We start from the raw sequence: 72,089 nt of genomic DNA, 5'->3' as shown, positions 1-72,089 counted from the left end.
TGAATCCATAATTATTGCAAAACTGTTGGACCTTAAGAAAGCATTTGATACTGTAGCCCACAATATTATTATAAGAAAGCAACAGTATTAGGGAATAGGGGAGAGTGCTCTTCAACTATTACAATCAATAGAAAACAAACAGTGGCTATAAATGAAAAAAGGTCCAATTTCTTGCCAGTCACCAAAGGCGTACCACAGTGCTCTGTACTTGGACCTTTCTTTTTGTAGTCTACATAAATGATTTGCCTTCTTCATTACCTTGTGACATAGCACTGTATGCAGATGATACGATGCTAATTACTCAGGGAAACAACTAGGATGAATACAGAATAATGTAACAATAGCAATGGACAGATGCACCATCTGGTTTCCGGCAAATTCATTACAGACAAATAATAATTAGACAGAAGATATTGTATTTAATTTGAATGCCCCCAAGCATGAAAACAAATCTGTAAAACTACTACATTCCCATATTGACCCAAAAATTTAACTGGGAAACACAAGGTCATGCTATTCAAAAACCTCTCGCATCTAATCTTTTTGTTATATAAACTGAGAGGCTCTGTTAGTAGCACACTCCTACTATGTGCATACTTTGGCTTCTTCCACTTTCATCTCGCTTATGATACTATGGGGAACCTGCCCAGTTTCAAAGACTGTGGTTAAACCGCAAAAAAAAAAAAAAATCTGATTCCTTGTAGGACTACTGCGCATAGCCTCATGCAGGCATGCAGGCAGCATTTTAAAGAACTAAATATAATGACAGTCCCTGGCTTGTATATTTATAGTTGCCGGATACATGCCAAAGAAAATTTAAATAACTTTGACTTTATGATGGCAATGCATTCACATAATACAAGAAATGGACATCCCATTTGCCAGACTATCAAAGATTCACTACAGTTATAAGTATTTGGCACCCACATTTTTTAACAAATTACCCAAAAGTGCACATTCTATGCCCATATTTAAAGTAAAAGTAACAAAATGGACAAAAAGTAAAGTATTTTATACAGCTCAAGAATTACAAGAGAGCAATAAATGATATGGAATTTTGATGGTACATTTTGTGAAAGGAGTGTATACTACAAAATTAGACATATAATATTATGCAGGCAATTTGTCTTGCCAACTATATGTATATATAGATGTATACAATGTATCTCTAACTTTTATTATATGACACTGATTACATGTAAAATGTTTAAAGGTGAATAAATATGAAATACGAAACATGCAGATGTAACTTCAGGTGTGCCCCAGGGAAGTATGTTTGGACCATTGCATTTAGCAGTCAATATTAATAGTAACTTTTTGCAGATGGTGTAGTTATCTGTAATGAAGTACTATCTGATAAAAGCTGTATAAATATTCAGTCAGATCTTGATATGATTTCAAAGTTGTGCAAAGATTGACAACTTGCTTGTTATGTTTAAAAATGTAAAATAGTTTATCGGTAGTTTAGTGGAGAAGTACAATTAGTCTAGAAAGGAAATTGCTTACAAATCACTCATGTGACCAGTTGTACAATACTGCTCAAGTGTGTGGAACCCATACCAAATAGGACTAATTGGTATATTGTATGTATACATAGAATGGTAGCACGAAATGTCACTGGTTTCTTTGATCCGTGGGAGAGTGTCAAAGAGATACAGAAGAAACTGATCTGGCAGGCTCTTGCAGATAGATGTAAACTATCCCAAGAAAGTTTATTAATGAAGTTTAAAGAACCAATTTTAAATGATGTCTCCAAGAATTTTCACTCCCCTACATGTGAAACAAATCACTCAAGTACTACTATAGACCAAATAATAATTAGCTCCAAAACAAAATATAAATCAGTTGTAATTAAAGCTGGACAGGCAGACCACCATGCACAGGCTATAGGCTTTTGTGTAAACACTACTTCATCCTATGATTATTTGAAGAAGACTACACACATGGGTAGAACTTTCAGTAATGCTGCAGTACAAACATTCCAGAATTATTTCCAACAAGAATCATGGGAGCTAGCGTACAGTACAGAAAATATTTCTGATAAGTTCCAGACATTCACGAACATATTTAAATATTATTTTGATCTCGCTTTTCTATTAAAAGCCAAAACAACCCAAACCACTAAATGCAAAAAGTGAGTCACTAGTGTATAAGGAAATCTTGTGCAGTACCTACACAGTATTGCAAGATGTTACAACCAACACCAGAGTTTGATAGTTACTTCAAAAAATATAAATCTATCTTAAAAAAATAATAAAGGAGGCAAAGAAACGAGACAATGACAAATACATAGGAAATCCTCCAAACAGAACCAAAGCAATCTGGCAAGTTGTAAAGAAAGAAATCCAATCTAACAAAAATAGAGTTAATAATATTGTATTAAAGGCTGTCTTGGAAAACATTAATGACCCAGAGGAAGTAGCTAATTTGTTTAATAACTATTTTATACATGTAACAGAGAAACTACTACAACAGACATCCAATAGAAAACAGCATAAAGAAACAGTGAAAAAAGTCTCAAGTAAATCAGTGTTCCTGTACCCAACAAATGTAGAAGAAGTGCAGGTTACAATAAAAAGTCTCAAAATGAAACACTCTGCAGGGATAGGTGATACAACTGATTTCATTACAAAGAAATATGGGGACCTGATTACTGAGCCCTTAACTCACCTATGTAACCTATCTTTTGCTACAGAAACTTTTCTTTCATGTTTGAAAAGATCAAAAGTAAGGTCATTGTACTGTAAAGGGAACAGACCATTGGCACTTTTGTCTGTTTTCTCAAAAATATTAGAAAGGCTAACCAACTTCTTAAAGGATAATGGCATTCAGTCAGAATCTCAACATGGATTTATAGCAAACTGTTTAACCAAATCAGCAGTTCACTCCTTTCTATTTGAGGTGCTGTTAGCATTTGATAACAAAAAACTTACCATGGGCATATTTTTAGATTTGTAAAAGGAATTTGACACCATAAATCACGACACATTGCTACACAGGCTAGAAAATCTTGGCATCAGAGAAACAGCTAACAACTGGCTCAGCTCTTATCTTAAGAACAGGGAACAATATGTGGAAATAGATCAGGAAAGGAAATATAATTCCAAGCTACTGACTATTAAATACGGTGTGCTGCAAGGAACAGTAATGGGTACTGTTCTGTTCTTACTCTATGTAAATGACCTAAAAACATAAGGACATATGCAATGACAGCAGAAAAATATTTTAATTTGCTGATGATACAAGCATTCTAATTACAGGAAGCTCAGACACCCTTGTAAAAAACATAAGAGAAGCCACTGACAGGTTAACATTTTACTTTGATAACAATGACTTAACGATAAACATTGGAAAAACTGTAGCTACGGATATACACACAACTTTCTCATTTGGTAAGTCACAGCATCTTTTTTTAAAATATATTTTTCCCACGTGGAATATTTCTTTCTATTATACACTGCAAAATATAATGTATCTAAAGCAGAACTTACATACAAAAAGGCAATGCATCACTCAAAATCACACAATACACAGCTATGATACAAGACAAATATTGGATGTACATGTTCAAAGTGCAAACCCAATGTTATTTCAAAACAACCTTATCCACCCTAATGTCAAACTATACAATGTCTTAGCAGATACCATTAAACACATACAGAACATTGGTCAATTCAAATCTAAATTGAAGTCATACTTTGTTGATCACTGCTTTTACTCAGTAAATGAATATCTACGAAAATATATTTTTCTATGTAAACCAAATAAAGTCTCATACAGAAGAACATTTGGATATTATCTCTCTGTATATAGTGTAATGACATTTATTTAAATATTCATTATTAACTGATATATTAATGTGTATTATTATGTACAAAGTTATAATTTTATATAAAATTGTTAATATTAACATAAAAATCCAAATAGCTCTTGCACATTGTGCAGCTGTAGATGAAAATGGATCAACAAATCAAATCAAAATCAATATTCTCCAACCCCTTATGTATCGCTGGTATAGGGATCATGGGGATATGGTTAGAATAATTACGGCATATGCAGAGGCATTCAAACTATGATTCCTCCCACTCTCCACACATGAATAGAACATGAAGAAACCCTGATAACTGGTACAATGGGATGTACCCTCTGCCATGCATATCACGGTGGTTTGCAGAGTATAGATGAATATGTAGATCCTGAGTCTTTTTGCCTTCCTTGGAGTTAAACAACCTGCAGTCTGACTTCAGATGATTCCTTTTCTTACAATAATTGCAGCTTCTCGTCTTTCTCTTAACTTTATTTTTGCAGTTCTTTGCAAAATGGCCCTCGTTACCACAAATGTCACACGTAATTTTTTGCTGCCTGCTTATGCTGGTTGGAGCTGCCTCCTGCTTATCAGGTTGATTGTTTCTCTCTTCTTCACTGAGCAATCTTGAAGTTAACTTGTTAAGTGTTTGCTTCTGAAAGGATCTCAAAGGGGATGGACTTCCATGCTGAGCAGAAACATTTATGTTTCTCTGGCAATAACATCAACACCTTGGTTATTACTGTTGTGATTTGTGATTTGAGCTCTAAATGAAAATGTGGTTCCAGTAAATAAAAAACTTTTATTAGTTCACAGAATGGAAGTAACACAATTACACTCAAAATTTTAAAAAATGCAAAAGAGCACAATCTAAAAGCTTCACACCAAAGTTGAATGTTTTAGCAGAAGTATTGATTCCAAATTAAATTTCCAACACCCTCACTAGAAGCGATGTCTCTCAGTACTTCAGCTTCGTAGTCCAAATCCTTGGATTAGTTGATGATGTGTGGTTCTTGACAGTGGCTTTGTCATCATGTCTATGAGCATTCATCTTTTTGAAATCTGCTCCACTGTGATTTCTCATGAATCAGTTTTTTCTCTGATGAAGTGATGTCTGCAGTCAATTTGTGTAGTGCAGTCTTTGGATCCTCTTGTCTTTGATAGATCAATTGCACTTAACAATTTAATTGAACCTTCTTCTGGGAGAGAGGATATTTCACTTTGCAGCTGTTGCAGCCAATGTGCTTACTGACATGCAGAAGCTAAACCACGTCCTCCTCTTCTGCTGTTGAGAGAGGTACCGTTTAATAATAATAGTCATTGTTCTGCTAATATAATCTTTGATACATTTTTTTCATGCTTTCTTCACAATTTTTGAGGCAAGCTTTACTCAGTAGAAATGCAAAGTCAATCCTAACAGATGTAACACACATAAGCATAGGCATAAGAATGCATGGTACACTTTTGAACTAACCAATATGAAAAACAAATTCTTAATGTATTTAGATTTTATAGACTACACAAAACAGATGAGGCTAAGTTAAGATACTTAAGAGCTAGAAAGGATTATAAACATGCAATGAATGAAGCTAAGAAACAACATAACTTGGTTAGTATTGAGTCATCCAAAAATAAATGTAAGAGAGCATGGAGTGTAATAAACTCAGTGGCCAAAAGCATATGAAAAGAGGCTGTAGCCATATCACCAACTGAGTTTAATAACTTCTGTGTGCAATCTATTAATGAAATTTATGAAAGTATTGTTGGGCCTCAGGAAACTGCATCTGATATTTAAAAAAAAATGTAATAACGTAAGTTGTTCATTGAATGACAAATTTTTTCTCAGAGGTAACACTAGAAATGGCTTTAAGTATTGTAAATAATTTTAGGCCTTCTGATAACGTAGATATATATGATCTTTCTAGTAATGTGTTAAAAACATAGCCAGTTGTAGAGTACTTCCTTTCACTTATTGTATAAATAAATGTTTAAATGAAGGTGTATTTCCAGAGGTGTTAAAATTATCAAGAGTTGTGCCCGTTTATCAGAAGGGAGAAAAAAATTGCCATTCAAGTTATCGCCAGTACCAGCATACCAGTTTTTTCTAAGGTTTTAGAATCCATTATTTACTACCAGTTACGTGATTATTTGGCACATAACAAAATTCTTTCTGCTGCATAACTTAGCTATAGAAATAGCAAATCTTCTGTTTATGCTATTGACACTTTGATTTAAAGAAAGGTGCTTAGTGCTTATGAGGAGAAGAACTTTGATCAGGCTACTTTTTGTGACCTTAGGAAAGCCTTCTACTGTGTAGAGCAGGCTCGTCCAAACTGTGCCCCTGGGGCGCTAGCGCCCGCGATCGCCCGCGGCCAGCGCCCCGGTCGAATTCGTGTGTTGTCGCTGTGGCCGAGCCGTGTCGCTTAGCTGGCCGTGCGGACCGCCCGTCCGACCGCCGCGCCTCGCCATGCCACTGTAAGCGCGCTTCGTAAGGACGACAGACCGCCGCGCCAGCAGCAGTCAAAACCGACACAAAGCCGTTAGTCAACAGACGTAAGGCTACAGTGGATCGAGATGGATGGTCAACTGCAGCAGACGAAAAGAAAGAGGAGCGGCGCTTCCGCACTATTTAAGCCCGAGTGGGAAATTAATTTCCTTTGTACTGCTATCGGAAACCATGCCAAATGTTTAGTATGTCATCGGAACCTCATGTATTTAAAAAAGTAATCGATTGAACGGCATTTTAATAAATGTCACAAATATCCGTTTGAAAATTTATTGCAAGAGGAACGCCTGTCAAAGCTTTAAGAACTGAAAGAAAATTTCAAGCAGCATTACAGTGAAGTAAGTGTTTCCTATCATATGACTCTTTATCATTTATAAAGATGATAAATAAAACTATCTTTTATAGTCTGATATATCATTTAGCAATGTGCCAGTTATCGAATATCAGATTGTCAGCAACAAGGAACATTTCTTTGGGTTAATTTTTATATTTGGGCTACATTAAATCGCGTCGCACAGACATAGCAACAAGTTTCATGTGAGCAGTCACAAACGCTCTCTCGGTCAGCAAAGTGTCATTAAGAGCCATTCTTTGTTTTTGTATATTTGTGTTTTTATGGATGGGAAAACACGTGTTGTAGTTTGATCTATGTTTTCAATTACTTAAAACGCAAATATTTCAATAGATAAAAATTTATTTTGCGACCACATTTCGCTGTTCTTGCTAGCGTCTAAGGCCACTTTTCAGAGGAACTTGGAAAAAACGCACCTAAAACAAATCTTTTTTAGTTAGTTTTTTATTCGAATTTCAATGACTGAAACAATTAATTGTTAAAATGACAAAAGTGTTTTAAAAAGCCGGATTGTACAGAATTAATTGTTTGTTCTTTTTTTGCCATGGTAGGAGCAGGAAACAGGTGAGCCAAGTTTGCGCACAAGTTACAAATGCTCACTGGGAATTGCGAAAACAGGGAAACCCTATGCGGCTGGGAATCTAATCAAGGACTGCCTGGTCGACTCGGAGGCTTTCATTTGTCCTGCAAACCACACGGAAAAATTTGAAAAAATAGCTATTTCGCCTCAAACTGTTGCTCACCAAGTCGAAGATATGGCCTTAGATATGGAGCAGCAATTAATGGAGAGAGCGGCAAACTTCATTTCATTTTCTATCGCTCTCGACGAGTCCGCGGACGTTGCGGAAATATCTCAGCTCGTCATATTGATTCGAGGTGTCCACGACAATCTGTGTGTCAGAGAAGAATTTCTCTTCCTTATACCATTAAAAGACGCAACCACTTGTTTGGATATTTTTCTAGTCATGGAAAACGTGTTAGAGTCAGTGGGTTTGAAATGGGAACGCCTGTCCAGTGTAACATCGGATGGAGCCCCTGCACTACGAGGGATACACACTGGATTCCTGGGTTACGTCACGTCAAAAATGGCTGAAGTCGGCTGTTCCTTGTTCGCGGCAGTCCATTGTCTGATACACAAAGAGGCACTTTGTGTGAAGATTGTCAACATAAAAAATGTTATAGACACAGTTCTTTGAACGGTTAATTATCTTCGATCGCATGTTCTCACACATCACCAATTTAAAGAATTTCTGGCTGAATAAGCGGAATACCTGGACATCCCCTACCACACCGAAGTAAGATGGCTGAGTAGAGGATAGGTGCTTTATCGGTTTTTCTCCTTGAGGGGTGAAATAAATACCTTTTTGGAAATGAAAGGACGTCCAAAAGAATTACTTTGTGATCCTAAGTGGGTGGCGAATTTGGCTTTTTTGAGTGACGTTTCTGGTCATTTAAATACTTTGAACATTTCGCTCCAAGGCGAAAATCACTCTGTTGTTGATTTAGTGCAGACGATCCAAGCATTTAAAAAAAAAAAAAAACTTATTTTGTGGGAAAAACAGTTGCGCGAGAAGAATTGTGGACACTTTCCTGCACTAGACAGTGTTAAAGAAGATGTAGATTTTTCAGATTATGTTCAAATCATTTGCGAATTGCAAGAGCAATTTGAAAACAGATTTTTGGAGGTAAGTGAGCTTCAACCGGCCTTAGATATATTTGTTCACCTGTTTTCCCTTCGGGCAGAGGACGTCTCACAACTGCTTAACTAGAGCTGATTGACCTGCAGTGCGATATCTGCCTGAAGGACCACTTTCTTATATGTAAAACTTTGGATGACTTTTACAGCTGTCTTCCACAAGAGAAATATCCTCTTTTGCACAAGCACGCAACCAAAGTTCTCTCAATGTTTGGTTCCACGTATATTTGTGAGCGCTTTTTTTCTCTTTTAAAGCTTGCTAAAACTAAGAGCCGTTCATTACTTGGCGATAAAAATTTGACTAATTCTTTGAGGTTAGCAGTCTCGGAATATTGTACCAAACCTAGACAAAATCGTTTCTTCTAAAAAGAAAAACACGTAAAATGTTAATTGTCTTCTTTAACAATGATGACTGTAAGAATTAAAGAGCTTTATAACCTTAACTCTACTTTTAATAAGTTTTCAAACTTGGTCAGTTAACATTATTGTGTACAAAACAGCAAACTAAGAATCAGATTTCTAGATTCTGAAAAGGGATACGAAAAGCTGTAGCACGAAGTATAACAAAAAATATTTACTTGTAACTTCTAACAGTAAGAATAACACTCTATATCACTTACATAAAATTATTTCTAAAATAGAATATTTTGTTTACGTTTGATCTGATTGTGGAACAGTCCAGCGCAGAGCAGTGCTGTGTGGTCTCACTCACTCCGCAGCTATCTCTCACTCTCTCACTCTCGCTCCTATGCCGACACTAGCGACACACGGTCGTGTACAGGGCGCTAAACTATACTGCCATGCGCCCGCGGGGCGCGGGCGCGCTCCCACCGAGCGCAATTCTTGGATGAGCCTGGTGTAGAGAGCATAGTTCACTTCTCAACAAATTAGTTCATTATGGAATCATTAACAATAATATAGATAACATATTTGAATCATTTCTTAATAACCTTAAACAAATTGTGTGTATTGGGAACGAGAGACAACACATAGCTGACGTTAAGTGCGGTGTGCCACAAGGTTCAGTTTTGGGACCTTCCTTATTCATTCTAATGATAAATGATTTGCCTTTTTGTGGAAATACTCACTCCATCCTCTATGCTGATGAGACTACTTTTTTCATTATTAATTCAGACTTTGATGCCCTTCAAACCCTGACCAAAGACACAGTATTGCAAGCAGGAATTTGGTTCTGAGCTAATGGATTTTTGCTCAATGAGAGTAAAACTCAGCAAACACTATTTAGTTTAAGAGATTTGCCAGTGGAAGACTGTGTAGGTAGTGTTAAGTTTTTAGGTATTGTCATTGATAGTAGATTGTCTTGGGAGCCACACTTTAAGTACGTTAGTGCAGGGTTGTCTAGAGTGGTGTACTTGTTAAGAAATTTAAAAAATCATGTACTTTTGGTTTATGTGAGAACAGCCTATTTTGCTTTTTTTCACAGTATCATATCCTATGGACTTTTATTTTGGGGTAATAGTTCGCACATTCAGGATATTTTGATACTACAAAAGCAATTTATTAGGATTATTACAAACTCAGAAAATCGTGCCCACTGCAGGCCATTGTTTATTGAACTAAAATATTAACCGTAATAACTTATTCATTTACACCGTTCTCTTATATACAAAAATAACTTATCAGCTTAGACAGGATCTATACTCCCACTGCACTAGAAATAATAGGCATATTGACGTACCTTACTGTAGATTATCGAAAAAATTGAAGAGCTATGAAGTTATTGATATGAAAATGTTCAACAAACTGCCTGTAGAATGGATAGAAGCTACACTCGGCTTATTTAAGCACAGATTGTACAACTGGTTATTGATTAATCCTTTTTACTCAATTAATTAATGCTGTTAATGTAAGATGCTTTATTCATGTTTTTGTAATCCTGACGTTGTCTATAGCTGTAATCAGTTGAATGACAATAAAATTTAATTAATTAATTTATTTATTTATCCTACACAATTGGATACAACTCTGTGGTCTTTTAGTTTAGTGTGTTCCTTTACTTTCTCTTTAAATGCAATTTTTTGTTGGTGCTGGTAGCAAAAAATTAGCATGTCATCTACATAAACTGCTACAATGAATATATATAGCTTTCTTGATTTTTGTAGAAAACACAAGTGTGAGCGGTGGATCTACTGAAACCCAGTCGTGGTACAGCTTTGTCCAGTTTAATGTTCCAATGGGGACTTCCTTGTTTAAGTCCATAGACTGCTTTCTTAAGTCTTTTAATGGCTTCGTCTTTAACTGTAACATAAATTTCTTCTTATACTTAAGTCACCTTGCAAAAAGCTGTTACTATGTCACAATGAACAATGTCCAAGTCATATTTGGCAGCTACACTAAATAAATAAATTAGTGAATTATATCGGTTTACTGGCGCATAAGTGTCTTCATAGTCCAAACCTCTGCACAACTTTGACTACCAAGCAAGCTTTATGACGGATTATAGGTGCTTGTAAGCCTCTCTTTGTCTTAAAGACCCACTTGACATCGATAGCTTTTTTATCTGGAGGCAGGATTGCTAATTCCCGAGCTTGATTTTCTGCTTGTGACTTTAATTCTTCCTAAATTGCTTCAATCCATTTCTGCGAGTCTGTAGACTGAAATGCGTCTTCCAAAGTTGATAGTTCTGATTCTTCTGAATCTTTAGTATGCCAGGACACATACTCATCCATTTTCTTTGGTCTTGGTATTTGAGAAGATCTTCTGTGTACTTCTTTTATTTTGACTGAGTCTGATTCTTCTGAAACGCTATTATCTGCTGTGTCGTCCCTTGAACCACCTTGCATCTTAACTGAACCTAATTCTTCTGAAGCACTGTTATTGGGGATGGCGTATCTTGAATCGTCTTGCGCCTCAATGTTCTCTTCCTTATTTCTGAATGGAATAAATGCGTGGTTTGAGTCCTGCAAATGATCAGGATGCATGGCGTACCTTGAATCGTCTTGTGCCTCAATGTTTTCCATATTTCTGAATGGAATAAATATGTGGTTTGAGTCCTGCAAATGATCAGGATCAGATATTTATGGGTCGTCATAACCCTTCTGATCATTTCAATTTTAAAAAAATAACATCTTTCGCTTTTACAATTCATTGATGAACAGGACTGAACAACTGGTATGCCTTACTATATTTGCAGTATCCGGCAAGTACGCACTGAACACATTTCTTGTCCGATTTGGCCCTATTGCCTTTTGGTATGTGAACATCTGCCTTACTGCCGAATAATCTCAGATGTCGAAGGTCAGGTTTCTTCCTTGGGGAAGCTTTCTCCGCCGTTATATTGACCACAATTTTTGTTGGTGATCTGTTAATAAAATAAACCGCGATGTAGACTGCTTCTTCGCAAAATTTCGCAGGTCAAATAACGTACATCTTGCCTTCTCCACGATCTTCCTATAGTATCTTTCTGCTACATCATTTTGTTTCTGAATGTAGGGGACTGTGGTTTGATGTCTGACTCTCTCATCCGTTAAAAATTTCGTCAATCTATCGTTTATATATTCCTTTTCATAATCAGTTAGTAATATACAAGACTTTCACCTATCTGCTTGTCTACGAATTTCTCAAAATTGCGAATAATATCAGGCACTTGGCATTTATTACTGACAATATACAAAAAATCTTTCTCGAAAAGTCATAGGTCAGAATTAAAAAATATTTAGCTATCCCAGTTGATGTAGTTGCACTGGACCACTCGAATCTGAATGTACCAACTCCAAAATCCTTTCAGCTCTACACGTGGAATGTGGGGAGGAAAATTTAGTTTACTTACATTCTAGGTACGTAAAGTACAGATTGTCAACGACGCCTTTGTGTGTGATGCCATTAGCCAAACATTTTCGTAATTCTTCCATCGCATCTGAGTGTAGATGTCCTAATCTTCTGTGCCATAGATTTGCATCATTAGACAAGAACGCACACTTTGCTTCAACACTCTAAACAATTGATTGATCCAGTTCATACTTTCTGTTGATTAAGGATGTTGTGGCAATCAGTTTCTTCTCTATCAGTTTCTTCTCTATCATCAAAAATTAGTTTGTGGCTCTGTCTCACTATTTTCCTGACGGAAAGTAAATTTGTACTCAACCGAGGGACATAGGGCACAGCTATCACCCTAATGTTTTTCGTCTCTCTGCCTGGTTCCTTTAACCAGTCACTTGTAAACTGGGCGCTGGCGCTGTGTAATTCAAATCACAAGGCAGCTTTGGCATATGTGCTTATGCACCAATATCTACGGACCAGTCTTTGTTTATAGCTTTAGCTGATGCTGACGTTGTCCTTTCACAGAAGATTATCCGATTGCCTTGTTTTTTGCTGCGACAGTTCTTTGCTATGTTTCCATATTTGTTGTAATTGTAGCACCTCTGACCACTGGCACTGTAATGTTAGTTGCGGTTATCCATTTTATTTGCTTGAAAAGCTGCATCATTAAAACGTGAATTACCGCACATGTTATCCCTCGCTTCCTGTAGTAATTTGTTTTTAATGTAATCACCCATTATCTGGATTCTGGAATTCTCTGAACCCATTATCATTGGTTTGTATTCATTAGGCAGCCTAGCTAACAGAATACATCTTACCCTATTTGTCTTGCACCTCAAAATTAAGACCATGTAATTTGCTTGACATTGTAATTATTCTCGACACATGCTCTTCCGCAGATGAACAGTTCTCCAGTCTTGTAGTTAAAAGTGTTCTCAACAAACCTATTCTTGATGAAGACACTAGTCTTCATAAATTTGTTTCAATGTATCCCAAACTTGTTTCGTAGTTGAGGTGTTCTGTACGTGGACATAAATCCCAGGGTAAACGGAAAAGATTATTTTAGCCCTTGTGGGTACATATTTTAACTTTGTCTTTGATCTCGCCCGTTACACACAGTCGCTATTGTTTGTGTTGTAAAAAAAGTTTTCATTGCAAATTGCTGTGTATTGTAGTTTTCCCTTCCTTTTAGTTTTTCGATTAATGGTAATGAGTTAGCCATGTATAGGTCCACATTGGGAAATTTTCAACTATTTTTGAAAAACTTGGATTCTTTGTTGAGCTAGCTGTCAGACAAAGGAAAGCAAATTATTCTTTGTGGGGATTTCAGCGTAGATTTTCTGAAAGAGTCAGATAGAAAGCTTAACCTTGAAGTATTACTTGGTTCTTTCAATTTGACATCAGTTATTGATTTTCCTACTTGGGTGCTACAGGAAAGCAGCACACTGATAGATAACGTTTTCATAGACCAAGATGAATTCAATAAAATAAAAACTTTTCCTGTTAAGAATGGTCTGTCTGATCACAATGCACAGCTGGTTACAGTACGTGATATAGCTCGATACAGTAATACAAAATAGTCCTCCAAAATAGTGCATTCCATTAACGATTCAACACTTCAAAATTTTAGGAAAAGCTTAAACAGTTAGACTGGGATGAGGTGTACAGGGAACATGATGCTAATCTAAAATTTAACCTATTTCATGATACCTTTGTGAGTATATTTGAAAACAGAGCCCTAAGAAAACAGTGAAATATAATTGTAAGAAACCATGTAAAAATCCATGGCTTACTAAAGGGATAAGGATATCTTGTAAAAAGAAAAGGGAAATGTATGTCTGAGATTAGCAACTCTGATAATAAAATTAAAACAATTTGGAATATTGTGAAAAGGGAAACAGGCAACCGAGAGCAGATGAAGACTGTATTTCTATCAAACACAATGAAAAGTTTGTTAACAAGAAGTCAGAAGGAGAAAACATTTTTAATAATCATTTTTTGGGTGTTGTAGCGAAAATAGGTTCCAGCTATTCATTAGAAAATGCAGGGCAGTATATGGAAGAGGCAGTACCTACGCAATTTGATAAAATTGAAATTCAACCCACCACTCCTACTGAATTTAGGAAATTAATAAATTCACTCAAAAGTAAAAGCTCACATGCAATTGATGGCGTTTCCAACAGAGTACTAAAAGCTTGTTCCCAACAAATAAGTAGGATTCTCAGACACATATATGGTAGCTCACTGAAACAGGGAATTTTTCCAGATAGACTGAAAAAGTAATGTATTCAAGAGTAGCATCACATATTTGTAAAAATGAAGTACTAACAAAATGTCAGTTTGGTTTTCAGAAAGGTTTTGCAACAGAAAATGATATGTCTGCATTCACTGATCAAATATTAAATGCAGTGAATAACAACATCACCCATTGGGATATTTTGTGATCTCTCAAAGGCTTTTGATTGTGTGAATCATGAAATTCTTCTAGATACATTTAAGTATTGTGGTATGAGTGGGGCAGTGCTAAAATGGTTTAATTCGTACTTAACTGGAAGAATGCAGAAGGTTGAAATTAGCAGTACAGATACTGTACAAAAACCAGCAGAGTCCTCTAACTGGGGAGGTATCAAGAATGGTGTCCCACAGGATTCAGTCTTGAGTCTCTTGTTGTTCTTAATATATATTCATGAAGATGCGAAGTTAGTTCTTTTGGCTGATGATACAAGTATAGTAATTTCACCCAAGAAGCAAGAATCAGCTGAGGAAACTGCAAATAATGTCTTTCAAAAAATTATTAAATGTTTCCTTCCAAACGGACTCTCACTAAATTTTGAGAAAACACAGTTATACAATTCTGTACAGTAAATGGCATAACACCATTGATAAATATAGACTATGAATGGAAGTCTGTTGCTAAGGTTGAATACTCAAAATTTCTAAGTGTGTGCATTGATGAGAAATTGAATTAGAAGAAACACATCGATGATCTGCTGAAACGGTTAGGTTCAGCTACTTATGCTATTAGGATTATTGCAAATTTTGGTGATAAACATATCCGTAAACTAACCTACTATGCCTGTTTTCATTTGCTGTTTTCATATGGCATCATATTTTGGTGCAATTCGTCATTAAGAGAGAAAGTATTCATTACGCAAAAGCGTGTAATCAGAATAATAGCTGAAGCCCACCCAAGATCACCTTGCAGACATTTATTTAAGGAACTCAGGATATTCACAGTACCTTCGCCATCCATATATTCACTTATGAAATTTGTCTTTAATAACCCATCCCAATTCAAAAATAACAGCGAAGTGCATAGCTGCAACACTAGAAGAAAGGATGATATTCACTATTCTGGATTAAATCTCACTTTGGCACAGAAAGGGGTGAATTACACTGCCACAAAAATCTTTGGTCATTTGTCAAATAGTATTAAAAGTCTGACAGATAGCTAACCAACATTTAAAAGCAAATTAAAAGAATTTCTGAATGACAACACCTTCTGCTCAATAGATGAATTCTTAGATATGAAGCAGTAACTGTAAAAAATTAATTAATTATTTTGTGTAAAGAAAACTTATGTTAAAGTGACACATTCTACATCATTATGAAATGTCGTATTGATGATCTATGGAACAAGGATTAATGTACGTATGTATGTATGTATCTGAATATCACTATCATTTGGACTTTCCACATCACCCTCTCGTCCCCTCCAGACAACTTCAAGCACTATGTAGACTGCGCCTTTGTGCCATGCCAACACTACACTGGTAACATCAAATTGCCACTACACTTAAAGTCAGATTTATGTAAATGGACCCATAACATATAATAAGGTACAGTAAATGACACTGTACTAAAAGTCTGTTTGTAGAGAGTTTATTTAAATGTGTAATAGTTTACACTCAATGCCAGACAACAATAAAGCCACAAAAGATAAACAGCTGAAAAACAGAAGTTTGAAATCAAAGAAAAAAAAGGGCTGCTATTTTATGACAACATTAAGATTGTACCAATAAAGGCTAATACACATTGGCCACCACGTCATGTCACATTCAGTCCTGTCAAAACCTTTTGCAATGCATTTGAAATGGTGGCATACACACTGACCTTCCTATCCCATCACGTCACATCACAGCACTGTTAAGTTTTTTTCTGGAGGACAGTTTTGACAGCTGACATCATCCGTCCATTGCTGACCACATGACCCACATACTCTTTTCCTCCCAATACACAGCCATGTTCAGATCTCCATATTTCGTTTCATTCTGGTTTTCATGGTTGATATCATTTGTTTGTTGTTCGTTATTTACTATAAATTGTTTCTTTTTTTTAAATTTAGAATAACTGACAACAGGTTAATGTAGCAGTGAGACATAGGTCTGGATTGTATGACATGGGAGCACTGAATTAGTTGCCTTCCACTACATTTATAAAGTTGATTTTGATAAATATCAGTACTGTACTTGGAATTTTAGAATGAAATGGATTGCAACACCACTGCAACTTGAAATAAAAAAAATATACATTAGGTAGAATTAGACTGATTATTAGATGGAATTTGCCGGTATGATGTCAGGCATTTTAGTGCTACATAAAGAAATGCACTGATAAACTTCAGACACTGCAAATTTTTTGTTTAAATATGTATTTGTGACAGGCTATTTATTGTTAAGCAGCTCTCTGAATTAAGTGCAAAACAGTTTTGCAAGCATCATTGGTCAATATTAATGAGATGGCAGCTTGTAACACTGCATTCCTTTTAGTAATTTTGGGTGCCATTTGATGTAACAAGTGAAAGAAACTGATGCTTCCACTTTCCAAAATATAAAATATTGATTCTTCTTCCTCAAGCTCCTTGTACAATGTATGAAATTCTTCTTCTGTGCCATGTAACAGCATTTCTGTCGACCCACACACTGTCTTTGTATTGTTTTACACTTCTGTCTCCTTTCTCTAATATACGAGCTATCCCTGCAAGCTGCAAATCAATAAATACCATTTTCGTACAAATTTGAACCCCAGCATCCCCACATATAAGCTACTGTGGTGTGTATGTTTACTTCGCATATAAAAACAGTTGAAAATTATCTTGCGAAGATTGCAATTCCCGCAAAAAGAACAGTAGAGGACAGCGATGCGATTTTAGATCGCATGACCTGAATTGACTTGATGTACCATTGAGTTATGGACAGTGTGAATACACTTTGACATGACGGGGCCATGACGGACAGTTTGAATGGTCCTGGTGCCACGATGTGAACACACCTTGACATGACAGACAGTTTGAATTGGCCTTAGCACTATGATAATGCACATAGACTGGCACCTGATAGACACAGAGCATCTAAACAAATCGTAGATGAACTGTTGCAGACAGATGTATTACAGCTCTCGGCAAGCCAATGGGAGTCACCAATTCACTTTGCACCTAAAGTGGGCAATTCTTTTAGATTATGTGGAGATTAGCCACGCTCTTAACTTCTGTACAGTACTGGATAGATATTCTATCCCAAATTTGCAAGATTTTTCACATGCTCTGGCAGGGATGAACACATCTAGTGTGATAGACTATAAGAAGGCCTACCACCTTATACAGTAAATGAAGCACGAAAATAGGCCTGTTTGTGTAGAATTTATTGAAATGTGTAACAGCTTACAACTAATGGCGGACAACGACACACACACACAGAATAAACAACAAAAGTCAAAGTATATAAAGAATAAAAGATAACACAAATAAAAGAAAATCGGTGTTGCTTCTTTAAGATAACATTAACAATGTACCATTAATATGTTTGCATTCATACACATGCCTTATGGGGTTAAAAGTGTTGCCCACACTTGGCAGCTTTTTATTGACTCACTATTAAGAGGATTTTCGTTCTGTTTATGCTATTTGGATGATATCCTGTTGTTGTTTTTTTTCAGAAACTGCTGAAGAGTGTGAAAGACACCTAAAGTCAATATTTGATATTCTTCAGAACCAAGGCATCGTACGTAATTAACTAGAAGTGCCAACTTAGAAAAATGAAGTAACAGTCTGGGGGGCATTCTGTAAGTAGCACCAGTAACACCCCCAAATGCATGACATTAAACAGTGCGTTCTGCGCCTAGACCTCCAGCTTTAAAGGAGCTTGCCGATTCCTAGTGGCTTTAAATATTTAAAACAGACATTGCCCTCTAGCACCACAGTTTCAGGCTCCTTTGACACATACTATGGCTGGGAAGGATAATCACAGGAACAGAGTGCTTAAATGGACAGATGACATGCAACAAGCATTTGAAAAGATCAAACCCATTTTAAATCAGGTTGTTACACTAACACACCTAGTAGATTGTCCCCCATTGACGTTAATAACTGGTGTTAGTGATGTAGTGACTGGTCATGTATTGCACCAGCTTATTGGCGGAAAACGCTACCCAGAGAGATTCTTTTCATAAAAGTTGACTCCGGCCCAACACAAACGGTCCACATTTGATCAGGAATGGTTTAATAGGCCTTTAAATGTTTCGAGAAAGACATTAAAAGACGAAGATTTATAATATTTACTGATCACTGCTCGCTACTGGAGGCGATCAAAAACCTCTGCAAGGATTCTTCACAATGACGTTTTAGGCACTTGGATGATGTATACATAAAGGTGGCAGATAAAAAGGTCACCGGTTACCTTTCCAGAAACAGTTCTATGACAGTATCCATTAACTTTAACAACCTCGTGACAGCACAAGAGAACAATGCGGAATTCCAACTGTTGTTAAAAAACAGTACAACAAGTCTATAACTAGAGTATTGACAAATGATCAGTACAGTAACCAAATTATGGTATAGCAAGGATGAGTCCTCCTGTCTGTACCAATGGACTGTAGAAAACTCATATTTTGCAATTTGTACAGATTGGCTCACCCATGAATATGCCCATTACTCGTGGTGACAGAACGTTTTGTAAGATCTGTTACGAAAAAACAGTGCCGACTTGGGACACAGGCATGTGTGGAATGTCAAAGAGGTAAAATAGGATGACACTTGATCCCTGGTTTTGGCACATCTAAAATTCCAGCCAGATGATTACGGCATGTACATCTGGACATGGTTATTCCCCTTCCAGTATTAAGGGGATATAAACATATCTTGCTGGCCGGGATGGCCGAGCGGTTCTATGCGCTACAGTCTGGAACCGCTCGACCACTACAGTCACAGGTTCGAATCCTGCCTCGGCCATGGATGCGTGTGACGTCCTTAGGTTAGTTAGGTTTAAGTAGTTCTGAGTTCTAGGGGACTGATGACCTCAGAAGTTAAGTCCCATAGTGCTCCGAGCCATTTGAACCATTTTGAAACATATCTTATTGGCTATTGACAGAGTTTCGAGATGGGTTGAGGCCACTCCACAGCCAGAATTCATCGCGGAATCAACAGCAAAAGTATTTGTAGAAATGTAGAAATGTGGACAGCACACTTTACATGCTCCACAGCAATCCAATCACAACAGACCTGTGTCGTCAGTTTGAGTCTATCGTGCTCTCAAACCTTTGTCAAGTGTGCAGAGTGAAACGCTTTTGAACCACTCACTGCCCGCCTCAAAGCATTGGATTGGTAGACTGGCGGCATCACACTTTAAAAGTAGCGTTAATGTGATGGGGGGAGGGGGGGAGCGGAGAGGGAGTAGCATGGATCAGCTTTCAAGGAGGGCTTACAAATTCCTTGGCGAAATTTCTGTAGTGATAAGCACTAAGGTGCTGGCAGAACTCATTAAACAAGCAGCCTCACTGGACTCCAAAGATTAGCCTGAATTAGCCCAATGAGTAAAAATGCATACTGTCAAGATTCAAATCCCTCCCCTGAAATCTCACGGTTCTCCCTGAGTACTTCTACACAAAGAACTGAAACATTGTGATTCTGTAATATTGCGTGATGATAAAGTCAGGCCATCACTCCAACAGCCATATTTGGCTTCACGTGAAGAGCTACTCTGAGGCGATAACACATTTGACATAAGCCTGCACAGAAGGACAACAATTTCGTTACATAGACTGAAACAGCGTGGATACTGCAAGACTGGGACACAGCACAAGATCCACAACACTCATCGACTACGCTCGCTATGCAGTGCGAGTTAGAGGAATCGCACCTCACATGTGTCATGTAATATTTTGTATAATGTAATATCTTGTATAGACACCTTTTATTAACCTGACACGTTCCACATCATTACGAATTATCGTATTCATGATCTATGGAACAAGTACTAATCTAATCTAATTACAGCAGCAGTGAACTGCTCAAGACAACGCCCCTATTGCCACATCAGGAGATGTGAACATTGACGCGGCTCCCAGTGCTCTTTGAGGAATATCTTGTTGAATAGTTCAAAACAATGGTTTGGTTCACCGTGCATTTACCGTGGAGTAACAGGTACATGCGTGTAGGTTGTGTTTTTTTCTTCTCTCACACAAACATTATTTACGGCAATAGTGTTAAGAGACAATTGTTATGGTTTAAAAGACACATTTATTGTATCTTTACTTCTCTCACAAGTACATCCTTCTGTTGAATATATGATTCTCTTGCCACTGTTATCTTATATTTCTAAAGTCAGTAACATTCTTATATATGTTTCAATTATATATAATAAGCGTTTACTTTTCCTCTTCCTCTTAACATCTTATATGAACTGAAGTGTACTTGTCCTGTTATGTAACATGTTTTAGTGTGTGTCTTTGTACATTTCATGTTGTTATTCCACTAATGCATATTATAGCCTACAATGGAAACACAACGTGTAGCCTACAAATTACATACACAATGCAATTTGTGCTGGGGGTGGGGGAAGGTGTTATATAGAAACAATAACATCAAAAATTAAAGATAATCGAACGAGCCAGGTTTGATAGAAGAAGAAACAAATTTTCCTGCAAAAGACAGAAATGTGGGTTCATTAGAGAAAAAAGAGGCAGTGTGCTCTGGTAATGAATTATATTTAATTTGTACTTGTCTTGTGTGACCCAATATTCAGTAACGTAATTATTGTTTATTAATTGGCTTGATCGACAGTCATAAGTTCCAATCAACTAAAACGTCGGTAACCACGAATGGAATAACAGACATTTCTAAACTGGATTCAGAAAACTATGTGGCAGGTACTTTTACCAAACCTTTTGAGCAAGTATAAGTTTATAAAATTTCGAGAAATGTGGTACATTTATATCGATAGTATCTATATTATCGCGAGGAGACTCAACAATGAGTGTATATGTGTGTACAACAATCAGTTTTGTGCCATGTTTGTGTTTACCATATGAAGAAATATGTGTGTATATTTAATTTGTCGTTAATAAATATTCTTAAGAATCTTATTAATGCATCAGGTGTTCTATTTGTTTGCCACTTCCGATTGACATATGAACAGTTTTTCCTTTGCGTACTTTATTCCTGTTGGAATTTAGAATTAATGCCTCTTCTACTTGCAGAAGTTGCTACAGACGTGTTTTTTATAGGCGTTCCTATTAACATGGTGGTGTTTTTCCTACCCTTGTGTTACATTCGTTCTGAATGTGTTAATAAAAGCATTTACGTTCACTTTAAAACCGTAACCGCGTGTTTATTTCAAGTTCAATAACAACAGGTTATGGGCTCAGGCACAGTCACCCAGCAGTTTATTTGAAGTGAATAAAAACTACGTTTTTTTCGTCACATCAAAACGCAGACACAGAACGCCGATATCATGAGTTCAGTCAGTACTAATTCGTTGCCATTAACTGAAAAACTGATAGGAAGAGAAAATTACAATAAATGGCAATTTGCAATGAAAACTTATTTACAGCTCGAGCAATTGTGGCAGTGTATAACGGGTGAGATCAATCTTATCATTTGATCCTGCTGTTTATGTGCATCTGCAGAGCACGTCATCTGCAAAATATTCATGGGATAAATTAAAACAAACTTACGAGGATTCAGGACTTCATCGAAGAATAGGCTTGTTGAGAACACCTTTAACAACACGATTAGAGAACTGTTTGTCTGTGGAAGAATATGTGTCGAGAATAATTTCAAACTCAAATAAACTGAATGATCTTAACTTTTAAGTGAAAGACGAGTGCGTAGGATGTATCTCTTTAGCTGGGCTGCCTAATGAGTGCAAACCAATGATAACAGGTTTAGAGAACTCCAACTCGCCGATAACGGGCGATTCCATTAAAAACAAATTACTACAGGAAGTAAAGGATGAAACGTGTGGCAACTCGTATGTTAATGACGTGGCTCTCCAGGCGAATAAAAAAGACAAGCGAATCAGCTCACACCACAATCCCAGAGGTCTGGGGTGTTACAACTGCAACAAATATGGACACATAGCGAAAAATTGTCGCAGTAAAAAGAAGGCAAGCGAAAATTCAGTAATTATAGAAACCAGTTACAAGACATTTTTCATGATGCCATTGTCAACAGTAGTTATACACAATGACTGGATTGTGGGTGCTGGTGCGTCAGCTCACATGTCAAACCATTCATGTGATGTCAATTTCGTAGTGTCAGTTCCCAGTTCACAAGTGGTCGTGGCCAACAACGAAAATTTACCCGTTAAAGCGACAGGTTGCACGCATATTAAAGCTGTGGCAGGCCGAGAAAAAATAAATATTAAGGTGATGGATGTACTTTATGTTCCTCAGTTGATTACAAAGTTACTTTCCATAAGCAAAATAGTGCAACAGGGTCACTCAGTCATTTTTGACAATAGAGGCTGTCGCATTCGACATACGGAGAAGAAATTGATAGTTACAGCATCGTTAGTCATTGGAACGTATAGGCTGGACCAACCAAGTGATCGCAGTGCAGAAACAAAATATTCATCATTGTATATTGATGCGAATCTATGACACAGAAAATCAGGCTACCTACACTCAGATGCGATGGAAGAATTACGAAACGGTTTGGCTAATGGCAGCAAATATAAAGGAGCCGTCGGCACTTTGTGCGTTACGTGCCTAGAAGGTAAGTAAATTAGATTTTCATTTCCTTACTCTACTTCTAGAGGTAAAAGAATTTTGGAGTTAGTGCATTCAGATTTGTGTGGTCCAATGCAAACCACACCGAGTGGGAGCTAAATATCTTCTAACTCTGATTGACGATTTCTCTAGAAAGATTTTTTGTATATTGTCAACAATGAATACCAAGTACCTGACATTATATGCAATTTTTAAAAGTTCATAAAGAATCAGGCAGGAGAAATTCTTTGTATCTTGCGAACTGATAATGGAAAAGAATATGTAAACGAAAGACTGACGAAATTTTTAAGGGAAGAAGAAGTTAAACATGAAACCACTGTTCCCTACACACTAGAACAAAATGGTGTTGCAGAAAGGTACAATAGAACAAGCGTGGAAAAGGGAAGATGTATGTTATTTGAAGCGAAACTACCTACGATAAACTGCAGTCTCCACTGCAGTTTATCTCATTAACAGATCACCGACGAAAGCTTTGAACAACATAACGCCAGAGGAAGATTTCTCAGGAAAGAAACCGGACATCCGATATCTAAGATTATTCGACAGTAAGGCATTTGATCACATACCAAAAACCGTTAGGCGCAAATGGGACGAGAAGTGTATTCAGTGCATACTCGTCAGATACTGTGAAGACAGCAAAGCATACTAGTTGTCCCCACAGAGTAAATATCTCTGGAGTCAGCATTCACATGCGCAGAACAGATTTCGTGTTGTCAACATACATTGCCGACCTGGCCACGTGATCTCGGGATCCGTATAGCGCCCTGTATATTTAGAATGTCACTACATACCTAATACAGACGGATTCTTTTCTTACGTGTCGTGGATTATTTATATATGTTGCGCAAACATTTTAACAGTATCCATTTGATACCGGGAATAAACCAGCTACGTAACTTTTTAAGGGCAACTGATATTGCATTCAGCTTCTTTGCATAGGTGTCACAGCTCTGATGCACTCGATTTTTGGTAGTTTTCGGTAGGATACGGCACTTTATAGTATTGCAGAGGCTGACGTACATTTTTGCAGTGATAGTCTTGCAAAATGACTTGACAGTACGCTAGTACTTTTGCAAGTGTCCTAAAAACACCGAATTTGTCACACATTAGCGATTATATCCCTGCTAATTCGTCCTTTTTTTCTGCGATTTCTGCGTATTTATTTTCTCGTTTTTGCGATCTAAAGCACAATTTTTCTTATTGGTGACACTTTGAAGTATTTATTTAACGCATTTTACGTACTTGCTCGCAGTTTATTAAATAAATAGTAGACTGAGTAATCTATATACATAATCGACAAGTCACTCATGAATGCATGGAGGATAGTATTTGCTGAAATAACTAACCATTCCCTTTCCTGTTCCACTAGCAAATTTACAAGAGGAAGCCATTGTTTGTAAGCTTTTGTACGAGCCGTAATATCTATTATATAGTCGTAAAATCGTAGAAAAATAGGTCTACAGAATCAAGCCTTAATTATAATGCGTCTCGAAATTTTTAAACATATACAGTGTCTCTTACTAATATGATAACTATAATTAGAGCTATTTGGTAGGGTCTAGTGTAGCAGGGGATACAACCCGTCGGCTTTGGACAATGACATCACAAGTCGCCAGAGAGCAGTTTACCATTTTAGCTTTTGCTGTTATGTTTCAGTTTTGTTTTTTTTACTGATTGCTTAATAAAGTGGATCTGTTTATTCTATCTCGTGAGATTTTTTTTAAAAAAGCCAAAAAACACTTATCAGCTACTGAAGGGAGCTACAACACTAAGAAGAATCGCTTCTCGTTTGGCGACTTGTGACGTCATTGTCCAAAGCCGACGGGTTGTATCCCCTGCTACACTAGTCCCATTTGGTATGTACCCATGAAAAGTTACTATCCCTCCTTTCACATATTTTTCTTTGCATCCGTAGCAACAACAGTAATTCACCACCGCTATTACACTATCAACAAACGATGAAACACAACAAAAGCTCTTGATATTATAAACAAAGCACACACGCACAGTGAAGTCCCGAAAACACGTGACAGTCCTGGTTTAATGTTGACAACATGCGCAGAACGCAATGCTCACTCCAGAGATATTTACTCTATGGTTGTTCCATCCGGTTCAACAAAGAATCATTAAATCCAGAGATGTGATATTTAAAGAGGAACTAATTCAAGAGAGTAATAACAAGCCAGGAACATGTAATCATTTGTTGGAACCAAATCAGATATCTATTCCATTCAAAACTAAGGAGGAGAACACTACGATTAAAGATGATTCAAGGGACAACAGATCAGATAACAGAATTTCAGAAGAAACAGGCTCAGTCGAAATAGAAGAAGAATCTGAACTGCTTCAACAAGTGCTCAGAAGATCTTCCAGAATACCCATACCAAAGAAGATGGATGATTATGTGACCTATTGGACTAAAGAAGATTCACAAGAATCAGAGCCATCAATTGTGGAAGATTCAGAGAAATGGTTTCAAGCAATGTAAGAAGAACTGAAGTCATGCGCGGAAAATAGAATTTCTGAATCAGCTATTCTGCCTCAAGGCAAAAAAGCTATTGATGCTAGGTGGATCTTTAAGATAAAAAGAGACTTCCAAGGACAGAAAATGCGCCACAAAGCTCGACTTGTAGTTAATGGATGTTCACAAGTTAAAGGGTTTGGACTATGAAGAAAGATACTCATCAGTGATACGATACAATTCACTCAGATATTTGTTTAGACTAGCTGCTAAATACGACTCGGACATTGATCATTGTGATGTGGTGATAGCTTTTTTGCAAGGTGATTTGAAAGAAGAAATTTATGTTAAAATTCCCACAGTTTACTACGTGACAGAAACAGCCAAATATGAAGGTATTAAAAGACTCAAGAAAGCAGTGTATGGACTTAAACAGGGATGTCGCTGTTGGAATATCAAACTGGACAAAGTTCTGCTAAATTTAAATTTCAGCAGGTCCACCACTGATCCACATATTTATCACAGAAACCGAGGAAGTGATATATTAATCGTAGCTGTTTATGTAGATGACATGCCGATATTTTGAAACAATATGCAACAGAAAATTACATTTAAAGAACAACTAAAGGAACAACTTAAACTAAAGGACCTTGGAGAACTATCCAATTGTCTAGGGATCCGAGTGACAAAGCGATCGGAAGGTTGGACTGTTATGGTTGGATCAGAGTCATTACATAAATCACATTTTACGAAAGTATAACATGTAATCCAGTATCCACTACGCTTGACAATAACCAAGTATTAAGTCATCGAATGAGTCCAAAAACAGAGAGAGAAAGAGATGCCATGACGAGAGTCCCATATAAAGAAGCAATAGGTAGCTTAATGTATGCACGGCTCGGTACTAGACCAGATCTAGTGTACGCAATTGGTGTTGTGAGTCAGTTTAATAATAACCCTGGATTATCCCACTGGCAAGCTGTAAAGCGAATCCTAAGATATATAAATGGAACTAAAGACTTCAAGCTACAATTTTCCAAAGAAGATCATGACATCACAGGTTACACAGATCCTGACTGGGCTGGGGACATAGGAGATAGAAAATCAACCATTGGTTTTTTATTTATGTTACAAGGTGAAGCAATTTCATGGAATAGTAAAAAACAACCAACAGTAGGTCTCTCGACGACCGAAGCAGAATATATGGCTTTAATTTATGTATGTCAGGAAGCACTTTGGCTGCAACGACTGCAAAGAGAGATATACCCTTTCCCAAAAGAGTGGTCGATAAGATTGTTTTGCGTCAACTAAGATGCAATTGATCTGTCAAAGACAAGTGGATACAAAGGTCGCACTAAACACATTGACACCAGGCATCATTTCATCAGGGAAAAGGTAGATACAGGAGAAATCACAGTGGAACAAATTTCCACAAATGGAATGCTTGCAGATATGATGACAAAGCCACTGCCAAGAACCAGACATCAGCAACTAACACAAGAATTTGGACTCCGAGAATGAAGTTCTGAGAGACATCGCTTCTAGTGGGGATGTTGGAATTTAGAATCTATGCTTCTGCTACATATTTATCTTTGCCGCAGTTGCTACGGACGCTTTTATAGACGTTCCTATTAACATGGTTGTGTTTCGCATACCCTTGTGTTACATTCGTTTTGTGCGTCTGCAATAAAAGCGTTTATGTTCACTTTCATACCGTAACCGCGTGTTTATTTTAAGTTCAATAACAAAAATTTCTTATTATGGTAATGTATTGTGTTTGAAGAATCTTTTTCTTATTCAGTCCAAACTGTAACGACGCGATTGCTGCGTGTCTAGCAATATTACTGTTATGTATGTATTTATTTATTTTGATCCAACATGAACTGATTACAATTTTTTTCCTCTCTTCTGGATAAGTCAGAGCCCTGCTACTCAAGCTACATATTATAGCCTGGTATTATTATCTACACAAATTTTTCTACATTTAGTCGGGAGAACAATGTTACATAATGTATTGCTATTGCAGTACATAGGTTAAGAAATTTACGGTTTATGACACGGTCTTCAGATCTGAGATTCACATATTTACGATATGTGACTCAGTCTAAGATCTGAGATTCATATATTTTTAGAAAAAGGCGTCTTCCATCATACAAGTGTAATAAATCTAGAGACTCATCTACTGAATAAACATAATTATTTAGGAGACATAATTTTAATATCTTTTTTCAGATCTGCAATGGACGATTTGGAGGCAGGATGGATTCAATTCAGTAGTTTTATGCGTGCATAGTGAGGGCTTTTCTCATAAAATGAGGTTCTATGAGAGAGATTGTGGGGTTTGTCTCTACCTCAAGTGTTGTGATCATCTGTTTCTTTATTAAGTGTTTTGTTACTTTTTACTGCCGTGATTATCTCCAGTATATACAAATATCAACAATGGGTACGGTATTTTAAATTGTTTGAACAAATTTCTAAGGTTTCCCTGGCACATATTTCCCATAATTCTAAGTGCCTTCTATAGGATAATTACCCCATGCATCTATCCCATGTAGTGGAACTCCAGCGTAATTACAATTGACGTGCCTTATAATCGTATGCGCTGTCACAAGATCAAAACAAAATAAATATTCAGCAATAGCACAACAGCGCAAAAGACTTATTATATTACCGTCTCGAAGGATTGAAAGAATATGTAATATCATTGATTATACAAGTTGTTTCATATATTGTAACATGTCATTAACAGGGCTTTAGAAAACGTGACAGCTGTTGGAGCAAACGTTAAGGGAAATGACTTTTAAGTCGTTAGCGGCGTACGTATTTTTCCTTGAGGTGTATTGTTTTCCCCTTTTGAAAGTTGCGCTTCGAACGTCACGCCTGCTGTTAAGGAACGGAAATACATCTGCCAAGATGGCGTCAGAAATTTTTAGTTTGTAAGCTGTGTGATGAATATATGTAATGTTAAGCTAGACATATCAAAATTGGTTCTGGTTCATTTGTACGTGTGTATAGCGCAAATATAATGTTTTGACATTCTGTTCGAGTGCTACTTGTGCGAGGGATATGATGTTTTGTTCAATATAAATGCGGCATTCGGAAGCCATCGTCGTGATGATTGTACGTTTTCAACATATATTGTGAATATTAAAGCCGTAAATATCTTTTTGTGATTTACGTTTTTTGTATACCACAATGAATGATGTGATATATAACACCAGTTACAGAGTAACATTCCTTTTCGGCAGGTTTCAATGCTGCCACCGCTGGAACCCCACAGCCCTGTATTCTGTAATGCAATCATTTACAGGTAAACAAAACTCAGTGCTGTTTTATCCAATTTAGACCCTGTCAAATTTAACTTTCATGAAAATAAATCGCTTTAGCATTTTTCGTTTTATAATTAGAGATTACGGAGGAAGTGTAGCCTTTGTGGTTTTTAAGTCAGTTGTAGACTTTGATGTGACGTGCAATGATTGGTTGTATATACAGGCAAACTGTATGTATTGTCGCGACAGAGTACAATGCTGGGCTAAAGTTACGTATTGCCCTCCCTCCTCCCCTTCACTCGTAAGATTGATTGTCGCGACAGACTAATCTGTAGTGCAGCTGGAGATCTAGGTTAGGTAGGAAGGTGACCATTTGGTTGTGAGTTGGCGAAGACAGCGAACGTGAAAGGTGCAGATGTGTTTGTGGTAGCGAGGACTACTGTTTACGTCCAGCATATGGTGAGAAATGTGAGAGGATCTTATGTGTATTTTCTACCCATTGCTATCATTCTCAGTTAGTGTTGGTTCAACCCTGTTCGTGCCAACAATGTTTGTAACTCTCTGGACAACTACATATTTTTGCACTGTTTGTTTACTGCGCAGTATTTCCTAATGACTATTATTGATCCACATTTTTGGCCACTGCTGAGGTCCTGTTTCCATCCTCCAGTAACACAAGGAAAAAGCAATTCCACAAAGAATATTTCTATAATTTCATTGATTACCAGTACACATATCAAAAAGTGTAGTGCTTCTTTCAAAATTATATTTGCAGATCCTTCTCCCCACAACTCATTACTTATTACTAGGTTTATGTAAGGTTTTGTTTGTTGTCAGGGATCTTCCTGCCACATACTGGTTGACAGTTCTTCAGTGTGCCACAGAGTGATTGCTTCACATGTTTATTTCCATACTTGTGTCAATTTGATGCCATGTTACTAATGATTCTACTGTTGGGCAGATTCAGTGATAAGTGCTAATTATGAGCATCTTCTGGAATTGTCCCTGCTGGGAAATACGGAAGCGTCCGATCCCGCCTGTCTGCTGTGACCCACGACGTCACAAATATGGCGGAAACAAAAACAAACACACACACTTTCCACAAGAAGCCTGATGACACTAACGGGACAAGCGCGGGAAATGGGGTGTTTTGGGTGGGGGGCAAACGAAATATAAACAAATTTAGACGCCTTGCGTAGCTACAACGTGTAAGTGAAGACAGTTGTGCATGAATACCCACCCACCTCCCCAGGGGTCGTAACCCCTGCAATCCATAGAAGATAAAGATGCTTCAGTAGCTGATTAGTGTTTTTTGTCTTTAAAAAAAAAAAAATCTCACGGGATAGAACGAACAGATCAGAAAGATAAATTTAATAAACTAAAACAGAAATTGGAGGAAACAGATAAAAAAATCTCACGAGATAGAACGAACAGATGAGAAAAGTAAATAAAATAAAACAGAACTGGAGACAGCCACACTCAAACCAAACTTCGCGCCGTCATGACGTCACACACGACAACACCCTTACGTCACGGGTCAAAGCCGACGCGTGGGATCGGACGCTTCTGTCGACCCCCCTGCTGATAGTTCCTGCAGATTGTATGATTTTTGTGATACACAACAACAAAACTAGTTTCACAAATCATGTGAACACTCAAGGAATGTGCAGGACTAGGTTTCCTGAAGAATGTATTGTTGAATGGTAATTGAACTAAATTTACACATCCAATTCACATGTGACCATAGGTCAGCTGATGAATTTTATAAGATATGAATGGTTAGCCAGACTGTCACTTGACAAAGCCTATTGTTAAATGGTATTTGTGTGTGCAACATGTTAAGGAGTTTACTGCTCAATGCTGGTCAAAAATGATAATTTTCTGAACATGTAAATGGTTTGATGCAAATTGAGTGTTCTGTACATGATGTTTAAGTGTATTCACAAGACATCTGACTGTAGGTGCCAAATTGTTTAGTTTTGTCAGAGTATTTAAATTTTTTTATGTAGTTCAATTAGGCCTAGATGTTGAATGGAACATTTACAAAAGTGTTGTTGCATAGTCCATATCAATTCAGACAGGCTAGGAAAAAGTTTTACCTTCATAGTCTCGGATGTTACTGAATTTTGCATTTGTTAACGTGAAGGACTAAGTAAGGAACACACTTTTTTTTGTTTTCTCCAAAAAAATTTCTGCTCTAAGATACAGCCCTCCAAAGATGACACTGCGCATACTAGTTTGAAGATGCAAATTTTGGAAAAAATTTTAAAATGCTGTCACTCTTGAGCAGTTCTAGATATTTTGTTGTGGATTTTTTATTTGAAAGATAATTGCTTTATGAGTACAAAGAAATCCTCCATTTGGACTTAGCTGTCAAAGTTCTTTTACTACATCATTCTCTTTATAATTTATGGACTTTTGAAATTTTTGCCATACATAAAACATGTTTTATTACCACATTATCACATAACAGGCTCATAAAAAAAACCGAGCCTTATTTAACATAATTTTAGTTTTGAAAGATGAGTAAGAAACTCATTTTTGAAGCATTTTAAATGGCTCCAAAGTGTGTGTGAAAGGTCCAAAAGACTTAAAAGTTTCAATTTATACAAGTTCTGTGCAATGTGTTTTGTATTTAAATTAGCCAGTCAATGAACTAAAAATGTGTTCCACTGCTTCCTTTGATATAGAGTGATGCCTTCCTGTTGAACTGGAGCACTTAGAATCTTCAAAACATTGTGAACAGGAAGTGAGCACTGATGGTTTTGTTGCTGTCCTTCAGCTGGAAACATATAACCAGCAGCTGGTCCATGTGGTAGAATAAAGTTCACTACAATTTCGGTTAACTCATAACTGGTGTCTATAAACTCTGCAATCCACCAGTCACAGTCATACATACATGCTACAAACATCTCCCTTCTCAGGTTGTGAATCTGCATATTATCCTGCTATTCCTGAGGTGTTGGCCAAATGAATGAAATTTCTTCTTTCTTGTTGTTTAAAGTTCATGCAATATGAGTTCCCCCATCACTTTGAGTCCCAAAATGTGTCTTCTGAATTCCCTTCACAGGAGTAGTTTGTTTGGACCATTCTTTTTTCTGCTCACCGAATTCTTTGATTTCATCTTTGGACGAAAGAATTAGGGCTGTGGATGTGTAATATTTCATGAATCTCGTAAAATTGTCAGCATTCTGAATTGCAGCAGTATTTGGTTTTGAAAGATTATGTTTTGTTGCATGGTGCTTCACTAGGCCTCCTACACCATCACAAGACCCCTTCCCATGACCAGTAACACTATCTACCTGGTCAGTTGGCACAAGCGACTTACTCAATTCATACAGCTGCTAACGGTTTTTAAAATGACTAGGAGCACCATCAGAAATGATGATCTTCTCTGCCCCTGTTTCAAAATGAAGAATTTTGCACATTGCTAACAAAGTGTGTGCTTAGTCATGTCCTGTGTCATCACTTATAACTGCAACAGTTGTGATCTTGTTCTGAAAATATCCCTCTCCTGTAAAATTCTGAAAATATATCACTCCTGTAAGAATTGAAACCTGGTCATTACTTCAATGATGTCCTTGTGCTTCTTGTGGTAGAACTACAGACCAGTTCTCAGCAAACTCACAGTATAGCACTAAACATAGTTCTTCAGCCTGTACACACCCTTCCACTTCTGCAATGTGGTGTTGCAATTTCTTCAGATGCTGGTGTTTTACTGCTTTCACTGATCATTTACCAAGTTCATCAATGAACTGTCAAAGGCAACAGTTTTCTTGCAGAGTTCTCTGCTACATCTTACAGTCCAAGTGTCTGTAAAGACAGTCCTCCCTCTCCACGGCAGTTACCACATTCTTGAAACCAACGAGTCTCTCGCTTTATGTCACAGACTACTAATGTAAAGTTGTATAGGTGCTCTTATAAATTGCAAAAGTTTCTTTAATACTGGCGAGTCATGTACCTCTTCACTTATACAACTTTTTGACCTTTAGCTGTTACAGTTATAGTGTCTTTTTTTTTGTTGGCACTCTGGCAAGAATAGTCCCATTTATCTTCCAGATTAAATGACTGCACTATTTGAACTTGAGCTGCTTCTACGGGATGACCATAATAGGGATCTGGTCTTCCAAAAACTCATTTTTCAAACCTCATTTCTTGCTTTGTCTACCATTTACTTTGATACTGATTGAATGTGGTTCAAAATTGTTTTCTTTGAAAATGTCTCTGGAATAATAGTTCAAACTTGCACCTTTTCACTGCAGGATGCACAGTATTCAACAGCTGAATTTGTATTTGTGAAAAATTCCTGGCAAGAGGTGCAAGAGTGCTTTGGTTCATTTTCTACTGAAGATGGAATTTCTGCTTTGAAGAGTGTGGTCAGTTTTGTTGGAGTGTATTCATCCATAGCTTTAGTAATTTCTCTGCACGTTCTTGATGCATAGAGCTTGTGACTCGACTTCACTGACCACAGTTTCTTAACATGACTAACACCTACCTCTGTAGTTGACTGATTCGGGGTATGTAATTCTTCTTCTGTCAATGCAAAATCTGCATCATCTGCACCTTGGGAGGCTTCACATTTTTCAGGTACTGTTGTCGTAGTTATTCTGTCAAAACACTTAGAACACAAAAAGTCGTCACTGGGAACATCTTCACTTTGAAACGGAGTCTTCAAATGAGAACACTTATTCCCAACCTGAACAAAGTACGTTTTTTTGTTTGTTTTATGTATCACTCTTTTATGGATATGCAAATAGTCAACACACTTCAGTCTCCTGTGAGCTCAGTCAGAAGACATTTCAAACAGTCCTTTTCACAAAACACTCTACAACTATGTCAACTGGCAAATTCGTCATGAAAAACACAGAACTCACTGGATGGTCTCAGAATTCTTAGAAGCCTCTTCATTGAACAAATTAGCAGTCAGTACAGAAACCTGCAATGAACAACCACGATAAAGAAACTGACAAGAAACTACAACAAAGTGTAAGAAATATCTGCAACAAAGACAATAGAAATAAACATTGTAACAAAGAAATGAGTAAGAAACAACTTCAGTGAAGAAATACATTAGGCTACCCTTAAAAAAAATTATAATAAAACCTGCCCAACTGGGAAGGTATCCTTTATAGAGAATGTAGTACTAAATGGTACTAATCAACAGAAAAAAAATCTAACTTTTCTTGATTGGCACTTTTGAAACAAATTTTTTTCTGTAAATTATAAAAAGAATTCAAAAGGCGACAGTAAAAGAACTTTGACAGATATGTCCAAACTGAGGATACCATAAATTCACGTCTCCAAAATGGTGTTCGCAGAGTCATCTTTGGAGGCCTGTATCTCAGGCTAAATTCAATAACATCCGAGACTAAAAAGGTAACACTCCTGCCTGAAGTGGTACGGATTATGCCTGTTGTATTGCTATTCAAAACAACTTTGTACTTATCAAGTGTTGCATAATGTATAAACTCTCTGCTACAGTGTGTATTTTGCACTTCATCAACTTTTGAACTATTACCTGAGTTGGGGTTGGCTCCAAGAAATGCTGCTGTTGGTTCGGAGCCAGTCAACATATTAACTGGCTTCATTTCATGCAGCTTTTAACTTGACAACACAAATTTCAGTTACACGCTGTGTAAATTGGGATTTTAAAGTGTATGTTAATGTTTATCTTCACATTTTCATTTTACAGTATACTTTTGGTTACCGTGAAATACCTATAACAGTCTAATTTGAATCACACCGTTTCTTGAAATTTATTAATGTTCACCGTATCTCCAGAATTTTTTTTATGTATATTGTTAAATAGCTTGCCCATAGGTAAGAAATTGTTTATATATGAAGTCTTCACAGGTTGTCAGCTGAGTAGCATCGTCGTCTCGTAGCAACGTTTCGATGGAATTCGTCTCAATCATCTTCAGTCGAAGTGTCAGGATGTCGTCGGTCGCGGGCTTATATCTCTGCTGGACGCATCCCCACCACCACTGGCCGATCCAGGCACATCAAGCGATTCCACGGGCGTGTGATTGGCCGGCCGCGGGAAGTGGAGAGCGGTCCAGCTGAGATATAAGCCCGCGACCGACGATATCCCAACACTGCGCCTGAAGATGATGTAGATGCATTCCATCGAAACGTTGCTACGAGACGACAGTGCTACTTGGCTGACAACCCGTGAAGACTTTATATATGAAATTCGCCGAGAAAGCCTGCACTCGCATATAAGAAATTGTTTCTTCATATGCACATATCTCTCAGAACTGTATTGTACACGAAACAGTGTGTGTGTATATGGGGGGGGGGGGGTTATATACTCTCATCAGGATTGTGTACGGCATTGCGACCAAATTCCTTGTGGTGAGAGGGACAAAAATAATTGTGGCATTTTTCTTGTACTATTCTCATCAGTGAGTAATCTTTATCTAGCATACTTTGATTGCATACCATTGTTTACCTGTGTGGTTTATCTCCAGTGTTTGGATAATATGTGATGCACTTGAATGTTGCATGATGCTCTGCAGAAATTTACTCAAGGTGGAGGGTATGAGAGGTGAGGCAAGATTCAAAATGCCTTTTTTATATACTGTATTTAGTAAGTTTTCATGTCGAAGAGCTTTGGACAAAACACGTTTATCAGAGTTAAGTGTGAATCAAAGGAAGGCGATTTTGATTAATAGATGTTTCAATTTTTTGCATGAATAATACCATCTTCTCTGTTAGAAGGTAGTGTATCTCCTCTGTTAGAAGCTAGTGGAAAAGGGTAACACAAATCACAAGATTGTGGACTGTAGGTCTTGTTCCATTTGAGTATTTTTTCCTTCAGTGTTGTTTTAGCTTGATGCTGTTCTGTGAAGCACTGTGAGAAAAACCTTGCTGTTTTATTAGTCTTTGGTATACTGTTATCTAGTTGACTAAAAGATGTAGCACAACTGTTATAGTAATCAAATTCCATGTAATGAACATCATTTAATAATGCTGTGGAATATGTATGCCCTACCTCTTACATGCTTTTCAAAACTGTGAGTTGTTAGCTGTGCATATGTATTGTTTGTGCACTCTAAGAAGGCTATTGGTGAGGTGGTTAACAGGACTACTTGATCTGATGAAACAAAAAGACATCAGACCATTTTAAATGGATTTCTGGCTACTGCTACTTGAACTAGCATATAATTCTCTTTAGGTCATCAACACGTTCAAGAGCAGAAATATATGAGTAATTGACTTCCTAATCACATTTATCAACATGTTAGATTAAGTAAACACAGCGTTGTCTGCTGTTTGAAGTTGATAGCAGTTCGAGATGGGTCAATACCGATTACTAGCATCCAACAGGTAAAGGGTTCACAAAACAGCTGTCCAATGCCATTGACATCCATCTGTTATAGAATCTTAGAACATATTCTGAGCTCATACAAATTGAAGTACATTGAACAGAATGACCTTCATGCCAATCAGCACAGTCTGGAAATATCTGTGGTGTGAAACACAACTTGCACTTTTCTCACATGACATCCTGAATACCGTGGATCAAGGCAAGTCAGACTGAAGCAGTATCTCTTGGCTCCTGATAGACCTTTGACTCTCCTCCACATTTGCCCTTATTGTCAGGCGTATCATTGTGTGGGATATTAAGTGAAGCCTGTCGCTGGATTGAGGCTCCCTTGATAGGGAGGATATAGTATGTTGTCTTGGGTGGAGTGTCATCATCAGCTGTAGAAGTAAATTAAGCGTGCCCTAGGGTAGTGTATCAAGACCCTTGCTGTTCATACTGAATGATTGTGTAGACAAAGTGAATGCGGCCAGACCTTGGTCAGATTTCAAAATGGTGTGAAAATTGGCAGCTTGCTTTTGATGTTTAGTAATCTAAAATTATGCATTTCACAAAAAGAAAGAAAGAAAAATATATGATTCCTATGAATATAAAATCAATGAGTCACATTTGCAATCTGTAGACTCCTACAAATGAGTCGGGATAACAGTTTGTAGGGATATGAAATGGAATGATCACATAGATTCAGTTCTAAGCAATTCTGATAGCAGACTTCAGTTCAGTCGCATCCAAAGGACTAAAAGGGGATATTGAATGAATATAAAGAAGGGCAGTATGAATGGCCACAAGTTTGTTTGGCACCGAACAAGCATCACTGAAATTCTGAAAAACCTGAATTGGCAGACATCTGAAGAAAGGTGCTAACTATCCTGTGGAAATATACATGGTCTGCCACGGTAGCTGCATGGTCAGTGCGGGAGATTGCTAACTGAAGGTGCCCAGGCTTGATTCCGGGCTGGGTCAGAGAATTCTCTGCTCAGGAGCTGGATGTTGTGTTTTCCCACATTCATATCATAATAAGTAACATTCCACTATTGAGATGGCTGTATAGGCATGTCCCAAAAACCAGTAAATTAAAAAAATATGTAAGTGCAAAGTTTCAAAAACCAGTTTTGATTGAAGAAACCAGAATATTCTATAACCCCCTACGTGTCACTCTGAAATGGAACTGCTGATGGCAAAGAGATTAGTGTGGTTTGGGATATGTATAATGTGGATTGCTGATAGTTTAAATATTTGCACACTTACAAAAGTTGAAAGTTTATGCCAACATTTTTGCAGCCACGATAACTACGTGAACCACAAGAATTAAAAAAAAAAAAAAAAAAAAAATGGACCTCTACCAGTGGAGGTACGAATATCTCAACAAATTGATTGAACTGAAAAATACAGAACTGTTCATTAATTTAGAGATGAAATGTCGCCAAAAACGTTCATGAAATTCACATCACTTGTAGATCTTCATTGTTGAGGTGTAGCTTCGCTACTGCAAATACTCCAGAGTTCTTCTGCTGTGCTGCTGTACAAAATTCATCGTGTAATATATGAAATAAATTCCAGGCACAGATTTTACATAAAACTGCTTTATTCACACACAAGATGTTTGGTGGCAAAAAAATATGTAAACAAAGTCCTACATGCTGTTCTGTTGAAGGTTGGTAACAAATTGCCCTCCTGCTGTATGCAAACTGCTGGTATTTATATGATTTACAACAAACCTTGACAATCATGATTTACAAATTTTAAGAAATGTCAGTTAAAAGTGTGTCACAAAATTAATTCACATACATAAAAAAATAGCAAAAATAATGCTTTACAATTTTGAGTGGATGCGAACATAATTTCATTAAGAATTCCAAAGTAGCTTAAAAGGTCCAGAAAATAATAATACATATTGCATTTTAGTTAATTACAGTTGAAAGAAAGACCGAAAAGTGTTCCTACCATGTGTATGGATTCCAAATAATATGTTTATCAGAAATAGCAAATCCGATTTGTCGAAGATAAATTTGTAAGCTGCAAGCTTTGTACTCATCAGTGTAACAAGTTTAGATCAGTTACTTACAAGGGAACCTCCCCATCGCACCCCCCTCAGATTTAGTTATAAGTTGGCACCGTGGATAGGCCTTGAAAAACTGAACACAGTTGAGGAAACAGGAAGAAGTTATGTGGAACTATGGAAAAAATAAGTGAAATATATAAACTGAGTAGTCCATGCGTAAGATAGGCAACATCAAGGATAGGGTGAGCTCAGGAGCACCGTGGTTCTGTGGTTAGCGTGAGCAGCTACGGAACAAGAGGTCCTTGGTTCAAGTCTTCCCTCGAGTGAAAAGTTTACTTTCTTTATTTTCGCAAAGTTATGATCTGTCCGTTCGTTCATTGACATCTCTGTTCACTGTAATAAGTTTAGTGTCTGTGTTTTGCGACCGCACCGCATAACCGTGCGATTAGTAGACGAAAGGACGTGCCTCTCCAATGGGAACCGAAAACATTTGATCGCAAGGTCATAGGTCAACTGATTCCTCATGTCTGATATATTCTATATGACACTCGTGACGGCATGTGCGTCACATGACAGGAATATGTTGTCGACCCATCTAACTTGTACACTTGGCGAATGGGTAAAGAGATTCTTCTACCTTGCCCGATTTAGGTTTCCTTGTGGATTTGATAATCACTCCCAAAAAAGTGATGAAAACATAAGAGTTTGTCACATAAACTGCAACAAATGAATGCAACAGTTTCACAGTCGCACAGTTTTCCCTGTGCTCTGTCAAAACATATGTTTTTAATGTTTTCAAATTTTTCGGTGTGTAGACCGTCAAATCCTGAACATGTCCTGGAATTTTGGAGAGCGAAGTTGATTATGTGTGAGTGCCTGAACTTTGATAACTGACACACAATCACGTAAACAATACTGCTCTGTGTACCTGTGCAGCTTCGCAAAATAATTGTCTGAAAATAAAAAATTAAACTTTTCACTCGAGGGAAGACTCGAACCAAGGACCTCTTGTTCCACATCTGCTCACGCTATCCACGGGACCACGGCGCTCCTGACCTCTCACTATCCTTGATGTTGCCTGTCTTGCACATGGACTACTCAGTTTGTATATTTTGCTTATTTTTTCATAGTTTCACACAACTTCTTCCTGTTTTCTTGATTGATCTGTGTTCAGTTTTTCAAGGCCAACTTATATCTAAATCTGAGGGGGGTGCGATGGGGAGGTTTCCTTGTTAGTTATTTTTTGAAACAAAATATTTCTAGCGTGTTCACAAAGTTGTTACTGAGTGCAGAATACAACAGCAAACTCAGATTTTATGTATGTTCCCTCAAACATACTAATTAGTGGTATAGGTGCATTGTAACACTGTACATTAAACAATTGTTGTTGTTGTCTTCAGTCCAGAGACTAGTTTGATGCAGCTCTCCATGCTGCCCTATCCTGTGCAAGCTTCTTCATTTCCAAGTACTTAATGCAACCAACATCCTTCTGAATCTGCTTAATTTATTCATCTCTTGGTCTCCCTCTGTGATATTTACCCTCCGAGGGGCTCTCCAATACTAAATTGGTGATCTCTTGATGTCTCAGAACATGTCCTATCAACTGATCCCTTCTTCTATTCAAGTTGTGCCACAAATTCCTCTTCTCCTCAATTATATTCAGTACTTCCTCAGTAGTTATGTGATCTATCCATCTAATCTTCAGCATTCTTTTGCAGCACCACATTTTGAAAGCTTTTTTTCTGTTCTTGTCTACACTATTTATCATCCATCTTTTGCTTGCATACATGGCCACACTCCATACAAATACTTACAGAAAAGACTTCTTGACACTTAAATCTATACTCAGTGTTAAAAAATTTCTCTTCTTCAGAAACGCTTTCCTTGCCATAGCCGGTCTACATTTTATATCCTCTCTACTTTGACCTTAATCAGTTATTTTTGCTTCCCAAATAGCAAAACTTGTCTACTACTTTAAGTGGCTCATTTCCTAATCTAATTCCCTCTTCATCACCTGATTTAACTCGAGTACATTCCATTATCTTCTTTTTGCTTTGGTTTATGTTCATCTTATACCCTCCTCTCAAGATACTGTCCATTCCATTCATTTGCTCTTCCAGGTCCTTTGCTAGAATTACAATGTCATCAGCAAACCTCAAAACTTTTATTTCTTCTCCATGGATTTTAATTCCTACTCCAAGCGTTTCTTTTGTTTCCTTTACTGCTTGCTCAATATTCAGACTGAATAACATCGGGGATAGGCTGCAACCCTGTCTGACTCCCTTCCCAACCACTGCTTCCCTTTCATGCCACTCGACTCTTATAACTGCCATCTGGTTTCTGTACAAATTTTAAATAGCCTTTCGTTCCCTGTATTTGACCCCTGCCACCCTCAGAATTTGAAAGAGAGTATTCCAGTCAACATTGTCAAAAGCTTTCGCTAAGTCTACAAATGCTAGAAATGTAGGTTCACCTTTCCTTAATCTTTCTTCTAAGATGAGTTGTAGGGTCAGTATTGCCTCACGTGTTCCAACATTTATACGGAATCCAAATTGGTCTTCCCCAAAGTCGGCTTCTACCAGGCTTTCCATTTGTCTGTAAAGAATTTGTGTTTGTCTTTTGCATCCGTGACTTATTAAAGTGATAGTTTCATACATTTCACACCTGTCAACACATGCTTTCTTTGGGACTGGAATTACTATATTCTTCTTGAAGTCTGGGTGTATTTCACCTGTGTCATACATCTTGCTCACCAGATTTTTGTCAGGCTGGCTCTCCCAAGGCTATCATTAGTCTTACAGAAAGTTGTCTACTCTTGGGGCTTTGTTTTGACTCACATCTTTCAGTGCTCTGTCAAATTCTTCACTCAGTATCATATCTCCCATTTCATCTTCATCTACGTCCTATTCCATTTCCATAATTTTGCCCTCCAGTTCATTGTCCTTGCGTAGGCCCTCTGTATACTCCTTCCACCTTTCTGATTTCCCTTCCTTGCTTAGGACTGGTGTTCCATCTGACCTCTTCATATTCATTCAAGTTGTTCTCTTTTCTCCAAAGGTTTCTCTAATTTTCCTGTAGGCAGTATCTATCTTACCCCTAGTGATATATGCCTCTACATCCTTACGTTTGTCCTCTAGCCATCCCTGCTTAGCCTTTTTTGAAACGTTTGTATTCCTTTTTGCCTGCTTCATTTACTGCATTTTTATATTTTCTCCTTTCATCAGTTAAATTCAGTATCTCTTCTGTTACCCAAGGATTTCTACTAGTCCTCATCTTTTTACCTACTTGATCCTCTGCTGCCTTCACTATTTCATCTCTCGAAGCTACCCATTCTTCTTCTACTGTATTTCTTTCCCCTGTTCATGTCAACCGTTCCCTAATGGTTTCTCTGCAACTCTACAACCTCTGGTTCTTTCAGTTTATCCAGGTCCTGTCTCCTTAAATTCCTATCTTTTTGCAGTTTCTTCAGTTTTAGTGTACTACAGTTCATAACCAATAAATTGTGGTCAGAGTCCACATCTGCCCCTGGAAATGTCTTACAATTTAAAACCTGGTTCCTAAATCACTGTCTTACCATTATGTAATCTATCTGAAACCTTCCAGTGTCTCCACGCCTCGTCCACGTATACAACCTTCTTTCATAATTCTTAAACCAAGTGTTAGCTATGATTAAGTTATGCTCTGTGCAAAATTCTACCAGGCGATTACCTCTTTCATTCCTTACCTCCATTCCATATTCACCTACTACTTTTCCTTCTCTTCCTTCTCCTACTATCGAATTCCAGTCCCCCATGACTATTAAATTTTCATCTCCTCTCACTAACTGAATGATTTCTTTTATCTCTTCATACATTTCTTCAATCTCTTTGTCATCTGTGGAGCTAGCTGGCTTCCCCACCCATTGCAAGGTCCATGGTTCATGGAGAGGGATTAAACAATTAACTAAACATAAAATAAATGTAGTCTCTTTAAGGGGTGCAAAGGGTGCCCAAGGGGCTGTTTTATAACCCCACGTAGGAATTGTGAATACAAGATTGACTAATTGCTGTGTGGACAAAGGCATTTAAGTAAGCATTCTTCCCATGCTCCATGCACAAATAGAATGGGAAGAACCTCTGTTATGAAGCACCGTGACATGTATCATCTTCCATGTGTTTCGGTGGTTTGCAGAGTATAGATGTAAAAATCTTCTAAGAGTGTGCATATACTCTTGTTATACTGAAAAGACATACCAGGTGCTTCTTTTGTCAAAATTGTGTGAACTTCACTTACAGGTCTTATATATATGTTTTAAAAACAAAGATTCCATGACTTACCAAACGGAAAAGCGCTGGTAGATAGGCACAATAAAAAAAACACACAAACACACACACAAAATTTCAAGCTTTTGCAACCCGTGGTTGCTACGTCTGGAAAGAGGGAAGGAGAGGGAAACATGAAGGGATGTGGGTTTTGAGGGAGAGGGTAAGGAGTCATTCCAATCCCGGGAGCGGAAAGACTTACCTTAGGGGGAAAAAAGGACAGGTATACACTCGCGTGCGTGCGCGCGCGCGCACACACACACACACACACACACACACACACACACACACAGACATATTTAAAGACAAAGAGTTTGGGCAGAGATGTCAGTCGAGGCGGAAGTGCAGAGGCAAAGATGATGTTGAATGACAGGTAAGGTATGAGTGGCGGCAACTTGAAATTAGCGGAGATTGAGGCCTGGTGGGTAACGGTAAGAGAGGATATATTGAAGAGCAAGTTCCCATCTCCGGAGTTCGGATAGGTTGGTGTTGGTGGGAAGTATCCAGATAACTCGGACGGTGTAACACTGTGCCAAGATGTGCTGGCCGTGCACCAAGGCATGTTTAGCCACAGGGTGATCCTCATTACCAACAAACACTGTCTGCCTGTGTCCATTCATGCGAATGGACAGTTTGTTGCTGGTCATTCCCACATAGAATGCATCACAGTATAGGCAGGTCAGTTAGTAAATCACGTGGGTGCTTTCACATGTGGCTCTGCCTTTGATCGTGTACACCTTCCGGGTTACAGGACTGGAGTAGGTGGTGTTGGGAGGGTGCATGGGACAGGTTTTACACCAGGGGCGGTTACAAGGATAGGAGCCAGAGGGTAGGGAAGGTGGTTTGGGGATTTCATAGGGATGAACTAACAGGTAACGAAGGTTAGGTGGACGGCGGAAAGACACTTTTGGTGGAGTGGGGAGGATTTCATGAAGGATGGATCTCATTTCAGGGCAGGATTTGAGGAAGTCGTATCCCTGCTGGAGAGCCACATTCAGAGTCTGGTCCAGTCCCGGAAAGTATCCTGTCACAAGTGGGGCACTTTTGTGGTTCTTCTGTGTGGGATTCTGGGTTGAGGGGATGAGGAAGTGGCTCTGGCTATTTGCTTCTGTACCAGGTCGGGAGGGTAGTTGCGGGATGCGAAAGCTGTTGTCAGGTTGTTGGTGTAATCGTTCAGGGATTCCGGACTGGAGCAGATTCGTTTGCCACGAAGACCTAGGTTGTAGGGAACGGACCGTTTTATGTGGAATGGGTGGCAGCTGTCATAATGGAGGTACTGTTGCTTATTGGTGGGTTTGATGTGGACGGACGTGTGAAGCTGGCCATTGGACAGGTGGAGGTCAACATCAAGGAAAGTGGCATGGGATTTGGAGTAGGACCAGGTGAATCTGATGGAACCAAAGGAGTTGAGGTTGGAGAGGAAATTCTGGAGTTCTTCTTCACTGTGAGTCCAGATCATGAAGATGTCATCAATAAATCTGTACCAAACTTTGGGTTGGCAGGCCGGGATAACCAAGAAGGCTTCCTCTAAGCGGCCCATGAATAGGTTGGCGTACGAGGGGGCCATCCTGGTACTCATGGCTGTTCCCTTTAGTTGTTGGTATGTCTGGCCTTCAAAAGTGAAGAAGTTGTGGGTCAGGATGAAGCTGGCTAAGGTGATGAGGAAAGAGGTTTTAGGTAGGGTGGCAGGTGATCGGCGTGAAAGGAAATGCTCCATCGCAGCGAAGCCCTGGACGTGCGGAATATTTGTGAATAAGGAAGTGGCATCAATGGTTACAAGGATGGTTTCCGGGGGTAACACATTGGGTAAGGATTCCAGGCATTCGAGAAAGTGGTTGGTGTCTTTGATGAAGGATGGGAGACTGCATGTAATGGGTTGTAGGTGTTGATCTACGTAGGCAGAGATACGTTCTGTGGGAGCTTGGTAACCAGCTACAATGGGGCGGCCGGGATGATTGGGTTTGTGGACTTCAGGAAGAAGGTAGAAGATAGGGGTGCGGGGTGTCGGTGGGGTCAGGAGGTTGATGGAGTCAGGTGAAAGGTTTTGCAGGGGGCCTAAGGTTCTGAGGATTCCTTGAAGCTCCGCCGGACATCGGGAATGGGGTTACCTTTGCAAACTTAGTATGTGGTGTTGTCTGAAAGCTGACGCAGTCCCTCAGCCACATACTCCAGACGATCAAGTGCCACGGTCGTGGAACCCTTGTCCGCCGGAAGAATGACGATGGATCGGTCAGCCTTCAGATCACGGATAGTCTGGGCTTCAGCAGTGGCGATGTTGGGAGTAGGATTAAGGTTTTTTAAGAAGGATTGAGATGCAAGGCTGGAAGTCAGAAATTTGGAGAGGGTGATTTTGAGGAAGAGGAGGTGGGTCCCGCTGCGATGGAGGACGGAACTGTTCCAGGCTGGGTTCAATTTGGATGGTGTCTTGGGGAGTTGTATCATTAGGTGTAGGATTAGGATCATTTTTCTTCGTGGCAAAATGATATTTCCAGCAGAGAGTACGAGTGTAGGACAGTAAATCTTTGACGAGGGCTGTTTGGTTGAATCTGGGAGTGGGGCTGAAGGTGAGGCCTTTGGATAGGACAGAGGTTTCAGATTGGGAGAGAGGTTTGGAGGAAAGGTTAACTACTGAATTAGGGTGTTGTGGTTCCAGATTGTGTTGATTGGAATTTTGAGGTTTTGGAGGGAGTGGAGCTGGAAGTGGGAGACTGAGTAGATGGGAGAGACTGGGTTTGTGTGCAATGAGAGGTGGTTGAGGTTAGCTGGAAAGGTTGTGAAGGGTGAGTGAGTTGCCTTTCCGGAGGTGGGAAACCAGGAGATTGGATAGTTTTTTTGAGGTTGGCCTGTAGGAGGATGCTCTGAATAGCCGGTGTGGATGTGGGAGAGGAAAGATTGAGGACTTTTATTAAGGATAGGAGTTGACGGGTGTGTTCATTGGCTGAGTTGATGTGTAGGTGAAGGATTAGGTGGGTGAGGGCAATGGATTGTTCAGTTTGGAACTGGTATAGGGACTGATGGAAAGAAGGGTTGCAGCCAGAGATGGGAACTTTTAAGTGTGAGGCCTTTGGGGGTTATGCCAAATGTCAGACAAGCCTGAGAAAATAAAATATGCGAGCGTAATCTGGCTAGGGTGAAGGCATGCTTGCGGAGGGAATGTAAATAAAACTTAATGGGGTCGTTGTGGGGGTGTTGTGAGGGTGACATGGTATTAGAAGGTGGAAAGTGTAACATGAGGTTAAAATGAAATTGAAAGATAAAAATATATGGGGAGAGATAAGGGTGAACTAGAAAGTAACTGGAGATCTGGTATGAAAAAAGGTGAAAAAGTGTTGGTTAAGTTGATCCTGTGGTGAACTTGGGTTGGTAGACAGCGATGTGCATGAAGGTTAGGTGGTTGTGTTGCCGCTAAAACACGTTACAGGACGGAGAAATTCGGGAAAATTTCGAAAAAAACGTGTAAATATATTAAAAGGAGTGGTGTTGTGGTGAAAGATTACGAAAATGGGGCTAACAATTGTCTGATGAAGAAATAATGACGTTAAAACCTGTGGGGAGCGGCTAAAAATGATCAGTGATGTGCGAAAAATGGAAGTGGAAATAAGTGAAAGTTATTAGAACTAGCCGAAATGGTTGTTTAATACATGAAAGCAGCTGTTATTGAACTAGAAACGGTGGATTTTATAGCGGCGGTAGTGTTGAAAGCGGCAAAAATTTTTTTTTTTTTTCGTTATGGTTTGGAAGTGGGTTACGTATTATTGAGTATATATAGGCGGGATAAAATTGTATAGCAGATTACAGTAAAAAGGAGAAGGTGAATACAAAGTGAAACTACTGGCAAAAACAGAAAGAGAAAATAAGACGACAGAAAAGATTTCGAAATGCTACAGTGACAATAACAAAAATAATTGTTGGGTTCAAATTAATGATATCAATATAATAGAGGGAAACATTCCACGCGGGAAAAATATATTTAAAAACAAAGATGATGTGACTTACCACTGCTGAAGCCCAGGCTATCCGTGATCTGAAGGCTGACCGATCCATCGTCATTCTTCCAGCGGACAAGGGTTCCACGACCGTGGTACTTGATCGTCGGGAGTATGTGGCTGACGGACTGCGTCAGCTTTCAGACAACACCACATACTAAGTTTGCCTAGGTAATCCCATTCCTGATGTCCAGGCGGAGCTTCAAGGAATCCTCAGAACCTTAGGCCCCCTACAAAACCTTTCACCCGACTCCATCAACCTCCTGACCCCACCGACACCCCGCACCCCTACCTTCTACCTTCTTCCTAAAATTCACAAACCCAATCATCCCGGCCGCCCCATTGTAGCTGGTTACCAAGCCCCCACAGGACGTATCTCTGCCTACGTAGATCAACACCTTCAACCCATTACGTGCAGTCTCCCAACCTTCATCAAAGACACCAACCACTTTCTCGAACGCCTGGAATCCTTACCCAATCCGTTACCCCCAGAAACCATCCTTGTAACCATTGATGCCACTTCCTTATACACAAATATCCCGCACGTCCAGGGCCTCGCTGCGATGGAGCACTTCCTTTCATGCCGATCACCTGCCACCCTACCTAAAACCTCTTTCCTCATCACCTTAGCCAGCTTCATCCTGACCCAAAACTTCTTCACTTTTGAAGGCCAGACATACCAACAACTAAAGGGAACAGCCATGGGTACCAGGATGGCCCCCTCGTATGCCAACCTATTCATGGGTCGCTTAGAGGAAGCCTTCTTGGTTACCCAGGCCTGCCAACCCAAAGTTTGGTACAGATTTATTGATGACATCTTCATGATCTGGACTCACAGTGAAGAAGAACTCCAGAATTTCCTCTCCAACCTCAACTCCTTTGGTTCCATCAGATTCACCTGGTCCTACTCCAAATCCCATGCCACTTTCCTTGATGTTGACCTCCACCTGTCCAATGGCCAGCTTCACACGTCCGTCCACATCAAACCCACCAACAAGCAACAGTACCTCCATTACGACAGCTGCCACCCATTCCACATAAAACGGTCCCTTCCCTACAGCCTAGGTCTTCGTGGCAAACGAATCTGCTTCAGTCCGGAATCCCTGAAGCATTACACCAACAACCTGACAACAGCTTTTGCATCCCGCAACTACTCTCCCGACCTGGTACAGAAGCAAATAACCAGAGCCACTCCCTCATCCTCTCAAACCCAGAACCTCCCACAGAAGAACCACAAAAGTGCCCCACTTGTGACAGGATACTTTCCGGGACTGGATCAGATTCTGAATGTGGCTCTCCAGCAGGGATACGACTTCCTCAAATCCTGCCCTGAAATGAGATCCATCCTTCATGAAATCCTCCCCACTCCACCAAGAGTGTCTTTCCACCGTCCACCTAACCTTCGTAACCTCTTAGTTCATCCCTATGAAATCCCCAAACCACCTTCCCTACCCTCTGGCTCCTACCCTTGTAACCGCCCCCTGTGTAAAACCTGTCCCATGCACCCTCCCACCACCACCTACTCTAGTCCTGTAACCCGGAAGGTGTACACGATCAAAGGCAGAACCACGTGTGAAAGCACCCACGTGATCTACCAACTGACCTGCCTACACTGTGACGCATTCGATGTGGGAATGACCAGCAACAAACTGTCCATTCTCATGCATGGACACAGGCAGACAGTGTTTGTTGGTAATGAGGATCACCCTGTGGCTAAACATGCCTTGGTGCACAGCCAGCACATCTTGGCACAGTGTTACACCGTCCAGGTTATCTGGATACTTCCCACTAACACCAACCTATCCGAACTCCGGAGATGGGAACTTGCTCTTCAATATATCTTCTCTTCCCATTACCCACCAGGCCTCAATCTCCGCTAATTTCAAATTGCCGCCACTCATACCTCACCTGTCATTCAACAACATCTTTGCCTCTGCACTTCTGCCTCGACTGACATCTCTGCCCAAACTCTTTGTCTTTAAATATGTCTGCTTGTGTCTGTATATGTGTGGATGGATATGTGTGTGTGTGCGAGTGTATACCCGTCCTTTTTTCCCCCTAAGATGGGTCTATCCGCTCCCGGGATTGGGGTGGCTCCTTGCCCTCTCCCTTAGAGCCCGCATCCTTTCGTCTTTCCCTCTCCTTCCCTCTTTCCTGGTGGTGGGGCGGCAGTTTGTTGCGGGGGCTTGGATTTTGTGTGTATGTTTGTGTGTCTGTCGACCTGCCAGCGCTTTCGTTTGGTGGGTCGCATCATCTTTGTTTTTGGATATATTTTTCCTACGTGGAATGTTTCCCTATATATATATATATATATATATATATATATATATATATATATATATATATATGGAAACATATCAATGAAAGTAATATTTGGTATTTATCATCTGTAGACAAGGGTACATCATGGACAGAAGTCGGTTTGTTGATTTTGGAAGTTCAAATTTTTGACGGTTTTCGGACTTAGAATAATTCGGATTAGATTAAGCAACAAAAGTTAAAGTCCGTCAACATGGAGATCCGTATGGGACTTAGTGCAATTTTTGATCAATGTTTAATAAGTTCGTCAATTGTTCATCAAAGTTGGTAATATTTGACAATTGAAATACGGGGTGCTCAAGGGTTGTAATGATAATGTCATTTTTGTATATATACATTTTTCAATTCTGGCCATTATGCCATACGCGCATACTAGTTGTTCTAGGTATTGCGCGTACGGCCAGAATGTTAGTCAAGTGGAATGTTTCCCTCTATATATATATATATATATATATATATATATAATGCAAGGCCCCACACTGCCCATACAACAGTTGCAACAATCACAGTCCTGCATTTTGAGTGTCTTCGTCATCCACTATACTCATTACACCTTGCCCCAAGTGATTTCCATATGTTTGGACCACTCAAAGACGCAATGGTCTTTAAATATGTCCGCTTGTGTCTGTATATGTGTGGATGGATATGTGTGTGTGTGCGAGTGTATACCTGTCCTTTTTTCCCCCTAAGGTAAGTCTTTCCGCTCCCGGGATTGTAATGACTCCTTAGCCTCTCTCTTAAAACCCACATCCTTTTGTCTTTCCCTCTCCTTCCCTCTTTTCTGATGAGGCAACAGTTTGTTGCGAAAGCTTGAATTTTGTGTGTATGTTTGTGTTCGTTTGTGTGTCTGTCGACCTGCCATCTCCCTTAAAACCCACATCCTTTCGTCTTTCCCTCTCCTTCCCTCTTTCCTGATGAGGCAACAGTTTTTTGCGAAAGCTTGAATTTTGTGTGTATGTTTGTGTGTCTATCGACGTGCCAGCGCTTTCATTTGGTAAGTCACATCATCTTTGTTTTTAGATATATTTTTCCCATGTGGAATGTTTCCCTCTATTAAGATATATATATATATTCTCTTTGTTGTCAAGTCGGAGTGCACAGTGCGGAGCTATCCCAGGGTGACTCTTAGCAACCTGACTGTATGAAGCATTAAATACATTAATTTTGCTCTTGTAAAAAGTAATAAAAATTATGGAGAATTGTAATTTTTTCTGAAAACACAAGTAGAAGTGTTTTGCAAAATGAACAGTGTTGTCCGTTATGTTGAATGTGAGCTGGATAATAAAGTGTGTATTAATGGTTCAGAATGCATGTCTTATTTTTCAGACTATTGATGATTTTGCACAAACGTTTTGCCACGATTGACAGAAATACACTTATTGTATGACACAACCACTTTCTATGGGGGCCGGTTCAGTGATCTGCCGTGTAAAATGACTCGTCTCCAAGAGTGAGTTTGTATCCAACAAGCACAGACAATTGACAACTACAAACAGATAGGTCGCTTTGTTTCAGCACTATTCAGCAAGGTTTGTTTCTCCCTTGAGTTTAAATCAATGCAGAAACGCAGGTGCGCATGAGAAGAGTTTCTCGTAAGTGGCATGACAACTAAATAAACATAAGTTGTACAGCAGTTGCTAAAGCTACGAGGGTGAGTCAAATGAAAACCTTAAATATTTTTTAAAATATTATTTATTGTGCAGAAGTGGTACAAAGCTGTATCACTTTTCAACATAATCTCCCCCACGCTCAATGCAAGTCCTCCAGTGCTTACAAAGTGCATAAATTCCTTTAGAAAAAAATTCTTTTGGTATTCCGCGCAGCCACTCGTGCACCGCGTGGCGTACCTCTTCATCAGAACGGAACTTCTTTCCTCCCATTGCGTCTTTGAGTGGTCCAAACATATGGAAATCACTTGGGGCAAGGTGTAATGAGTATAGTGGATGAGGAAGACACTCAAAATGCAGGACTGTGATTGTTGCAACTGTTGTACGGGCAGTGTGGGGCCTTGCATTGTCATGTTGCAAAAGGACACCTACTGACAGCAATCCACGCCACTTTGATTTTATTGCAGGCCGCAGATGTTTTTTTAGTAGATCTGTGTGTGTATGATGCGCTGGTGACAGTGGTCCCTCTAGGCATGTAATGCTCCAAAATGATGCCTTTTTCGTCGCAAAAGTGTGTCACCATAATCTTCCCTGCTGATGGTTGTGTACATAACTTCTTTAGTTTTGGTGATGAGGAATGGCACCATTCCTTGCTTGCTCTCTTCATTTCCAGTTGGTGGAAGTGAACTCAGGTTTCGTCCCCAGTAACGATTCTTGCAAGGAAGCCATCACTTTCTCGTTCAAATCGCTGAAGAAGTTCTTCATAAGCATCAACACATCATTCTCTCATTTCAGGAGTCAGCTGCCGTGGCACCCATCTTGCAGACACTTTGTGAAACTGGAGCACATCATGCACAACGTGGTGTGCTGACCCATGACTAATCTGTAAACATGCTGCAGTGTCATTCAGTGTCACTTGGCGGTTTCAATTCACTATGGCTTCAACTGCTGCAATGTTCTGTGGAGTCACAACTCGTGCCTGACTTGGACAAGGAGCATCTTCCACCGAAGTCACACCATTTGCGAACTTCCTATTCCATTCGTAGACTTGCTGCTGTGACAAACACGCATCACCGTACTGAACCTTCATTCGCCGATGAATTTCAATAGGTTTCACACCTTCACTACGCAAAAACCGAATAACAGAACACTGTTCTTCCCTGGTGCAAGTTGCAAATGGGGCGGCCATCTTTTTACTGATACTGCGACAGTGTGTGTGCATCTGCACTATGCTGCCACCTACAGACCATTCTGCACGCTGGTTGTAGCACGCTTACCATCTTACAAGATAACAGCACAAATTTAAGGTTTTCATTTGACTCGCCCTCATATAATATTTCTCATTGTTGTAGTCTGTGTCAGTTTAGAATTGCCTATATATGCATTTTAATGGAATTGCAGATCATGGTGTCTAGTAGTGTAAGAAAATTCAACATTGAATAAAAATGATCATCATAGAGGGATAAAAAATTAAATTCAGATGTAGGAGATGTATATTAATAAATGTTGTATTCCATGTTTAATCTGTTATACAAGGTGTCCCACGTAACACCAATACACCTCATGCCTGAGAGTGAAGTAACAGTGAACTAGCTAAAAAATAATTGGTAATGTTAAAAACTGGTCACCTGTTAATAAGATATGCTTGAAGTGTTGGCCGTGGGCATCCAGGCATTGCTGACTTTGTGTGATGACGTTACTCTTTAACGCGCTGTAATACTGCTGATGTGATGTTGTTAATTTATCTAGTAATCTGTTTAAGATAATTTATTGTGCAAGGATTGCCAACATACACTTTGCTTTTCTAGTGTGTCCCATGAATAAAAATCACACAGTGTTTTAGTCCAGGGGCCTTGGGCACCAGAGGTCTCTACATCTGTCTTCAGGGAACACATTGGTGATGTGGGCCATACCTTGGTTGGATGTGCATAGAGAAATAAAAAATCTGGGTGTCTGGTACTGTTTAAGGTGTAATTGAAAAATATGGGGCCAATAATTGCATGCCAGACAAACATCTATCGTCTCTGAGTTTAGAGGATCCTCATGCAAAATATGAGGGTTGTCCTGAGACCATTATCTGCAATCCTTGGAGTCTACATTATCTGACAAATGAAACCAGGCCTCGTCCAACATAAAGTAAAGTGAGGGGTCAAAGTAACTGTTAGTATTTGCTATTAAATAGCCAGTTACAATAATGAACTCTAATGGAACCTGTCCTTACGTAATACTCCACAACATCAATTCGCTGCTCTGATGCAAACTGCCCCATTTCTGTAACAAGTCAACAAGATGAGCTTCTCGTAACTGACACACAAACACACAGCTCCACTCAACTCTGATAAAATGCAGTGTAGCCAACTTTTGAAACAGTTTTACCACTTCACAAGCAATTCAACTAGAGATGATTAACTTTTATGTTAGGTGTACTGGTTTTATGTGGGGCTCCCTGTAGTTATAAAATGAGAAGTCTGCTGTACACCAAACAGGTGTGTAACCTGTGTGTTGTAAAATTGTGATTCTGAGGTCTGCACTTTAGAGTTGGGGGGGGGGGGGGGGGGGAGTTGTTGGTTTACAAGCGCCCTCTCTTGTACCACGACCACCACACCCTGTTCATTTGGCAGACACTCATGAGCTGTTGCCTGTGATTAAACGTTCATTCCAGATAATGTTTTGTATTTACTTATCTGTGAAATAGAAGATAATTTTGTATTTTAGTAATGCACTTTATCCATCAAGTTGCACAAAGCTTTACTGATGGTTGAATGCATGCTCATAGCTACAGTCACAATTCAAGCATCCACACTAGTGAAAGAAAGGGTTATTGAATATATGTTAAATATTATAATTATTTCTGTTCTTGTTTAACATACTTCCCCTGAAAACTGGGCCAGTGGGTTACTTTTGAGAATCACATAAGCATTTCGCAGTCTTCCACTTTTGTGAACCTATAATCCACACAGCAAAAGAAGAGCCTTGACAGTTAAAGTGCACTTGTTACACCTATGCCACATCTTCCCCACTACCAGTCGAGTAGCAGTGCTTTGTACATGCCTCTGTGATGATATATGTATTGTTTCAAATTCTGTATCAACACAGTAAGAAGAACTATTACATAGCACTTTGGTGACTTCTGTATATAATTAGCTACTATACTTTTCTTATTTCAGTGGCTCCACATGTTCCTTAAACACCTGCACTTGTAAAAAAAGTTCATACTGGATTATAGACTTACATGAACTCCACAACTCTAACTTGATTTCACATTGTTGTACTAATTGCAAAAGTGCCACAATTTGGAAATGATTATAACCTCCCAAGTAGTACAGAAGAGATTTATACCGTAATGTAACTCCCTTGGCCCATTGACTGAATCAGAGTATGAGACTGAACCCTTTCACTAGGAAATAATGGTACTGGCACAGAGGCAGTCTATGGGCCAAGAGGGTTACATTGCCGTACAAATCTTTTATGTACTTCTTGGAAGGTTACACTCATTTCCAAATGTTGGCATTTTTGCAATTAGTACAACAATGTGAAATCAAGTTAGAGTTGTAGAGTTCTCATAAGTCTATAATCCAGCAGTTGAATACAATGTGTAAGACACATAGTGTTCTTTATTAACAGTTATATGAAACATGTCAAGCATACTTAATGATCTTACAAAATATCTTATTTTCAGAATCCTTACGTTGCCTGGAATGCTCAGACTGCAAGGCAAGCTTCAGTTCAGCATCTCTCTTACTACAGCATTTTGCACAACATGTCCTGGAAAGAAAACCTGATGGCGAAGCCCCAAGTGAAAATGTTGGCGAGCTTCACTGTTTCCACAGATATAAAGGAAAAGAGAAAGAAAGCATTTTGGAGACAGCATTGAAACATACTAGCGGTCAAGTTGCTGACACACAGCCATCGTCACTGGAATCTTGTTCGCCTCTCTCGTCCACAGCTTCTCCTATTTGTGAGAGTACTAGTACCAGGATCTCACCAAATAGTTCCTTCTGTGAAACAACACCCGCAGTTGATAAGAAAGAAGCAGCTCTTGCGAGGCTTGACCTGCAGACCCGGCTGGAGAACTGTATCATGAGGCTTGCTGCTTCCAGGAGTGCACTGTGTGAATCTGCCCTCGATTTGTCTAGTACTAGCAGTGGTAGGACTTGTGCAGGTGAAAACATTGTAGTGATGAAGGAATGTACAGAAAATGTACGCAAGTGTTCTTCTAGCAGAAAACAGAAAAATCCCAAGAAAATATGTTCTACCCTAATCAAAGAACAAGACCAGATGGAGAATGTTGCAGTGACAGAGGAAAAATCTGCAGGCAAAAGGAGGTAATTTTTTCCATTGTTTTCATTTATTACACTTAAACTGTTTACTGTTGTTAAAAGGATAAATAGATTGGCCGTCTTAAAGTACATTTGTTCTGTGACCTCCAATACTGCCATGTTGTATGCACCCACTATGCAGAAAGTCATTACTTGACATCATGCATGACTCTCTATTTGCCTGTGTCATGAAAGCATATTACAAAGTGGTATTAAATGTTCCTGTTGCACTTGTCTCATTAATTCTCTGTGAAAATCAGAACCTTTTACAACATCCGCCATTGTCTTTGCCAGGGAAGTAATGGAATTATGCACACTGATGTAAGTGTAATAGTAGTACCCACTGCAACCACATCAGTGCTAGTGATGAAATGCCACTTGAAGCATTTTCATTTCTGTAATGATGTATAAAAAGGGATATACTCCTATTCAGCCTCCTGTTATCAAGTTCCCACTTTTCGCTTGTTGAATACAAGTCCCATGTCTGTTAAAGTTAACACACATTCTAATTTTTATAGCCTGTTCAATGATTGAGTTACAGTAGTTTGAAGTGTGGTCATGCTGTTTTACCAACTGCAGATTTTTCTAAATTTCATTTGATGTGCCACTAACACACAGTAAAACACTTGATTAGGTTTTGAATGGACTGTCTCACATAACCGCTGCCACATTTGTGGAATGTTACGAACACCTGGAACTTTGATGCCATGTCTATCCTTCATAGGGTACATTTCATTGATTTTCTTAGGTGCCTGAAAGATTATTTTAATCTGGTGTCTTTTTAAGTTACATACAGTGTCACTTGATGGTGCTGCACAGAAGCGAAGGAATATCATGTGCTGGACTTGTTGTGTTGCTTGACTGTTTGGATTTGCATTTTCCAGAGCAAGCTGACTTTATTTCATGTGCTCCATTGCTATTTTGTTGGAACACAGGGATTAGGTGTTTTATTGTGTCACCAAGATGCTTATTGTCCAGTGTGCTTTTTGCTTTATGCATTGGTGTATTCAGCAAAGCTCTATTTTGGCCAGAGTGATGGAAACTGTGCTAACTGATATAATGGTCTGTGTAGATTCGTTAACAATACACCGAGTGACCAAGCCAGTCATCACACTTCAGCTCATCTAAAATAGCAGTGCCACCTCCCCCTTCATCTTTGTCTGTCCTTTTACTCACACATGTGGTTCTGATGTGACCTGCCCTTCCTTTATTAATCTTTCCAGTACTATCCGTGTCTCTTCTGCAATGAAGAAATCATTAAAACTTTCTTTCATTATACAGGGTGGTCCATTGATAGTGACCGGGCCAAATATCTCACGAAATATGCATCAAACGAAAAAACTACAAAGAACGAAACTCGTATAGCTTGAAGGGGGAAACCAGATGGCGCTATGGTTGTCCCACTAGATGGCACTGCCTTAGGTCAAATGGATATCAACTGTGTTTTTTAAATAGGAACTCCCATTTTTTATTATATATTTGTGTAGTACGTAAAGAAATATGAATGTTTTAGTTGGACCACTTTTTTCGCTTTGTGATGGATGGTGCTGTAATAGTCACAAACGTATAAGTACGTGGTATCACGTAACATTCCGCCAGTGTGAACGTATTTGCTTCGTGATACATTACCCTTGTTAAAGTGGACCGTTTACCAATTGCGGAAAAGGTCAATATCGTGTTGATGTATGGCTATTGTGATCAAAATGCCCAACAGGCATGTGCTATGTATGCTGCTCGGTATCCTGGATGACATCATCCAAGTGTCCGGGCTGTTCGCTGGATAGTTACGTTATTTAAGGAAACAAGAAGCGTTCAGCCACATTTGAAACATCTGTGTAGGTGTTTTAGCTGCTGTTGCAGCTAATCCGCACATTAGTAGCAGACAAATTGCGCGAGAATAGGGAATCTCAAAAATGTCGGTGTTGAGAATGCTACATCAACATCGACTGCACCCGTACCCTATTTCTATGCACCAGGAATTGCATGGCGACGACTTTGAACGTCACGTACAGTTCTGCCACTGGGCACAAGAGAAATTGCGGGATGATGACAGATGTTTTGAACGCGTTCTATTTAGCGACGAAGTGTCATTCACCAACAGCGGTAACGTAAATTGGCATAATATGCACTATTGGGCAATGGAAAATCCACGATGGCTGCAACAAGTGGAACACCAGTGACCTTGGCAGGTTAATGTATGGTGAGGCATTATGGGAGGAAGGATAATTGGCCCCCATTTTATCGATGGCAATCTAAATGGTGCAGTGTATACTGATTTCCTACGTAATGTTCTACCGATGTTACTACAAGATGTTTCACTGCATGACAGAATGGCGATGTACTTCCAGCATGATGTATGTCCGGCACATAGCTTGCTTGCGGTTGAAGCGGTATTGAATAGCATATTTCATGACAGGTGGATTGGTCGTCGAAGCACCACACCATGGCCTGCATGTTCACCATATCTGACACCCCCAGATTTCTTTCTGTGGGGAAGGTTGAAGGATATTTGCTATTGTGATCCACCGACAATGCCTCATAAGATGCGTCAGCACATTGTCAATGCATGTGCGAACATTACGGAAGGCGAACTACTCCCTATTAAGAGGAATGTCGTTACACATGTTGCCAAATGCATTGAGGTTGACGGACATCATTTTGAGCATTTATTGCATTAATGTGGTATTTACAGGTAATCACGCTGTAAAAGCATGCATTCTCAGAAATGATATCTTCACAAAGGTACATGTATCACATTGGAACAACCGAAATAAAATGTTCAAACGTACCTACGTTCTGTATTTAAATTTAAAAAACCTACCTGTTACTAACTGTTCATCTAAAATTGTGAGCCATATGTTTGTGACTATTACAGCGCCATCTACCACAAAGCGAAAAAAGTGGTCCAACTAAAACATTCATATTTCTTTACGTACTACACGAATATATAATAAAAAACGGGGGTTCCTACTAAAAAAACAAACACAGTTGGTATCCGTTTGACCTATGGCAGCACCATCTAGTGCTCCAGCCATAGCACCATCTGGTTTCCCCCTTCAAGCTAGACAAGTTTCGTTCTTTGTAGTTTTTTTGTTTCTCACTTATTTCGTGAGATATTTGGCCCGGTCACGATCAATGGACCACCCTGTAGATGTGGAAGACTATGTCTGTGATTTATAGATGTTTCAGAAATAACTGCACTGGTTGCCTTTTGTGATGGTAGAATTTTTATTTTCCCATTACCAGTTTGAAGTCACCTCTTAGTAATAGTTGAGAGTATTTTGTAGCTGTGGCAAGGGAGAAAATGAATGAAATGGGTAACAACAGTATGTGACGAAGTACCTGGAGTAATTTATATAATAATATGATAAAGGTCAACTTGATGATATTACTTACAGGTATTTGATCCCATTGGATTACACATGGTGGATAGATCATTTTAGAAAACATTGTTTATGTTCAACATTTGTGTTAATGAATAACACTACACACACTCTTCCATAGGTAAACATCATGCACATGCTTTACAGAATATAAACAAACGAGAGAGTGTGACATAAGTCAATACTTCTTGGCACTGAAATGACATTTAGCTAGTTTATTATTGTTTATTTCATATCATGGCTGTACCAAGCTTAATGCTTGGGACTTGTATTCAGCAGGAGCCATACTGATTTGGGTTTTACATGGGTTCTTCAAGTGACTAAGGTGGATGTTAGAAAGGCTCCTTTGATTAACCCATGGCCAACTTTTTGCCCTATCCACACCTAATCCTACCCAATGCTGTTTATGTTTTACATATTTATATATTATTTCGGTAATGTGTCTTGACATATCCAGTCCTTTATCTTGATATATCCAATACTGTTGTTCTGAATGTTCCACAGGCAAATAAGTAAATAAAAATTGTTTGTGAGCTAGTCATTAGAGCTTAGCATTTTGTTGCCTTCACTTAATGACAATGACAAATTATCGGTGCATAAGGAGTGCGTTTTTGTGTGTGTGTGTGTGTGTGTGTGTGTGTGTGTGTGTGTGTGTGTGTTTGGGGGGTGGGGGATTGGAATGGGGTGTTTGGTGTCACAGTTTTTAGAGTTTAATTTTTTTTTTTTTTTTTTAAATTTCTGAATATAGGTTTGTTTACTAAGTGAGGTGTGAGGTGTTTTGTGGTTATTGTTGAAAATCTCTGGTTATTGGTGAGAATCCCAAAATTGTTCCAGATGTCCATTTTAAATTCCATGTCTACAATGTGTATGATAAGGAGGTTGTTTTCTTGTATCAGTAACTGAATGGCTATTTTGTGCCCAGTGAAGATGGGTTTAATTTAGATTTATTAAACATAGTTCATTGGTGTGCTATTCATATTAAATTTCAAAGTCTCTTCCTGTTTGCTCTGTGCATATCAGGTGCAGTTGTCATCAGTTAATTTATATATATACCAAAATGTGGTAAGAAGGGTGGGCTATTTTAGCCGTAAGAATTGTTTGCTGCTTATGTGAAAACTTATTTTGACCTTGTGTTTAAATGTTTCGCGGCTGTGGGCATACATGTGTGCCCTTTAGGTAATGTGTCCAGACAGAGGTGTACATGTACACCTAGCAGATAGAATGTTCAGAAGGATATAGGCATCCTTTTACACCCGGCAAGTAGAAAGGTCTGACAGCTAAGGGCATTTATGTATGCATGGGTGCGGTAGCAAGTAAACATGCACTTTAGAATGGCAACTCATTGTTGTCTGCATTTCAGTATTCCTGCCAGTGCTGTCGTCAGCTGCTCTTCTTCAGCTGCCCCTGGTTCCTTTCAGCTTAAAGAGTCAATCTATTAGATGCAGTTTGATTTCCTAACTTACACAAGACAAAAGAGACAAACGTATCTTATCTGATGGACACGAATAATGAATGGATATATCAGATGTTGCAAAAGGCGAACATTGCAACAAAATTCATGCAGTTTCTCAGCAACACTTACTGCCCCAGGGACTGGCAGACAGTGTGCATGGCAAAGTAAATGTTTATTTGATTTCCGAACCTACGAGGTACACACAATATGAACATACATAATCTGAAAAGGCATGGTTTGCTATACAGAACTGATGAATTATAGGTTTCAAAAGGCGAACAATTCAGCAAAATGTGTTCAGTATCTCAGCAACATTTCCTGTCCCAAGAAACAGAAGGTGGTCAGAGTTTTGGGCGTCCTCACAAGGAATTGCTCACTTTAAATTATCTTGACGTGTATTTGTCTGCTGTTGATGAAAATTTAACAAGTTATAAGCACAAATATTGGCATTGTAAATCTCATTTACAGAAATTTCAAAACACAAAAAAGGTATCATTTTTCTAAAATCATTTTTTCTTAACACAGAATAAGTTTATAACAGAAAGTTTGCATTAGTTGTGAAACCTAATTTAGGGTTATTATAAACTGCAGCCATTATGACTTTATAATGTGATACTGATTATAAAAGGAGTATTATTGAAGAGTAGGTCTATGGGTGCTGGTAAGCCGGACTAGCCTACAGTGCTTGTTGCCTACACAGCCCAGGTGCACAATCAAGTTTATGGGACCTGTTGTGGTAAGAGCTATGGCTTTGCTGTTGGTCAGCAAGCATTACATACCCTGAATTTCTTCAAACCAATACTGCATTGATACATCTGTCTGTAAAGAGGGGCATGAAATGGGATTTTGGTTTGGAGAATAATATTTTTCATGGGGAAAGAGATATGGTCTTTGCTTTTCCAAGCTAGATAAACCAGTGCCTACACAGCAGCACATGGCTGCAGCTGAGAATGGTGCCAAGGGGCATACAATTAAAATTATGTCTGGTGTCAGTAGTATGCCCTTTATAGCATTGCATTAATCTTTCAGTGTTGATATCCACTCTAAGCCAGTGGAAATATAGAAGTGTAGTCAGTCCACACAGAAATGAGAACATGAAAAAAGTTCTAACCATTTGAATGTGCACACAGTTCAAACATATCTAATAAGTCCAGAGTACAAGCCAGGCCAAGTCCATGATACACATTAAATTTCATCCCAGGAGTGGAGTCCCCAGTTAATAAAAGGAAATACAATACCCAAATGAGATTGAATGCTCTCCATTCGAGTGTAATATGAATTTGGTGAGCAGTGTATGGCGGTGGTGCTGCCTTGACAGTCGGTGGTGTGCACAAGCCACAATGCAGTGTTTTATTCTGACACTTGATCATGCTGCCATCTGGCAGCCACCTGGCGCCGACATGGGTGAGTTGAATAGTGAAGGCTTGCTTTGTTGCAGTGCAAAATATTATAGTCAGGCGACAGCGATACAAGATGAGCAGTAGCACTGTCCCTCCCCTGTACCATGGGCTGCCATGTAATATGCAGGAAGGCCTCCTGGTCATCAGATACCACCGCCCACAACACAGGCAGAAGCTCCCTATTTGTGGTAGGGCTGGAGAAGGCACACTTTGCAGTGTGACACCAGCTGTCAGGGACTGCAGAGTGAGAGTTGTGTGGATGTCTGGCTCCTCTCTGGGGCAGAAGTAGGAATATGCTGGGGCAGTTTCTGCAGTCCACCCGACTACTTTGCCCATTGAAGGACTATGTCTTCCACTGGTCCTTGACTATTGTGGGGGTAAAGACATTGGAGATGTGGGGGAGCACAGTGTAGAAAGCCGGACCATAGAAAGAGAAGGTGCCTCAAGGGCTGGTGGAGAGGATGGAAAACTAAGATCCGGTACAGGTGACTGTAACCCAAGCGTGATACGATTGATGAGGTTGCTTCCTGCACTGATGAAATTCCACCATTCAGGAAATTATATGAGTATGCCAGCAATAATAAGACACCAGTAAGCAAAAAATTTCGTGAAATGATAGGGAAGTGGATTCCTGAAACAGGGCACACTTTCTGAACAAGTGGTAGATATGGGGCGTAGTCCACAACAGAAAAAGAGCCTTATTGGTTTCCGTCTGTTACCTTGAAGGTGGCGAAGTATTGCCCAAAATGCTTCTCGTATGCCTCCCAGCCCTCTGCAGACTCATTGTAGCTGGAGAAGGGAGGCAGATGGACCAGCAGTTGCCATGGCTTTGCCAGTAAAGTCTGGTCAATTCCTTGTCCGACATGGCCACGTGTTCGTGCTGTTGGAGTTCCAAACATCACTGGCTTTTTCAGCTGCTTTTGCAGTTAACTTTGTAGTACCACCACCAGGGACATGATGGTTGTCATCAAATTGGTGAGAAACGTGCGAGTCTTAACTGCGCTCATTGCCACTTGTGTACTAAGCTCACACACAAAGTTCTAACTGTTTTAATGCGAACGGTTTATTCCGTACAAGTCCAGAGTACAAGCCAGACCCAGCCCAAGATACAAATCGTGATTCATTCCAAGAGCAGAGTCCGAGATATTAAATGAGAGTTAGTGGTCTTCACTCCGGAGTTCTGTGAAGGTTTGTTGGTCGGTGTGGTCGAGGTGATGCTGACCGTTAGCAGTGTGTGTGGGCCCCAGTGCAATGCTATTTTCTGATGTTGATCGTGCTGCCACCAGGCAGCTGGTGACATGCTGCATCGTGGTGATGCGGGTGAGTCGAATAGCGATGGCTCTCGATGGTGCCTTGTGAAATGTTGTGGTAGCCTTGGCTGCGGTGGCAGTAGAAGAAGAATGGACCCTCATGTGTGCCAGTGCATTTCATGTAACTATTTTAAAACTTCCATTTTCAAATACTATCTAGTAGTAATTACTTTGTAATTTTCTGTCACAGATAGTCTTGTTTAAAAATTTCAAAGTTGAATGAGGGGGTCATTAGGATATAATTTCATTGTGTTTTTCTGGTCACAGGACCTGTAAATGAATTTTAAATTTATTGATTGGCTCTCGTTTTTTAGGTATGATCTTTGTGTATGTGTGACTAAAAAAATTAAACATTAAAATTCTAATACATTTGCAGTGTGTTGTTGTGGTCTGCCTCTGGTATGCTGTTGCAAAAGTACCAGTTTTCCATGTCCAGCATTACTCACTTGTGATGACAGCACTCCATTTCCCTTTGTACCTTCATTCCATAAAAAAAAAAGCTATTTTTTCCATGTCGAAACTGTCTTTAAAAAGTCTTTCTTTCATTTACTTTTCAAACGGTCTTGTTATCTTTAAGTATGCGAGTGAAAGCAATGTCATTTACATTTAAACTCATACAAAAATTCTTCATAAGCATCAATTTTAATACCCAGTGTCAGTTGTACACTTGGCTCTATCAATGACCGATGCATGATATTTTCATTCAATGAGTGAATAAATACCTCTGGTCACTTTTTTTGCAAATGATGTTTGTCTCTTGCATGGCCATTCCCTTGAACAGGAAGCAGTAAACAGATAGCAATCCTAATATTGTGAGAGTAACTTTAAAATATCCACAGTCTTGTATTTGATATGTTTCTTTTGTATTGGTAAAGAGTCGTCATATTGAAGATTTACTTTGTGTGTAGGGAAAGTGGAAAAAGTTATCTGCTAAGTCAAGACATGGATGAAAGCGTATGTTGAGTGTTTGACAGACCGTCATTGAAGAGGATTGTGACGAAAAATAAGAGGCCAACAGCACCCAAAATATCTACAGAAATGAAAGTCATACTAGCAAATCCTGTGAGTACCAAAACAATGTGAAGGGAACTCTGTGACCTGGGAATTGCAGGAGAGATGGAATTCTAAAACCGCACACCAGTGATGCAAATGCCTCTTGACAGGAAAATGTGTTGCTGAAGCCATAAAATCTGGACTACAGAGCAATGGAAGAAAGTAGTTTATTCGGATGAGTCTTTTTGCACATTGTTTCCAACTTCTGGCCGAGTTTACATTTGGAATACACCATACCATGCTTCCTATGCAGACTGCATGTTGTCAAGTGAAGCATGGTGGGGGTTCAGTGATAATCTGCACAGCCATATTATGGTATTCCGTGAGCTCCATGGCCACTCAGCAAGGATGGATTACTGCCAAGGATTGTGTGACCTGTTTGGCTGATCAAATCCATCCCATTTTACAATATTTGTTCCTCCGATGATGATGTGTTCCAAGATTTGAGGGCCCCTGTTTACACAGCTCCCATCATCCAGGACCGATTTTGTGAATTGTCGCATCTCCCCTGTACACCAAAATCACCAGACCTCAATATTATGAGGCCTTTGTGGTCTATTTTGGAGAGAAGAATGTATAATCGCTATCACCTCCATCACTGTTAACTGAACTTGCCACTGTTTTGCAGGAAGTGTAGTATAAAATTACTTTTAAAATGACATAGGACTTATTGTTATTCATTTCGAGATGTCTAGAAGCTGTTTTGAATGCCAATTGTTTTTGTACACTGCATTGGGCATGTTACTGTGATGTGTTTTTGGTATTTCATTGTTTTTGTCTACTCCCTGTGATTTTATTACACAATAGTTAAGATGTTTGGACGGATGACTGATCATGTGTAGTTACGCTGTTTTGTCAAACCTTGACATGATGGGATTGTGGCCGTGTAAAAATAGTTTTATACTTTATAAAAAAATAAAAAAAATATTCTTCTATTAATGGTGGCTGATTCTGAGGAAAATTCTCCATTAAGATATACAAAGCGACAGCGAACAGTTGCCATGGATCAGGATCAGGATTCTGCATTGTATTCATTGCATCTGACTAATCTCATCTTTGTAGTATGTGAGGTTACCTTCAGTTTTAACGAACTACTCCTGTTGGTCAGTTCTGTTACCATTTGCAACAGCAAATTCATTGTGGGGCATATATTATACTAGCGAATCCAGCGAAGCTTCGCAAATGATAATTACTTTTGGAAATACGATGTGTGTCCTAATCTCCTTTCCCCTTTCCCCCTGTCCATCTCCTCCTCCCCCCCCCCCCCCCCCTCTGTCCATCAATCTGCTCCCCCTCCCCCCATTTCTCTGACCACCTCCCCCCACCCCTCTCTCTGTTTCTCTCTACATCCTCCTCTGCCTCTCTGTCTATTACCTCCTTCCTGCTCTCTATGTCAATTTGCTCTTCCCCTCTCTGACCTTGATCCTGTTTTATTATTCTTGCCAACCAAACCTTGATGGGAGCTGAAGTTGCCTCCATTGAATAGGTAAATCGGTTGGGTTTATTGGTGTACAGGGAAAGAGAGACCTCTCCTACTGCTGGATCTGTGAGGATGGTAGCTTCAGTAACAATATTTGATATAGTTTTAATCTGCAAAAGGGTAGGATTACATAGTTTTGGACGCTTCAGATTCCATAATAGTTTTCTGATCTTAAGCTGATAAGCCATAAACACAACTTTGTTTTCTGCTAAAACCAACTGGGAGTAAGAAAGCAAAACAGCACATAGTTTTGTGTACAGGTTTTGTTTAAAATTATATATAAGGAAAGAGAATATGTATAGGAGAAACAATTTGTCTAATGGTTTAAACACCCTGTAATCATTGTTAAAACTGATTGTAAGAAACAAAACAACAGATTTTCACAAAACGTTAGTTTCTTTCTCGAAGTCTGTTGTAATAGAAACTTTTATCATGTTGTTATAACCTATGTCTGAATGTTTATTAGGATATCGTGAAAAATTTGAAGTGAATTTTGGCTTTTCAGTGAGTTGAGTAGTAGGAGCTTGTTGTGTTACGTCCGCATTATAACACAACAAATATTCCGTGATAACCAAATTTATTTGACCTTCTGCCACTCAAAACAAAACTTAAGTTCGACTACACAACACTTCGCTGGCTGTAGCGCCAAGGAGAAATCAGACTCACTAGTAGAGAATACAAGTCCAGACCACTGCCAACCAGTCGATACCGACGCGTCGCAAGTTTCCAACCAGGGAGGCCACAGTACGGTTCGGTCGCCGTGAATCCAGCAGCCGGGTAGTAACACAGTCAGCGAAGATTGAACTGGTTAAACGGGCTCGGGAAGCTCGCTTAAATCCGCAGGTCCGGCCAATCAGTGTGTTGGTAGATGGCGCCCTTATACGGTTGCTCACTCTGGTGGCAAGGGCAGCGCCACCAGGGTAATTCGTATCGATAGTGGTGTGTGTACGCTGCCGCTAACCCCGCGACGATGCGTCCAGTGGCGCCAGTTGTTGACATCGTGTGCGTCGCCAGCTGTACTCGCTGTGTGCCGCGCGTATTGTAGCACGCCGCGCCGAGTTGATGGCTGCTGTGCGGCGGCCGATACGACAGAGCTGGGCATCAGTCAGTTGGAAATATTTCTCAGGCTTCACGTGCTGATTGTGCTGCCTGTCCAGCTGGTACTTCTAGAGCCTTGTGAGGGACACAGGCTGTAGGGATGGGAGGAGGCCAGGTGGGGATGGGTGGGGGAATGAATGAGAGCCAAATACACAGCTATTGCAACTACCACCATTATGCTCCCTACCACTGACGACGACGGTTTGTACAGTTGGTAACAGCTTTTTTTCGTGCACAATTACTGTTTGTACGAACATGTGGTGTGTTGTATACCAGCTGGCTACTCTGTTTGCAACCACTGGTACCCGTCAGTCTAAAAGTTATTTTAATCAAAGTGTAGGATATACAGCTTTTGATGTTATCTTCATAAAATCTCCTTTGTTCATAGGAAGAATCATACAATAATAAGTCATTAGTATTAATACAGTTAGTAGACTCCCATTGAAATATCAGCAGTCTGAATGACATACAAATACTTCCCCAATTGTTTGTGCATTGAGGTTGGACAAACATGTAGTACACTGTATGAGATGTCCATTTTCTGTTGTAGTCTTCCATCTTAGAGCTAGAGTACAAACAGTATGCACTTTTTCCATAGAAGACACAATTGAACGCTTTATCAAAGTAAATGTCACTTCACCACAAATTTAGCGAAGTTATTTATGTTATTAGTATAGTAATGAGAGGTGGTGTTGGCATTTTTCTGTTAATAGCAGATTGCTAGCTTGAAGCGTATCACAATATGGCTATCATGAAAGTGATTTGAGAAGTGTAGAAAAAGGACTATTTTTTATAAGAAAATATCTTAAAAATGAAGACCTTTTATTTGGCCTCCGGAAGTAGATCGTGTGATGAACACTTGAAAGGCCCTCACTGGATCATATGATGATACCATGATGTGAGAATTAAACATTCTCAGGCACTCCTACCAACCTTCAAACTCTCCTGAAAAAAGGGTGATTTTCAGGCAGTGGCTACAGTTCAAAAACTTGGGCAAATATGCAAATTTTAATGCCAGTTTCAAATTCAGTGGAGCTAGATAAAAAAGCTTTAGCTTATTTAATAACCATAAATAACATGATGTGTGTAGTAGCACTCCTATAACTACATTGTAGTCTATTCCACAAGGAAATAGTTTAAACCTTGGTGGAGAAGATGCATTCGGATCCTTCGAGATTTTCCATTCTGTTTGTATGAAAACCCTTCCGCAGTATTCAATAATGTGTATATTTGTGAAAATATAGGGTTTCCTGACTAAAAAGTTGGGATGTGTTTGGAAATCTAGATAATGCATTTGTGTTGACATGTTGGTTAATCTAGCTGTACAGAACTGAATATTTATAATCATGTAAATGTGATGCCTCCACTGTAGTCTTCAAGCAGTTCTATCTGTGAAGCTTTAATGTGAACCAGAGAGAGTAACCAGTGGCTCATGGTCAGTTATGTTGTGAAATTTGCTTCTGTGTAAGTATACAAGAAATTTGCATATGTCACAAATTATTGCAAAAACTTTGCTTACTATTTGTGAATAAATAGCCTTCCTGAGCTGAAATCAACAGATAGTGTTGATATGGTTTCCAGGCAACTTGGTCTGCAGTAGCTGGATCGGCTTGTGTGGCATTGTCATTTATTCATACAGTGCAGACTTTAATGTCTAGTATTTATGTCCTTATTTATTTGAGTTATATTGGAAGAAACATGCCCTACACTGTGGCTGAGTGCCCTCATAGCTAAAATCAAAAAGGACTGTCACCTGTTCTTCGTTTGTGTTGTCTTTGACTTTCTTGTTACCTGTGTAATAACAGGAAATAATTCTTTCTCGTGTTGATAACTTGCGAAACTGAGTTAATTCCTTGTCACCAAATGTATCATACCATTCCAATACTGCAGTGGTAAAGAAAAAGTAGAACAAATACCAACATTCATTAATCTTATCACACAAATACTAAGATGTTAGTTCAGAGAGAAACTAATTTATGTATGCCTTACAATATGAATGTATTTAATGGAAAATGAAAGCTCCCATGGCACCTCTGAACACTCCGTAGACACTGGTTTAAAAGGAGCTTTTTGGAAGGGCTGTATAACTTTGTGAAATGTCCTGTAGTTGCTACAGTGGGTTGAAGAGAGTATCCTGATCACTCTTCAGTTTGCAGACAAACTGAAGTTAGAAATACAGAGGGAATTAGGTTAAATGGCATGCTCCATTGAGATTCTTCACAATTAGCTGTGTACATTTTAAAGCACAACATTTTGACGAGGATTTCAGTTTTACGTTGGGGGACTTTATTAGGGTGACAAAGTGATGATTTAATGACTGTGACTTGTGATGTTCCCTTTAATATGGTACCATAGTGTAGTTTTAACCAGATCTTGCATAAACTATGTTCCAAATAGTAACATATTACGTATATATTGCCAGAAATTCATGGGAAAAATTAAATTATTCATGTACATTTTGTGCTGCTTACAGTAGTACAGTGAGAGTAAAACGAGTATGCGCTGCTCGCCTGACAGGCGAACTGATCTTTGAATACATGGGAAATATGTAACAATCTCTCAGTATGTGCAAAAATGGACAGAAGTTTGTTCTTTTATTTCTTCACAGTTAACTTGCCACAGCTTGAACAAGCATTTTATGTAATGTTAATTATGTGTTGTTGAAGTTTTGGATAATTAATGTCAACTGTGACATTGAAAATAGTTATAAAAGCGAGCTTAAATTGTCAAAGTAGTATACATTGTAAAAAAAGTTAAAAAATATGTTTTATTTTTTACTATTGTAGTTAATTTTCTATAATATTTTCGTTTATTGATCCTAACTTCTTTACTGCAACAGGCTCTCGTAACAGAGACTTTTTTAACAACTGACCATAATTTATTATTATTTTTGAATACAGGTACCCGTGTCGTCTTTGTCCCAAGGCATTTGGATGGTCAACAGATCTCAAGAGGCACATCCTTACACACACAGGGGAACGACCCTTCAAATGCCGCAGCTGTGATGCAACATTTACCCGAAACTTTCTTCTTCAGAAACATGAGAGTCGTGTCCATGTAGAAGGTCCAAACTTAAACACTGGAGATTCAAGTGATGAAAACTTCACAGCTATGGAAAAGAAGAGAAAGAGATCCAATGGAGAACTGTCATCACGCTGCAATGGTGTTTCGTGCTTTGTCTGAAACACGTTTTGTGAAACTGTGGCAGGTCTAGTATGGAAAACAATAGGGAAAGGTTAGTTTGCTTCTCACCATATGGAGGAGGCGTTGAGTCACAGACAGGCACAATAAAAACATATTCTACCATTCTTTTTTATTGTGCCCATGCACACACATTTTGTAAATCCATTGACTTGTTCAGTATTACTGATAAATGGTCTTCTGACGTGTATGTGAGCTGTTGCTACAGAATTTATGCACCAGTGGTAATGATTTGATTTCTCACATCTGTGAGCTATTGTCATATGGAAATCCCAAATTCTAGTTTAACAGATAATTTTCTATCCTAATGCAAAAGTCTGCATTGCATCGTCAAGCTGGTTATGAAAAAAACAGTTACTTTTACAGATTCTTGTTTTACTTTTGAAAGGAATGGACGCCAATTGGATTAGTTTCAAATGAAAAGTGGGGAAAGAATGACTGTCATCATCCAGGCAAAAATGCACGAAGGATACCTAGTAAGGCACAAAACAGCATGAGTGTCATTGCAGCAGACTGCATCAAATATTATTTAATCATTGTGAGATAACTTTGCATCAGTAAACAACATAGAAATTGAAGAGATTTAAGTGTTAGGAATTGTGTTAAGGCAGAAAGAAACATGGCTGTATATTTGCGTTGCCTTTAACCTATCTCGTAAGTACTTATATATTCACTTGTAGCACGTGTTGGAGTGCAAAATGCCCAAAAAGAGCCTTATTGAATTTTATACAGCTAAATCTTACTGGAAAATTGAGATTATTATTGTTAACTGTCAGGGTATAATATTATTGCTGCCTTCATAATTACTTCCGCAAAAGTTCAACTGCAGGCTAAGGCCTTTTTTTTATTTATTTTACAAAACCATTTAATATCTTTCCAGCTAACAATTCAGTTTACAATACATTTTAAGAACTTGCTGAGAATGTCTTAAAGCATTGTTCAATATTTTCTTACATCCAGCTGCTATATTCGTTGACATGGTATTTGTGTACCAAGTGTTACAATTTACTTGAATGTTTTTATATCTTTTGCTGGTGCACTTAAAAATTGTTTTGGAGATAGTCATTTATAATTCATTTGCAATGAGGAAACCACCATTTTGCTGTAAAACAGTGAAAATTTCATGATGGATGTAACAGATTTCATCAGGATCATGGTTTTTGAATGTTAGTTAAATATGTTCAATTTTTGGGCAAGGAATAAAATTTCAACTCGTCAGTCCAAAGACGTCTGCAGTTGTATGTTATCACAGGGGTTTGGATTTCCAGTTTGAAGTGAAACAAAGTACGAAAAGAAAAACCTGAAAAATAGATCTCTATCAACACCAGAGGTGTGTTGACATGTTTGAAGCATTAGATTTTCAATTAGTTTATTGATGGCCAATATGTATCTACAAATTAAGCTCCTTATACTTAATAATTTAACATTGAAAATCATAGCAAGACATGCAGTATTGATGATGATATGGTTTGGAAGGAAAGAAATCTTTTGTTTTTGCAACAGTCCTGGTTGTTTATTGCCAGTTAATTTATTTTAAATAGGAATTTTGATTTCTGAAAATATTGACATAATTATGGTTTGTTACATAAACTTTTTATGATTTCCACACAATAAGACGCAGGAAAGTCTTCAAAAGTCACAGATATCTAAAGTATAGCTAATCAAATCATTACTCTTGTCCTGGAAGAATTGACGTAGTTGTAACATACAGACAGTAGTGTTTTTAAATGGATGTTTGAAGGTATATTCTAAAATGCAATGTATGTTCTTCTGTAAGTGAACCAACATCCTTCTTGTTGGTGAGTGCACTGTATCAATTTTTTTGCACCTAAGTGTTTATTCAATGTCTCTCTCTCTGTAGCTGCTTATTACACACAAGATAATATTTGATGCTCACCATGTAATTTTATTTGTTTTCCCTGAACATATGTAAGCGAATATACTGTATTGCAAGCTAGCTTTTCCACATTTTTTAAAACTACTTTGGTGCAAATTAATTTCATTTACCAACCTCCTTTGACATTGTCTCACAGGTGTTCAAGACAGTTTTCATAGATCATATTTAATGCAGAAATTTTTTGATAACTGTATATTCAGAAATGATGGCAATATTTTTATAATACGAAATTTTTGTAACTGAACAATAACTATGACAATATTTGTTGGTGAATTGAATATGTATTATAACTGAGAAATTTGAGCATTGCAAAAGAAAATATACTTGTGGCTCTATGATAGTACAAGATTAGTCATGTTCAAAGCTATAGTTTACTTCAACATATATTATGGCTGTCTACTGTGGATGACTGATTCCTTGGTGTGTAAACTGGAAATGATTTTAAACATTATTTAATGTTAAATGGGTGAGAGCAGTGGTATAGGTCATGTAGCTCACTGAGAAATTTTGAAACTAGAATTTCTGTAAAATACATATTTTTATTAAGTCATCAGTTTTGTAGAAAGTTCAGGAAAACTATAAAGGGAAACCTATTTGTGTGTCAATTGAAGGATACAGAATTTAGAATAGCGTTATAAACCACCAAGTCTTATTTACATGACTCACAAAAAAGATAAGCAGTGTATTTAACTTCATGCATAACATCTTGTCAAAATAGGGGATATCAGTGTTGAGGGAACACAGAAAGTAACGAAGTACTAAAAACATGTTTACTTCTTTGTGTTAGTTTATAAGTGTCTGTTAGTGTTAAAGGTTTTTTTAACAATATCACTAAATGTGATAGTATCCAATTGGAAGATTTAATTGCTTCTTCCTGTGGGGTGGTCTGTGTGTTACATTTTTTACTTGTTGTAATGTGAATTACTGTTTTTCTGCCACAATGAAGTACCACGTTGATGAACGTGCAAGGTATCACATATTTATTTCTCAGTATTTTGACAGTGTGCTACATTTCTTGAGGCATTAGATTCAAACATCTTAAATTACATTTGAGTGCTTATATGTGTGCCAGAAAATGGT

General features: G+C 38.8%; 1 protein-coding gene across 1 annotated transcript; it reads left to right on the top strand.

The window, feature by feature from the left end:
* Positions 1–28,523: 28,523 nt before the first annotated feature.
* LOC126412520 (zinc finger protein 572-like) lies at positions 28,524–69,828 on the top strand. Its single transcript, XM_050082149.1, has 4 exons — positions 28,524–28,724; positions 28,853–28,914; positions 54,095–54,740; positions 68,812–69,828. Exons 2-4 carry the CDS (start codon positions 28,899–28,901, stop codon positions 69,092–69,094), a joined length of 945 nt encoding a protein of 314 aa, XP_049938106.1. The 5' UTR covers positions 28,524–28,724; positions 28,853–28,898; the 3' UTR covers positions 69,095–69,828.
* Positions 69,829–72,089: the final 2,261 nt, after the last annotated feature.

This window comes from Schistocerca serialis, chromosome 7 (assembly GCF_023864345.2).
Source record: "Schistocerca serialis cubense isolate TAMUIC-IGC-003099 chromosome 7, iqSchSeri2.2, whole genome shotgun sequence".
Taxonomy (NCBI): Eukaryota; Metazoa; Arthropoda; class Insecta; order Orthoptera; family Acrididae; genus Schistocerca; species Schistocerca serialis.
The sequence above is the reverse complement of the archived record's forward strand: the minus strand, read 5'-3'. Positions and strand labels throughout refer to the sequence as shown.

Bases quoted from the DNA above. Each gene is read 5' to 3' on its own strand.
- LOC126412520 (XM_050082149.1), top strand. The intron at 54,741-68,811 runs GTAATTTTTTCC...TTTTGAATACAG, and splicing joins AAATCTGCAGGCAAAAGGAG to GTACCCGTGTCGTCTTTGTC.